Source organism: Diabrotica virgifera, chromosome 4 (genome assembly GCF_917563875.1).
Source record: "Diabrotica virgifera virgifera chromosome 4, PGI_DIABVI_V3a".
NCBI lineage: Eukaryota > Metazoa > Arthropoda > Insecta > Coleoptera > Chrysomelidae > Diabrotica > Diabrotica virgifera.
The window spans coordinates 184,551,268-184,623,356 of NC_065446.1; the positions used below are offsets into that span (position 1 = coordinate 184,551,268).

Below are 72,089 nucleotides of genomic sequence, written 5' to 3' on the forward strand. Positions count from 1 at the left end.
ATAGCATTTAACGTGTCTTAGTTTGTTTATTTCTACTGCATATTGATTGTAAATTTAGGTAGTGTATATTAATAATATTCAGATATTATTACAGGTTTCGAGAAATAAAATGTATATGTTTATGAAAATGATTTCCAGGCTTTTATATATTGTTATACATATATTATAACAAATGCATTAATTAATTATGGTATTTTATTTATGCCGCAACTATATTTATTTTGGTGTCGAATATTCCTGTAAGATACAAACCGGCCTTTGATGTAGTAGGCCTAAAATCCTAAGAATATGGATGTAGTAATAGTGCTGCTCCACAGGTAAATGTCATTGTATACCGGGTGTAAAAATAATACTGTGTTTTCTCCTGAAAGTTCGTAACGTCCTGTGGAATATTCTATCACTTAAAAAATATTGAAATTAAAATTCAATTGTAGCCTTAGCCTTTCTTAACATTCTGCTTTTTGACTTATTCACTTATGTTGGATAATGAAAAAGTTAGGTACCTTGATAACTAGCCCTTTTCTTCATCAATACAGGGTGTTCCTAAATAAGTTCGACACACTAGAAGGGGTAATTCTGCATGAAAAATAATGACCGTTTGATTTATAAACATATGTCTGCAAATGCTTCGTTTCCGAGATACCGGATGTTCAATTTTTTTTACACACTTACAATTTATTTATTGCTCTAAAACCGGTTGAGATATGCAAATTAAATTAAGTGGGTTTTAAGAGACAGTTATTGCGCATTTTTTGACATACAACTAAAAATTTTATATTCGCATTGGCGTGAATAAAGGTAATATTACCGGGTAATATGACCCGTACGCACACCAATGGTGAATGTAAAATACATAATTGTATGCCAAAAATGCGCAATAACTGTCTCTTAAAACCCACCAAATTTAATTTGGATATCTCAACCGGTTTTGGATCAATAAATAAATCGTCAGTGTGTAAGAAAAAATTTAACATCCGGTACCTCGGAAACGGCAAGAAAACTCCGGCGTCTAGAAAACTTCATAAGTTGGCAAATAGCACCTGAGCAGGCTGGATTTGTAAAGGGCAGAGGTACTAGAGAACAAATCCTTAATGTAAGAAACATCACAGAAAAAGCCAGACAATACCAGATCCCGATATTTATATGTTTCGTCGATTATACAAAGGCCTTTGATAATGTTAGATGGGAGAAACTATGGAACATATTGACGACAATGGGTGTACCTAAACACTTGACTCACCTTATTAGCAAACTGTACCAAGATAACCTGGCATATATTCGAATGGACGGATACCTGTCTGACAAATGCACTTTGGAGAAGGGAGTACGCCAAGGATGCGTTTTATCTCCCTTATTATTTAACATCTATTCGGAGTTCATAATGCGGAGAGTCTTGGATGGTTGGGAGGTAGGAGTAAACCTAGGTGGTGTTAAGATATCTAACTTGCGTTTCGCAGACGACACTACACTTCTAGCCTCTACTCCAGAAGAAATTACTGAATTATTAAAAAAACTCGAGGTAGAAAGTGCTAAATTTGGACTCATGGTTAACTACAACAAAACCAAAATCATGGTTATTGATCGCCAACAACAGTTTCCTGAAACCCAAACTATTGCGGGATGCGAGGTAGTCTCATCTATGATATATCTTGGAGCTCTAGTTAACAACACAGGCAGTTGTGAACCCGAAATTAGAAGACGCATTCAACTAGCAAGAGCAGCAATGAGTGAACTAAACGGGGTCTGGCGTGATCGTCACATTACTATGACAAACAAAAAGAGACTCGTTTCAACTCTGGTCTTTTCCATATTTTACTATGCATGCGAGACATGGACAGTCAAAGAATCAGATAGACGACGTATAGACGCCTTTGAAATGTGGACAGGGAGACGCCTGCTTCGAATTCCATGGACGACTCGCCGTACAAATATCTCAGTTCCGGATGAAATTAAACCGGATCAGCGTCTCTCCAGTACCGTTTACTCTAGAATTTTAAAGTTCTTTGGTCATATCCATCGAAGTGATCACAAAATGGAGCGGTTGGTGGTACAAGGAAGGCCTCAGACTCAACGCCAACGCGGAAGATCTCCACAGCGATGGGCGGACATTACTAAAAAGCTTCAACAAACAGTATACTAAGGCAATACATGTAACTGATGACCGCGACCAGTGGAGAAATATTATCAATCAAACTGTCCGAACTGCTGAAGCCCAATTATGAACCACAACACATCTACTAAGATGTTAATGACTATGATGATGACCTCGGAAACGAAGCATTTTCAGACATATGTTTAAAAATTAAACGGTCATTATTTCTCATGCCGAATTACCCATTAAAGTGTGTTGCACTTATTTAGAAACACCCTGTATTGATGTAGAACATTGCTAATTGTCAAGGTACCTAACCTTTTCATAATCCAACATAAGTGAATGAGTCAAAAAGCAGAATGTTAAGAAAGGCTAAGGCTACAATCGAGTTTTAATTTCAATATTTTTTAATTGCTAGATTATTCCACAGGGTGCTAAGAACTTTCAGGAAAAAACAAAGTATTATTTGTATACCCGGTATACAATAACATTTTCCTGTTCAGCAACACTATTACTACAATCATATTCTTAGAGAATAAGGCTAAAACATATTTAAAAAATCACTAAAATCGGAAAACAGGTTTAGGAGATTCGGACATCAAAAATGACCCATTTTTAAGGTGTCCCGATTTTTTTGGCCAGGAGTGTATTATGCACAACAAGTGTTTAAAATTCCACTCCACATTTCCACCACTCCATTACCACACCATTCATCTCAATACACCTTAAATAATCTTTTTGTGATTGAGCTAACCTTGCGAGCAACCATCGGAGATCTTCAGATCTTGGTGATATGATATTGATGATATAAACTCGTTTGTTATCCAATGAGGTCTTCGAGGTTTCGATCCTCACGCACAAACTCTCTTGTTAGTAATGTAACAAATTGAAAAATTCATAGGAGTAATGTCTGGCCACCTTAAAGGTCACGGTGTGATTCCACGTCTTCCGATCCATCCAGAAAAATGCTGGTTTAGTATAATCTAGTTTTGTTATCGCGATCCTGACACTAAAATTGTTTTAATAATCACACAAGTGGTTATAACGTAAACTTAACACGAATATTCTTTGTCATTTCAGTCAAATTATAGAGACTCAACTCATGAAAAACAGGTATATTTTCGTTTTCAGTTCGAATAGTATACTGACTTGCCCACCTGGCCGTGTTGCTAGGTAATGTACGCTAAACACGGGAGAGAGCAGTGACACTCCTGTAAATATTATAGCAAATAGTAAATGGTGAAATAGAAATCTATCTCTCTATCTAATTAGCACTAAATATCCCTCCATCATTAAATGATCTTCAATAATTTTAACAATAGAGATGTATGGATTTATATAGAATCCATAATGTTTTTTACATAAGAAATTTTGACCAGCTTTCATTACGGCACTATTCTCATATTGTAAGTAATAAAAACATATAAAATTACTGTCATTTTTTCATGTTAATTTATTGCATCATTTCCATGATGATTTTGGTGACTACCAACGAAATATTGGAATAAAGAATAAAGAGCTTAGCCTATATTCTTTCAGCTGTTTTCCCAAAAGAGTCGCGTTTTATCTTCTATATATTTTATAATTTTGTCAAATAACTGTCAAAGTGTGGACACGAATTTTTATTCTCCGCAGTTTAATAGTTTGATTTTAACGATACAAACGAGCAGTTCTCGGTGTATTGTGTGTTATTGTGTTAATTAGTGTTCCTTTTGTTAATTTTCTTTATTGTTTATAATAGGTAGGTTAGGTAAGTGATTAAAAAAAATATATAATGGATGAGACCTCGGGTGGCACTTCGCCACCCGAAAATAAGGACGCAGAGGAGGATAGGTATGTAAATAATTTTATAGATTTAAATAATAGATATAGAACCGAGGATAAAGGTCCATATTTTGTATATATTGAGAGTACTGATAAGCATTTGGGAAGAATTTTCCCAATCCGGATTGGTCACGTTTTGTTAACTGACAATTATATAAAATCCGATGTTCTTGATATCAAATCGATTGGTCTTAATCGCGTTAAAGTTATTTTTAAGTCTTATGAAAAAGCTAATTATCTAGTTAACAATAAAATTATGTCTAATAATAACTTAGTAGCGTATATACCCAAATTTTTTACACACAAGAAGGGTGTGTTGAGGAATATTGACACATACTTTTCTGAGGAATATTTAAAAAATGCCATAATATCTAATAAAGAGGTGGTTCAAGTTCAACGCATGAAACGAAAGGTAACAGATAAAGACGGGAATATTTCATATGTAAACAGACAAATGGTTATTGTTCAATTTGTAGGAAATGAACTTCCTCAAAATATAACAATTAATTTATGCAATTTCTCTGTAGAACCATATATATTCCCCGTTGTTCAATGTTTTAATTGCCTGCGATATGGGCATTCTGCCAAGCAATGTAAAACCAAATCTACTCACTGTCGAAACTGTTCTAGCCTAAATCATACTTCAGACTCTTCTTGCGAAAAATTCTGCATTTATTGCCAAAATAATGAGCACTGCTCTACATCCAGAGATTGTCCAGTATATAAGAAACAAAAAAATATCAAACAACTCATGGCCAGGGAAAATATTACATTTAAAGAAGCTGAAAGATTGCATGATAATCCATCTTATGCCAAGATTTCTACAAATAATAGATTTTCTGTTCTTAATAATTCCACTAATTTTCCCTCTCTGCCACTCCCCAGTACGTCCCAAACTCCAAATTCTAGCTTTTTGCTACGTAAACCCATTGTTCGAAATACTTCACCCAAAAGACAAGTGAAAAAACGTAAGCCATCTGCTCCGGAGTCTCCACCTATTTCTCCGTCTCTGCCTACTTCTTCCCATTTTCAATCAAAAAAAACCAAATCTTCACATAATCCCATCATACCAAATCCTCACAGAGATGACTTTATCCAATATAAGGAAAAACTAACAAGTCAGATAATAACCGTAGTTAAACAAGTAGTTAATTCAGATTCATCCGAAACAAATTACAATTTAGAAGAAAATATTAGAAATATGATCTCCTCTATATTAAGTCCTTCAAATCTAATTCCAGAAATCGATATTGAATCTTGTTCTGATGATTCAATCCACTAATAAGATAAGTACACCCAATAGTAAAAACATTAAAGTTATCCAATGGAATATTCGTTCTTTCTCTAAAAACCATCCAAGTTTATTAAATTTTTTACACAATGATCCTGTAGATATTATAGCTTTATCAGAAACCTTCAAAAAACCAAACCATTCTTTTAAACTAAAAGGGTATAAGATTATCCGACAGGATCGTGCAAATGGCTTTGGTGGTGTTGCCATTGCAGTTCGCCAAGACATTAAATTTATAAATTTTCCTATTACTTTTGCATATAAAAAAGATTTAGAACTTTGCGCAGTTAAATTTCCGTCCTTAAATATCATACTAGTATCGGTGTATAAACCACCTAAATTAAATGTTTCTAAATCAGATTGGTCAAATATCTTTCGGCAATTTAATTCTCCTGTTATTTTCTGTGGCGATTTTAACAGCCATCATACACTTTGGGGATCTCATATTAATAAAGCTTGTGGTAATCAATTAGTAGAAGCCTTAGATGACAATAACTATGTTGTTCTCAATAATGGTAAACCAACTAGAATTTCTCGTCCAGAAGAGCTACCTTCGGCGGTAGACATTACATTTTGCTCTGCTAGTTTGGCTAGTGATTGTTGTGTATGGGATGTCGTACCAGATGCGTTAGGTTCAGATCATTGCTTAATCAAATTTGAAATTATTAGGGATAGAGTTATAATAAATAAAAATCCAGCATCTAAATGGAATGATAAATTAGCTGATTGGTCTGCATACTCCACTATACTGGAAAATTCGTTAATTAGTACAAACCAAAATCTAAACTCCAATCTACTAAGCTTCTCTATTTTTATGGAAAAGGTCTCAGAGGCAGCATCCGCAACTATTCCCCTAAAAAGAGCAAGACAACAAGTAACTCAACGTCCAATATGGTGGGATACCGAATGCTATGATATGTTTCGTCGCAGAAAAGAAGCCCTGAACCAGTATAAACGTGTCTCAAATTATACAAACTATTGTCAATATCAAAATGTAGCTAGTCAAACTAAATTACTATTTTCTAAAAAAGCTCGAGATAGCTGGATATCTTTCATAAGCAATATTAATAAAAACACGCACCCTACTAAAATTTGGCAATTTATAAAAAAAATATCAAACAAAGACTCAACGGGATCGGACAGTATATCAGCTGATATGGTGGACGATTTTTTTGAGTTTTTTATTCCCAAATTTGCATCAAATAAAATCGACTTCAGTAAATTCAATAGTAATGTAGCATGCAATGAATCATTTTATATGCCTATCAGTTTGGAGGAATTACGATTAGCAATCAAACAATCTAAAAGTACAGCACCGGGTTTTGATAGCATTACATATAAAATGATTGAATACTTGCCTGAAATTGCTAAAGGAATTCTTTTAAATATTTTTAATAGTTGGTGGTTGCAAGGATTATATGACCAAAGTTTAAAAAAAACTGTAATTTGCTTACTTGCTAAACCCAACAAAAATTTAAGTCTACCTAACTCTTACAGACCAATTTCATTAATATCATGCATTACAAAAACATTTGAGAGAATTATCAAATTAAGAATGGAATTGCATTTTGAAAGTAATTGTTTATTACCTATTAATCAGTTTGGATATCGCAGAGGCAAAGGCACCTCTGAAGCATTAGCTCAATTAGTTTCCGACATTCAGAATGCACTTTCCGTTAATCTTATAACGGCATGCTTGTTTTTAGATATTAAAGGGGCTTATGATACTCTGGATATTGATATTTTAACTGTTCAGCTCATAAAATACGGTCTAAATTATAAATTCGCACAAAGAATCACAGATTTGTATAGGGACAGAGAAGTTTTCATTCGAGATTCAGAAAATCACATTTACGGCCCTCGATTATTATCAGTCGGAATTCCGCAAGGTTCAGTCCTAAGTCCAGTACTTTTTAATATCTATACTGCAGAATTGCATGACATGTTAAATGAAACAAATAATACAATTAAAATTATTCAGTATGCAGACGATTTCTGTATATACAGCAGCCGTAAATCATATAATGAGTGTTTATGCGATTTGGAACTGATAATGCAATGTATAAAAAGATGGTCTATGGCTTTTAATTTCACGTTATCCCCTGAAAAATCTAGCATCACCTTTTTCACTAGACATAGGTTAAGTTCCCCTACCAGTATAAATTTAAGTAATGTTGATATAAATGTATCCTCTCACCATAAGTATCTGGGCGTGGTTTTGGACAAAAAACTAACCTGGACACTCCATGTGAATCACATTATCAACAAATGCGAAAAAGGTTTAAACATGCTTCGTTGCATATGTAAAGCTAGATGGGGTGCCGACCCAAAGATAGCATTAATGTTCTATAAATCGTATATTCGGTCAATCATTGATTATGGATGCTTTTTATATGGTTCATCGTCAAAATCTAATTTATCAAAAATCGATCATATTCAGTATAAGGCAATACGTATATGTATTAGTGCGTTTAAGTCAACGCCATGTGCTGCAATTCTAGCAGAAGCGCAGGAACCTCCTCTAAACCTTAGAAGAGAATTCTTGTCTAATAAGTTTCTATTAAAGACCAGGACTTTAGACTCACATAAATTATTAAGTAAAATTAACAGTCTCACTGAATATAACTTAACAAATTCTTATTGGAGAATTAAAACTTCTCCCCCTCTTACAGATGCTTATCTAGAAACTAACAACTTTAGCATTAACACTAAACAAATATTACCCTTATATAACCTTTCTATTGAGGAAATCGCAATCTTTCCAAAGATCATAAAACCTACATATAGAAACTTACCATGCCAAAACAATAAAATTATAAAATTAATCTTATCTGAATTTTCTAATTATAAATACATCTATACAGATGGTTCAAAAACATGTAATAGTGTAGGTAGCGCTTATTATGTTTCTAATATAAAAACTGGTAATTCTTTTAGACTACCTAAATGTACATCTATCTTCACTGCCGAACTTTATGCTATTGAAAGAGCCCTAACTTACGCGGTTGAACAGAACTTTGGAGACACGGTTATACTATCAGATTCTTTATCTGCTCTTGAGGCAATATCACAACCAATAACCAAAAAACACAACAATGAGTTGTTATGCCATATTAGAAAGACAATCGCTCAATTTAAAAATAATAGTAGTGACTTGGTCTTTATCTGGGTAAAAGGACATGCTGGAATCAAAGAAAATGAGATAGTGGATGAAATGGCAAAGAATTCGGCAACTTTAAATGAAATAGTAGATTTAACAATCTCCAGCGATTACATTCCAGAATTGCATAAAAAATTAAGAAAGAAATGGGAAACTATTTGGCTTAAGTTTGTACAAACTTCGAGGAATCCATACACTTACATATACCCACAACTTCCGCAAAATATCCCACATATATTTGATTATCACGTTACTCGGTTTTATTCCACATCCCTAAGTCGCTTAAGATTAAACCATGGCAATTTTCCTGCACATTTAGCTAAAATAGGAATGCGTATCAACTCTCTCTGTTCATGTGATAACTACTCTACTGCAGATTTAAATCATATAATCTTTAATTGTGAACTTAATAAAAACCATACGAAAGCACTAATTGCTAGACTTCAGGAGCGGAATGTAAGTTTACCGCTGAATATTTCACATCTACTAAGCTTCAATACCAAAACTATTAATGATATTATCATACAATTTCTTAAAGATTCTAAAATAAAAATTTAATATGACATCTTCAATCTTCAACTTTCAAATATCTGTGGCAAAAAGTTTATCTAATGCCATCCCCTCTTTGTGAACACACACACATATATTTTATACACTGTGGGCCGAAATAAAGGAGTACATTTTTAGTTGAAAATAACTTTTGTTTTTTGGGCGATTTAATTTATTTTTGCAGTGCTAATAGCCTAACGTGTACTCAATATGGGTACAAATTTGGAAGCAAAAAGAACGTACAGGGTCGGACTTATAAAAAAAATTATGTAACGGTGCATTTGAGCTCGTTGCAAATGAAAACTGTCTTAGATATAATTGAACTGATATACTCTTTTGGTAAGTTAACTATCCAGAACACTTCAGTAAAAAATAAAATTTTTCAAAATTATCGGTCTCGCAAATTATCATTTTTTTTTATTAAATTAGGAACATATAACATTTTAACAAATAACACATTTATGAAAACAGTTTAATAATTTTAAAACTTAGAGTACAATATTATGAATGTGGCCACCATTATTGTTTACTACTTCTTGAAGTCGTCTGCGCCATAAATTAATAGCCCAATTTACTACACCCTGTTCAAAATTTTTCCAAACAAACTGCATTCTTTCTTTGAGCTGTTTCACGGATTCAAATTGTTGTCCGTCATACAAATTTTGTTCGAAAATTACCCAACTGGAATAGTCAAGCGGATTTAATTCTGGGCTGTTAGGTGGCTACATCTCTGGCTCAATTTTCGCTCAAAAATACGCTTGTATTGTGGGAAGTGTGCGAAGGAGCACCATCCTGCTGGAAAGTGTAATCGTCACATACTTCTTCAATTTCAGGTAATAGGTGCTGCAAGATTTGTTCTTTTGTTTGTGCAAAAATCAGACGAGATTTTCCCGATATGAATACTGCCACAGAGACCATTACACCTTTTTAGAAATGACTTTTTTCAATTAAAAGATGCTCTAGTGAAATTTCTCTCTTAAATTGTACGTCATAATACTCCCTATTATTTTGGGTATTTTTAGGAGGCCGTAAATAAAACATTCTTTCGTCTGAAAACCATATTTTTCTAATATCTTCACGAGAGCGGATTCTTCTTAGTAGCAGATTGCATCTTTCCAGTCGATTTTCTCTTACATCGGCAGTAAGTCTTTGACAGTAAACTTTTTTAAATACTTTAAGATGACAATCTTCTTTAATGATTCTTCGAACTAATGTGCGGGAAATCCTAGTTTCTTTTGCGATTTTCTTGTTCCAACAGATTTGCCAAGTTGCATATTTCCTAAAACAACCCTTACTCTAGCAATATTTGCTTCAGTTCTTGAGGTTCTCTTCCTTCCTCCTCAACTTTTATGTTCAATAGACCCACGGGTTTCCCTTAGATGTCTTAAGAACTTTCCTATCGTTCCAATATGCCAATTTTTCTCAGGAAATGCATTTACAATTTTTCTTGCACGATAATTATATTTATCACGGTAATATTTAAATAATATTCTGTCCTCATAACAAATCACACATTTATGAAAACAGTTTAATGAAATGTTCTGTCCTACATAAAGGTGGCATGATGAACTGACCAATTTACTTATTTAACCCGGGAGCAGTCGCGCCGTGAGAAAAAATCTCACATTTTATCCTTTTCCGTGTTAATTTGATGAAATATTTTCAATTTTGCTTTCCACTCGTAAGTGCCTCGAGGAAGATCGTAGTAATACGTAGAAATTTTTTTAAATTTTATTTTAAATTTTTTTTTAATTTTTTTTTAAATTATTTTTTATTTTTTTATCTTTTTTGTGGAATTTATGGCTTTGGTGAGAACTAATTAGCTTTATAATTGTTAGAAGTAGATATTTTTAACACAACACGTAAATAAAAATATTATTAAATAGAAATTTGATTTAAATTCGTATTTAAATCTAAATTGTGGGATTTTTTCTCTACGCGCGACTACTTATGTTACAGAAGTGAGCGCGACTACTCCCGGGTTAACTATAAATGTCAAACAAATTCCATGGCAACCTAAGCAGTCATGGCTTACGAAGTAAAATTGACATTGAGCGTTTGAGAAATTCTTAAGATATTTAACAAAAATTACTGCTAATATGAGGCAAAAACGATGGAAAAGATGTAATTTAGTGTTAAGAGGGTTTCGTTCTGGTGAACAAAATATTATAAAAGTACTCGAATAATATTTCCCAATTTAAGAAAAAATGATATTTTACAAATTCAGGATTTTTTTAGATTTTATGGCGAAGGCGCCTTCTGAACATTATATAAATTAAAAAATGATATTTTGCGAATCCGGTAATTTTGAAAAATTTTATGTTTACTGAAGTGTTCTGGATAGTTAACCACCAATAGAGCATATCAGTTCAATATTAGCTACGACAGCTTTTATTTGCAACGAGCTCAAATGCACTGTTACATAAATTTTTTTATAAGTCCGACTCTGTACGTTATTTTTGTTTCCAAATTTGCAATCATGTTGAGGACATGTTAGGCTATTAGCCCTGCAAAAAGAAATTAAGTCGCCCAAAAAACAAAAAAGTTATTTTCAACTAAAAAATGTACTCCTTTATTTCGGTCCACAGTGTATACATATTATATTAGTTACATCCTTTTTATACTTAATTACTATAATCCGACGTTCGGTACATTATCCAGCAAGAACTAATTCTACATGTCTTGGATGATCCAATGTAATTAGTGAACTAGAGCATAACGTATTTAACCAAATGTAAACTGCACACCAAGTAAATATCTTATTAGACACATACGTCAGAAGTGAACAATTCAAAGAAAACAGAGTGAATGGATACTAAAGCGAATTTAGCAGTTTGAAACCTGATATTACTTCATCCTAAAGTTCAAACAAATATCATTAATGGAAATAATATTTATGGACGTATAATAAGTAACAAACTACTGAAAAATGGAACTAAAAAACTTTTCGAATCTCTGGCATATGTATTTACAAAGTACATCAATGGCGAAAATGTACCCAGTGACTGGACAATAGCTTATATATCATCGATTCATAAAAAGGGCAATAAACTAAAATGTAGCAATTATCGCGGAAAATCAGTAATAAATACAATAAGCAGGGTATATACAAAAATTTTAAGAGAACTGATTGAATAATAATACTCAGGATACGAAGAAGAAGAACAATGCGGGTTTAGAGCTGGAAGGTCCTGTACGGATAATGTATTTTCGTTAAAACAAATCATAGAAAAAGAATTGGAACGGAATAGGCCAATACACCTAGTTTTTATAGATTTGCAAAAGGCATATGACAACATACCGATATCGAAACTATGGGAAGTACTGCAAAACTCCAACATTAACTTTACTCTCATAAAAGCTGTCCAAAATTTATACAGTGACATGAAATCTGCAGTAAAATTAGGAAACAAAATAACAGATTTGTTTACAGTCAACAAATAGTGTAGGAAACAAAGGTTGAACTTTGCAAAATGGACACAAGTCCGGTTTTATTTTTTTTCTGGTATATCAAGGGGTGCTTATTATAAGACTAACTTTTTCTGAAAAAATTTCGCCCCGGAAACTCCCTTTTCACCCCTTTAAAGGGGGTAATTTGTAGTTTTTACGGAACGTAGCCCTTCCTGTAAGTTTTACAAAAAATTTCTTTTAATGAAATATGAAGAGGACTATATTTTCTACGATATACTTCCGACACCATCTCTCTATCGTCCACCGTTTAGCGGGGGTGGCGCCCTAAAGTTGACAAGTTTTTAAAAAAGGTGTTTATAAAAAAAATATATTTTTCCCTAACTGTCACGGAAATTAAGAAAAAATCCTGCGGAAATTATTCACAAGTAATTGACTGATTTTTTGGTATAGGTTTCACTTAAGGGTAATTGCCCCTTTTTTTAATTACAGGGTGTAACATTTTAAAAAACCTCTTTTTATACCATCTGAACCGTTTACGCTAGAGTAAAAAGACTTTCAGCGATTACCCATGTACTGGTGCTATTTACAAATTTGTATAATGCACCCCCATTTTTTCCCCGGAACCACCCCAAAAAAAGAACAATTAATAAATAAAGTTATTTTCTTGGAATCCTTCACACACAATGCCCTTTATTAATATGCTTCATATATCATTTTATGCACGTTATTATTACCCATGCATGGACACCAAAAGAGATTTTCTAGTGCAACCCCTTTAGCCAAAAAAAATTAATAAAATGGGGGGTTGAAATTTTTTTTTTGTTTTTTGCTTTTTGATCCATATGGGCATATGCTTCATCAATAATGCTTTTCAAAAATATATATGGTTATTGCAACATCTCTGCGAAAACCACCCCTATCCTTGAAAATATACTGCAGAAACTACCCCTATCCCTTGGCGAGCATGTTTTTACGATTTTCTCATTACCTATGTATTCTTTTTAAACAAAACTTATACAAGGTTAAAGACCACTATTTACGCTAAAAATTATGTCCTATTCATTTTTTCGTATAAGCAACCGTTACGGCACAGTGGCGCCGTAAACCTCATATATGCTTCGGCGGGCTCCAGTTTTTGTTTTTTTTTTTCGTCATCTGTTCGTTTTATTGATAAAGTATTTATGCAAAATAAAACAACACAGTGTAACCTACAAATTATGACTTATGCACATTTTACATTCTTTGCTCCCCAAAACCACAGTGGTGGCCCAAAATAAATTTTTGCATATTTTCGCCACCTACATGCATTTTATTGCATTAATGCTACCTTAACAGCACAATATTTACCCTTAGGTGGTCGCTACGCAGTGGCGAATCCAGGGAGGGGTGATGGGGGTGATCACCTCCCCCCCTCTCAAACCAAGTGATATTATATTCAAAGATTATAAAAATATTCATTTATTTTTATAGAAATTTAACCAATTGGCACCCCCCTCTTAACGATGCTGGATCCGCCACTGTCGCTAAAGCATAAAAAGTCATTCTTATAAAAATAATATTAATATAATATAAGTATTTCTATAAAAATAAATGAATATTTTTATAATCTTCAAATATAATATCACTTGGTTTGAGAGGGGTGGGGATCCGCCACTGCTTAGCGACCACTTAGGGGTGAATATTGGGCTATTAAGGTAGCATTAACGCAATAAAATGCGTGTAGGTGGCGAAAATATGAAAAAATTTATTTTGGGCCACCACTGTAGCTTTGGGGAGCAAAGAATGTAAAATGTGCATAGGTCATGATTTGTAGGTTACACTGTGTTGTTTTATTTTACATAAGTGCTTGATCAATAAAACAAACAGATGACGAAAAAATAAACAAAAACTGGAGCCCGTCAAAGCATATATGAAGTTTACGGCGCCACTGTGCCGTAACGGTTGCTTAAACGAAAAAAATGAATAGAACCTAATCTTTAGAGTAAATAGTGGTCTTTAACCTTGTATAAGTTTTGTTTAAAAAAAAATGAATAGGTAATGAGAAAATCGTAAAAACATGCTGGATAAGGTATAGGGGTAGTTTCTGCAGTATATTTTCAAGGATAGGGGTGGTTTGCGCAGGGATGTTGCAATAACCATATATATTTTTGAAAAGCACTATTGATGAAGCATATGCACATATGGATCAAAAAGCAAAAAACAAAAAAAAATTTTCAACCCCCCATTTTATTTATTATTTTCGGCTACAGGGGTTGCACTAGGAAATCGCTTTTAGTATCGATGCATGGGTAATAATAACTTGCACAAAATGATATATGAAGCATATTAATGAAGGGCATTGTGTGTGAAGGATTCGAAGAAAATCACTTTATTTATTAATTCTTCTTTTTTTTTGGGTGGTTCCGGGGAAAAAATGGGGGTGCATTATACAAATTTGTAAATAACACCGGTACATGGGTAATCGCTGAAAGTCTTTATACTCTAGCATAAACGGTTCAGATGGTATAAAAAGGGGTTTTTTAAAATATAACACCCTGTAATTAAAAAAAGGGCAATTATCCTTAAGTGAAACCTATACCAAAAAATTAATCATCTATTTGTGAATAATTTACGCAGCATTTCTTTTTAATTTCCGTTACAGTTAGGGAAAAATATATATTTTTTAAAAACATCTTTTTGAAAAACTTGTCAATTTTGGGGCGCCACCCTTGCTAAACGGTGGACGATAGAGAGATGCTGTTGGAAACAAATCGTAGAAAATATAGTCCTCTTCATATTTCTATAAAAGAAATTTTTTGTAAAAGGTACAGGAAGTGCTACGTTCTGCAAAAACCATAAATTACCCCCTTTAAAGGGGTGAAAAGGGGGGTTCCGGGGCGAAATTTTTTCAGAAAAAGTTAGTCTTATAATAAGCACCCCTTGATATGCCAGAAAAAAAATAAAACCGGACTTGTGTCCATTTTGCAAGGTTCAACCTCTGTTTCCTACACTAAAAGGTCAACGACAAGGATGTTGCATATCACCAAGTCTGTTCAAGATTTATGTCGCCAAAGCCCTTACAATATGGAAACGAAAATGCAGTGGAATGGGTATCCAAATCGATGACAACACCTGCATGTACACCCTTCAGTTTGCAGACGATCAGGTAATATGTGCAAACGATAAAGAAGATTTGGAATACATGACTCGCAAATTGAAGGAAGAATACGAAAAATGGGGATTGCAGATGAATGTAGAAAAAACACAATATTTATGCCTAGGTGAGGATTCAACTGATATGATATTGGACAATAATCAGAAAATAACTAGCTGTGATAAATATAATTATTTGGGCATTAATTTCAACAAGGAAGGTACTTAAGATGCAGAAATTAAGAGCAGAATAAATAAAGCAAGAACGATAATTAAATCATTGAACGGAGTTTTGTGGAGTACCGAGATAGGGAAACAAAGAAAAAAGCGAATATAAAACACCATGATTAAGAGCACATTGGTATACGGATCCGAAACATGGAGAATAAAGGAACACCAAAAACGAAAAATAGAAGCTACTGAGATGGACGCCCTAAGAAGAGCAAGTAGAACATCGAGATTGGACCAGGTTAGAAATGAGGAAGTAAAGCGAAGAATGAATTTACAGGAAACGGTTGTAGAATGCATTGAGAAGAAACAATTAACGTGGTACGGACATGTTCAGAGAATGGGGGAGGAAAGACTGCCAAAGAAAATTATGAAATGGATACCTACAGAAAACAGAAAAAGAGGAAGGCCAAGAACGACATGGATACAGGGAGTAAGACGATCAATGAGTGTACGAGGATTAGAAGATGAAAACTGCAATGATAGAAGATATTGGCAACAAGGCATCGGACAACGTCGGAGGACGTTTTGAACCCGAGTTTATATGTATAGTAGGTAACGATACAAATTTTAATTTTTGTTTGTCTGTTTTTTAACCCTCTTCTTCTCTTCATCTTTTGTATAGACATGACTCTGTCTGTTCCTTCAATGTGCCTCTGGTAAGTTGTCGTTCCATCGTTTTCGTGGTCTTCCCACTGATCGTCTTCCTATTGGGGAATCGTGTCTCGCCGTCCTTACAACTTTATTTTTTGTCATTCGGCTTATGTGATCATTTCATTCTATTTTTCTATTTCTTACCCAGTTATTAACCTTCGGAGTACGAAGACTGGGTCAAGCGTGACCCGAAATTCACTTATTTCTTAATATTTCATGAAATAATTTTTTTACAAATCTGATTGATCGTAAGTTCTCCTTAATTGTTTCAATCTATTTTTTCGTGTATCATTCGTGAACATGCAAATTGCAGTTTTTCCTCTACGTAAAATCTATGATGACGGGTCACTCCTGACCCGGTCTTCGGATTTCGACGAATTTTTCAATGTGTTTGTAGATACACGTAAAACGCAGTCGCCTCTGTTTACCAGTGAATGTATTCAAGGGCAAATGATTATGTTTGTAGAAATATTAGTGGATAGTTAACCTTGGGAGCAAATGTAGTGTCTAATAGGCATACTATGGGATGTCCGAGACGAGAGGTCTAACTTTGGTGTAAAGCGGTATTTCACGTTTGTTGATCAATTTAATTCAAGCATCGATCTTGAAGTGTGCAGTATTATATCAAAATGTGGAAAAAGAATAAACCTTTGAGTGAAGCTGAGTTGTATGCCTTACTCCTATCAGATAGTGAAGAAGATGACGTTGCAGAGCTGGATGAAAGCAATAGTGAAGCGAGTGATAATGATGGTTGTGAGCCAGAAGCACATGAAGGTAATTTATCAATTACTGAACACGAGAATGAGGATGTTTTAGCGTCAACTTCTGAAAATATAGATAGTGAAAGGTCTAACGTATCTGATGTTTTGTGCGAACGACGAACATGGCGTTATTTAGGTCCAAAGAAGGGTAAGACATTGGCATGTAATTTATTACAGAAAAACTCAGGTCTAACTGAGAAAAGTCAAAATATTGAGACATGCATGGATGCCTTCAATTTATTTTTTTCTGATAGTATGATGTCAATGATTCTCGAGTATACCAATAAGAGAGCTATTGAGTTCACAGCTGCCTATAACATTAAGAAGGAGACAAAAATGAAAGATTGGATTGAAGTTGATCTAGTCGAAATGCGTGCTTTTTTTGGTATACTTATATTATGTGGAAGATTCAGAGAGTCCCATGAGAAGGTGCATAATTTATGGTCCAATACAAATCAATCACTTTCGCGTCCTATATATAAAGCATCTCTAAGCCGGGATAGATTTATAAGTATTTTGAAGCATATTGCTTTGAAGCTTTGATAATTTGGATACAAGAGCAGAAAGAAGAGAACGACATAAATTAGCTCCTATTCGAGAAATCGCTGATCTATTTGCCCAAAATTGTAGGCAATCATACGAACCATCTGCTTTTGGTACTATCGATGAGCAGCTTATAGATTTTAGGAGACGTTGTCCATTTCTGATTTATATACCAAGTAAACCAAAGAAATACGGTATAAAGGCTTGGACCCTATGTGACGCTGAAAATTTTTATTGTTGTAACTTTGAGATATATACTGGAAAGATTGGTGATCAATCTGAACGTAACCAAGGCCCAAGAGTTGTCAAAACACTATCAGAACATGGGTATAGGTCTGGTCGAAATATTACAACTTATAATTTTTTTACCGACATTGCTTTATCTGAAAAACTATTATCCAAAAATTTTACTCTTTTGGGTACTATCAGAAAAAACAGGAAGAGTTTACCCAAATCATTGCTTGAAATGACAGATCGCTCACTATATTCTTCAAAATTTTTGTTCACTAAAAACATTACCTTAGTTTCATATGTAACCAAGCCTAACAAGTTTGTTGTATTATTATCGACCTTACACAATGAACATGAAATTTCTGATGAAAACCAAAAGTTTAAACCAAAGATTATTTTGGATTACAACAAAACCAAAAGTGGAGTCGATATTTTAAATAAATTGATCGGAGAGTACACATGTAAAAGAGCAACAAGAAGATGGCCCTTACGTATATTTTTCAACTTTTTGGATATTGCGTGCTACAATTCTTTCGTTCTCTGGAATACGAAAAATCCCGAATGGAACAGCCAAGTAAATATAAAACATCGCAGTAAACTATTTCTGGAGGAGATTGGAAAACAATTAACCTCGCCCAATATAAACCGAAGAGCGGAAGCAATACAAGAAGAACCCACCGGATACCCTAAATCTGTAATCGCTGCAATAGAGACCGGTGTTAGTGTAAAAAAAGCAAATCGAATTGCCGCAATCTGCAATAAAACGAGGTCGTTGTTATTCTTGTAGGGGTAGTGACAACAAATATTCAAAAAGATGTGACATGTGTAAAAGATTTGTTTGTAATACCCATTCAAAACGCGAAGAAGTCCATATTGTCAAAATTAAATGCAACTACTGCCGAAAAGACCAGGATGGTGAACCATCTTAAAAAATTTAAATACAAAAATTTATGATTATAATTTTCATGTTCTTTTGTTTTTTGTTGAATTAAAGATACTGTTTAATAATACTGACTATTTAAAACATCCTTATAAATAAAATGAGAATGGGTCACGCTTGACCCATCTTCGTAATCTAAGTAAGTCAAATAATCTCCGTACTCCGAAGGTTAATGTTGTCCACCTTGCAACTCTGTCGTATATCTGCACTTATAGCTCTGTCCCATAGAGTCTTACCATCGATTTTTCGGAGGATTTTCATCTCCGCTGTTTCGAGCAATCTTTTTGTCCTCTCTGTGTTGGGTCGTGTTTCTGCCGCGTATGTCATTATTGGTCTGATAACTGTCTTGTAAATTCTTCCATTCATTTCTTTTCCTATATTTTTAATAATGATATGTTTTTAACCCTAGAAAGACAAATATTCTTTAGGTCACGTACAAAGAATGCACGAAGACAGAATCTTGAAAACAAATACAAAACTGGAAACCGCAAGGTAGAAGAAGAAGAGGTAGACCGAGAAAAATTTGGCAGGCAGAAATAAAAAAAGCCATGGATGAAAGAGGTCTGCAAGTAGATCAATGGGCGGATAGAGCGGAATGGCGAACGGGTATCAGAAGACGGAGAACGTTGTAAACCGATAATATATGTACGATAAATATTGAGTAAAAAGTCTCCAAAACATTGCATTACGTCCGATTTTCTAAATACCTGCCTTTGTTCCTAAAAATCTCAAATAATTAGTACTTGTCGGCATACTGCTACTTTTTTGGATGCCATAATTAGCGTTTATATAATTTAAAAATAAAGTAAGATGAAATTTTATTATCAAAAAGCAAATCCTGCCTAAATCTTTACAAAGCAGCTTCAAATCTATTTCATCATCGACGATGTGTGATGTACTATGAGGCTGGGAAAAAAGTCCTTCCCGAAATAGGGGCAAAATGACTGGAATGTTTTATATTTAAAGAATTCATTGCCCTATTTTCCAAGATTGAAAGTGATTACAAAAAGAATATATTAAATAAACGTAGCAATTGGCAAAAAAAAGCATAAAATGAATATATGATTCTTTTTTGCCTTTTATTATATACAAGAAATGGACATGTTAACAGTATTTATTCAATTATAATTAATGACAGTGACAACATTATATTAATCTAGAAACATAAAAACATTAGTAACTAAGGTAGATGTTAGTAGCCTTAGATCTTAACTACTAAATATATAACAGTCCTCCGCCCCAATTCCCAACTACAAGACTAGAGGTGTTGGCAGCAGCTGATCTAAGTGACGTTTCCAAAGTAGACCATCATCTGTTCGTATTTCATAATCTAAGTAACCTATGCGTCTGATTACCTTTCCAAATACCCATCGTTGATCACTGCAGTACTTTCTAGCCTGAACTCTGTCTCCCAAGGCAAATTCCCTACCAGGTGTAGGCCTGTCTGATGGAAAGGAAGTTGTGTGTTTGCAAGGTTTTCTTAACATTGCATGAAGATCCGTTCTAATTTCTCGTCCGAACATAAGCTCATACGGGGTGAAACCGTTAACACCTGGTGTACGACGTAAACGTGTTCGTACTTTAAATAGTTTATCAGTTAAGCTATTGCTCTCCCCCGCTAAGCTGCGCAGGGTCCTTTTTATAGTTTGTACAAATCGTTCTGCTTGACCGTTCGTTGCTGGGTGATATGGAGCAATAGTTCTATGGGTGATACCGCAATTGGATAGAAATTTGTTAAATTCTGCTGAAACAAATTGTCGGCCGTTGTCAGATACCAGCACATATGGATTTCCGAACGTGGCAAATATTTGTCTTAGCGTTTGTATACACCACGAGCTAGTTGTTACCTTTGTAGATATAATTTCCACCCATTTTGTATATGCATCTACCACAATGAATAGTTGAGAACCAGAAATTGGTCCAGCGAAGTCAATATGGATTCTTTGCCAGGGACCTGTGGGCTCTTCCCAGTGATGTAAATGTGTCTTTGCTGGTTCATTTTGTTCTAAACGGCATGATCTACATGATTTCACTTTTTCTTCAATATCTTTATCAATATTTTTCCAGTAGACATGACTGCGTGCTAGTTGTTTCATCTTTAATATACCAATATGTCCCGCGTGCAGTTCGTTAAGAATAAATTTACGAAATTTATGTGGTATTACGACCCTTGTTCCTCTTAAAATACAGTCATCTTGTAAAGTAAATTCATTGTCTTTGTATCCATATTGTTTCAGAGATTGACCTGTTCTTAGTGCTTTAATTATTTTCTGTAATTCGATATCATTTTCTGTCTCCTTAGCGATTATATCTGGGCTAATTTCTAATATCTGAATTTGTTGTATTTGGTATAAGCCATGTTGATCTACTTCATATGTATTTGTGTTCTCAACAGGAAACCGCGACAAGAAGTCTGCGTTAGCATTTTTTGTGCTTGTTCTGTACTGTATATCATAATCAAATCCAGATAAAAAATGAGCATAATGAAAAAGTCTCATTGTACTCAGTTCTGGTAGATTATGGTGGGGATGAAAGATTGATGTTAACGGTTTGTGGTCAGTAATCAGAGTAAATTTTCGCCCATAGCAAAAATTAAAAAATTTCTTTATACCCCAGTATATCGCAGTCGCTTCCTTATCAATCTGACTGTATTTCTTTTCGGCATTGGTTAAGGTTCTTGACGCAAAAGCTATCGGTCTTTCTGAGCCGTCTTCAACTATGTGTGAAAGGACTGCTCCAAGTCCTGTTGGTGAAGCATCCGTGGCTATGATCAGAGGTTTTCTCGGGTCGAAATGTGTTAATACGTTTTCACTTGCCATTTCCGTTTTAATTCTGTTAAAACTTTCTTCGCATTTCACAGTCCAGGTAAACTTGTTATCTTTCTTCAAGAGTTGATTTAGAGGATTTGATATAGATGCAAGATTAGCAATAAATTTGTTGTAGTAATTAGCCATACCCAGAAAAGTTCGCAATTCGTTTATATTAGAAGGCCGTTCCATACCTATTATAGCTTTAATTTTGTCTTTGTTCTTATGGAGCCCATCTTTATCAATTTTATGTCCTAAATAGTTTATATTCTTTTTAAAAAATTGACATTTTTCTTTATTCACCCGTAGGTTATTTTCTTTTCACTTGGTAAGTGCCTCTCTTAATCTTAGTAATAGCTGGTCTTCTGTTGATCCTTGAATTATTATATCATCAAAAAAACATTGTACGCCTTCTAAACCTTTAAGTAAATTATCCATGAATCTTTGCCATAAACTGGGAGCTACTTTTACACCAAACATCAGTCTGTTTACTTTGTATGTTCCCATATGAGTGCTTAAAGTTTGTATTTGGGCGCTGTCTTCGTCCATCTCCATATTAAGGTAAGCTTGTTTAATATCTAATGTGCAAAATAATTTACCCCCATTCATTTTGGCAAAAATATCTTCTATGATAGGTATCGGGTATTTTTCGTCTTTAATAACTCTATTTAAAGTTATTTTGTAATCGGCACATAGTCTGATACTCCCATTAGGTTTAACAATAGGTACAATGGGTGTACCCCAATTACTATGGTCGATTTTTGTTATAATACCTTCAGAACTTAGCCGTTCTATTTCTGCTTCTACTTTCGATTTTAAAGCGTATGGAATTCTTCTAGACTTAATGAAAATTGGTTGTGTATTTTCCTGTAAGTTTAAACGAGCTTTGAAATTTGGTATTTTTCCTAGGTCTGACCTAAATACTGATGTTGCAAATTCTTCAAGAAGTTGGTCTAATTTGGGTATTTCAACAGTTTGTAGTCTTCGTACATCTGCCAATTCAATATTTATTTCTTTCATCCAGTTACGTCCGCATAAAGGATCAACGTCCTTAGCTATAATGTATAATTTGCTGAAGAAGGTTTGGTTTTTGTAGTTACATTTAACATAAGCAACTCCAGTAGGTTTGATTACTTCTCCTGTGTAAGTTCTTAATATTAAGTCTGTTTTAAAAATTTTCTTTGGAATGTTCAGTTGTTTGTACAATTTTAGTGATATAAGAGACAGTGTAGCCCCTGTATCAAATTCCATAGTAACTGGCCTATTTTCAATACTGATTGTAATTGTATATTTTTCAGATCGTTCATCCTTAACAAGGTTTATTTCGCCGATAGACTCTTCACTTCTATTACTGGTACAATCATTAATCTGGACTGCAATGTTTCTTTTTAAACAAACGTTTGCTAGGTGTCCCTCTATTTGACATTTGTGGCAAGTTCTTTTAATGGCCCAACATTCGTTGGACCTATGATCTGGTTGTCCACATCTGAAACATTTTCCCCTTAAGTCTTTTAATGTTATATTATCATGTTTTTTCTTGTAAGTACATGATCTTTGAGGGATCTTTTTTTTTACAGATGTCGATAATTTGTTTACCTTTTCAATTTCATTACGTATGTCTGTAGATATTTTATTGTTTTCTATTTTTCCCATTTCAATTGATGTAGCTATCTGAACTAATTTTGAGAATGTGTGTATTTCTCTGTCTTGCAGAATTTTTATTCGAATTTCGCTGTCATGCAATCCTCTGATAAACTGTAACGATAAAAATCCATCTATTGTGGACTTACAACAATTCTGGCATTTAAATTCACAGTTAGAAGCAAGTTTCTTGAGTTCTGCAGCGTATGTTGAAACAGTTTCATTTTGTCGTTGTAAATGTGTAACAAATTTATGTTGTTGAGCCCACAAACTAGGTTTAGGATCAATAAAGTCATCAAGTAGTTTAATTAATTCTTCAAATCTTTTATTTATTGGATCCTCCGGAGAACAAAGATTATGTAAAGTATCATAAAGTTGTGGAGAGATCGTAGATAATAGAAAGTAAATTTTACTTTGCTCATCTGTGATGTTATTTAATAGGAAAAATACCGTCAATCTCCTTGTAAAGTTATTAATTGTTTCTGTTTCTTGTAATGGTTGAAAATTAACTTTTGGTAATTGTATCTTATGGTCTATGTTTTGAATTTTCTTACTACATAAAACATCTTGGTCGTTTGATCCATTTTTCTTTCGCAAAATTAGGAGTTTGGTCTTTATCACTGTATATTTTTCTTCAAATTCAAATCTTTCTTGTGTTTCTTGTTCTATATCTGCGTCTTCAGTTTCTTGTTCGATATCATATTGTATATTTTGAAATTTCTTTATGGTTTCGTCTAACGTATGTAATCTGGATTCAATTTCTTCGTTTGTGATTTCTCGTTCATGTAAACAGTTTTCAGTTTTTGTCAGAGTGCCTCGTAAACAGGCTCGTACTTTTTTTAGCTTTTTAATGTCCATTCTACTAATCTCGTCGCCAATATTATATACAAGAAATGGACATGTTAACAGTATTTATTCAATTATAATTAATGACAGTGACAACATTATATTAATCTAGAAACATAAAAACATTAGTAACTAAGGTAGATATTAGTAGCCTTAGATCTTAACTACTAAATATATAACACCTTTTATCCTCCATGTTTGGTTATAGGCCTCTCTCCTTATAGGAACTCCTTCCATTGGTCTCTTTCCTGAGCAACCTTTGTCCAATTTGTTCCGGCTATTATTTTAAATCATCAACCCATCTCATCTCTGGTCTTTCTTTTCGTCATTTACTTTCTAAAAGTCTCCAATGTTGTATTGTTGCAGTCCGACGTTGGTATTTTTGTCTAGCAGTGTGGCCTGCGATGCTCTATTTAAATTTGGCCATTTGTGTTGTTATGTCCTCGACTTTTAAATAATTGATGGATTCGACCGTTACTTGATGGAAGTTCATTTTATATAACAATATAACACGGAAAACGTTTGTTTTCTATACTTCCACAAAATTTATTACAACTATGTGACTACAGCTGTTTCGGCAGAGTGCATTTCTCAAGTGATTTAGGTTACTATGGGATTGTCTTTTTAAAGTCTTTAACTGAAGAGGTTGAGGAGTGGGGAGCTGTTGGTCTCGAGTTTGTCATTCAGAATTATATCTGTATTTTCAATTTATTAATTTCCATAGATTCTAATAAAATAGCTTAAGGCCTTTATTTTGAATATGCAGAATTTGAAACTCTTCATTGAAAGAATGATTATGATCTAGAAGGTGAAGTGCGTATGTAGAAATGTCTGTTTTCTATTGTTGAAAGCCCGTTTGTGTTCTGCTGTCCGTTTGTCAAAGGTTCTGCCAGTTTGACCGATGTAAGTTTTCGGGCAGTCACCACAAGTTAGTTTGTAAACACCACTCTGTAGTTGTTTTCTCTATCGGCTCTTATTGTTTTTAATATATTTGCTTAAGTTGTTGTTAGTTCTGAAAGCTGGTGTTGTTCCTTTATTTTTTAAGTATCTCGCTATTTTTGTTGTTATCTTGCCAGTATATGTGATAGAGCAGAAGGTACTGGGTTCTTTCTGTGGTGGTGGATAGACTAATTTCTGGGCTTTCTGATGGAGTTGTTGGTTTACAATTTTGTTAATTGTTTGTTAGTTATAGCCATTATTTACTGCTATTTGTTTAATGATGTTCAGTTCTATCTCGAAGTTATTTTTTGACATGGGAATTTCTGTCAGTCTATGTATCATGCTATGACTAATTTGTGTTGTGTAGGATGGGATGATGAATTGTGTATAGTTGTGTCAATATGGGTAGGTTTTTGATATACCGAGAATTCATGTTTGTTGTGCAGTCTGGTAACTGTTACGTCTAGAAAGTTTATGTACTTATTATGTTCTGTTTCTATTGTAAACTCAACATTACTATGAAGTGAATTAATGTATGATAGACATTGGTCAAGTTGCCTGTTAGTTCCTGTAAAGCATACTTGTATATCATTCACGTATCTCCGCCAATATAAGAACTGTTTAAATACGGGATGTTTACAAATTGTTGTTTCAAGCTGGTTCATAAATATATCTGATAGCAATGGGCTTAGAGGGTTACCCATGTTAAGTCCTGCACTGTTGTTTGTGTATATTTGATTATTGAATTCAAAATACTTAGTCTTGACTTATGCAAATTTCAAAAAGGTCTAAAATTTCAGATGTAATGATCGGATTTGTACTATAATGGTCTAAAAGATGTTTAACTGAAACAAAAGTTTCTGTAGGAGGAACACTAGGAAAAAGATTTTTTACGTCAAATGAGATTAGTCTGAAGTTGTTGGGCAATTGAAAATGTTGTATTTTATTAACCAGTTTTAGTGTATTTTTTACGGTGAATTTAGGTGAAAATTTAGTGTATTCTGTAATAATATATGACAGTTTTTTTAAGGTTTATATGACGGAGCTGTATTAATAGAAACTACAGGCCTTATTGGGTGGCCAGGTTTGTGTAGTTTAATAAAAGGGTGTAATTTAGGAGGTTGTGGGTTCACAATATTTATTTGTGGGTATTTCTGTTCTGTTGGACTTAATGTTGATTTTGAATTTTCAATGGCTAGTTTAATTTCGTTTCGGTATTTCTCTGTGGGGTCTTTGTTTGGTGTTATACTATTTTGGTTATTTAAAAATTCTACTGTTTTATTATTATAGTCTCTTTTCCTGTTACAAAAAGAACCAAATAGCCCTTTCAATTAAAAATAAATCAATAAGACATGACATAATATTTACAAAAGCAGACAAAGGTAACACTACTATATAATATATGACTATAATATATTGCTATAGATAAAAGAGATTATAATAATAAAACAATAGAACTCTTAAATAACCAAAATAGTATAACACTAAACAAAGACCCCACAGAAAAATACCAAAAACAAATTAAACTAGCTGTTGAAAATTCAAAATCAATATTAAGTCCAACAGAACAGAAATACCTTAATATTATGAACCCACAACTAAATTATACTCTTTTATTAAACTACACAAACCTGATCACCCAACAAGGCCTGTAGTTTCTTTTTATACAGCTCCGTCATATAAACTTTCAAAAAACTGTCAGATATTATTACAGAATACACTAAATTTTCACCTAAATTCACCGTAAAAAATACACTAGAACTAGGTAATAAAATACAAAATTTTCAATTGCCCAACAACTCCAGACTAATCTCATTTGACGAAAAAAGTGAATAAACTTTCTAGACGTAACAATTACCAGACTACACAACAAACATGAGTTCTCCGTATATCATAAACCTACCCATACTGACACAACTATACACAATTCATTATCCCATCCTACACAACACAAATTAGTAGACTACCATAGCAGAATATATAGAGTGACAGAAATTCCCATGTCAAAAAATAACTTCGAGATAGAACTGAACATCATTAAACAAATAGCAGTAAATAATGGCTATAACGAACAAACAGTTAACAAAATTTTAAACCAAAAACTTCATAAGAAAGCCCTGAAATTAGTCTATCCACCACAGCAGAAAAAACCCAGTATCTTCTGCTCTATCACATATACTGGCAAGATAACAGCAACAATAGACAGATACATAAAAAAGAAAGGAATAACACCAGCTTTCAGAACTAACAACAACATAAACAAATATATTAAGAACAATAAGAGCCGAAAGGGAAAACAACTACTGAGTGGTGTTTACAAACTAGCTTGTGGTGACTTTCAACAATAGAAAAACAGACACTTCTATATACGCACTTCACCTTCTAGATCATAATCATTCTTTTAATGAACAGTTTCAAATTCTGCATATTTAAAATAAAGGCCTTAAGCTATCTTTATTAGAATCTATGGAAATTAATAAATTGAAAAATACAGATACAATTCTGAATGACCAACTAGAGACAAACAACTCCTCACTCCTCAACCTCTTCAGTTAAAGACTTTAAAAAGGCAAACTCATAGTCATTTAAATCACTTGAGAAAGGCACTCTGCCGAAACAGCTGTAGTTACATAGTTGTAATAAATAACTTTTTTTAAAGAACATAGCTTTTGTTTAACATTGTTTAACAGTCGTGTACCTAACATTCCTCTATATATTGCTCTTTCTATTTTCGCTAGTTTATTCATATTGGCCTTGTTCAGGGTCCAGGTTTGACATCCACATGTCGTGATAAAAAAGATTAAGTGGTTGAACTCAATACCCTCAAGTTTTGGAGTATTTTACGGTTCGTAAGTATGCAACTAAGTTTTCCAAATCCTGCCCATGCTAATCTTGCTCTTCTAGTAATCAAATGAATTTATTCATTAATAAAATAAATTAGTTATAATTAAATTTACCTTTATAGCTGCATATCGTGAGTTTAACAAAATTAAAGATACACGTGTGTTGGAGATACGTATAAAAATACAAAGTCAAAAGAATATAACATAATACAAAAACAAAGGTACGAAAAATTTTAACATCAAGTACAAAATATAACACCTTTTACACCAGGAAGATATAAATATTATAAATACTTAAATTTATTCTCTCTCTCTCACTACTTCTACAGAAGTAAGGAAAAAGAAAAATAAATTAATGTCAGTTATTGGGACAAGAATGAAGAGATGGGGTGGTAAGGGAAATACTAAGGAAAAGTTGAAGTGATATGTGATGAGGAAATAACGATAATAATGATGAAGTTGAGGAAAGGGGAATTAAAAGGGATAGAAGTAGAAGTATGAAGAGACAGAAACGAACTAAATAGAGTTGGCTAGCAAGAGATGCAAGAGAACAACTTGACACTCAAAGGTGGATACGGTTCGTTTGCATGCCTGTCGAAGAACAGTAGCTCTAAGTAGATAGTTATGATGACTAAAAAAGTCTAAATACTTCTTTCTTCCCTATTTTGGCATTAGCGTCGCCTAAAATAATTTTCATATCATATCTGGGTATACTTTCGATTGTTCTGTTTAGTTCACAGTAGAAACATTCTTTAACATCATTATCTTTTTCTTCGGACGGCGCGTGAATATTTATGAGGGTGATTTTTTGGTATTCTCCCTTGATCCTGATAGTACATATGCGGTCTGATACCGGTTTAAACTCTACTACTGCTTCTTTTAGTTCTTTTCTTATCATAAAACCTATGCCTGATATTCGATTCTTTCCACCGCTGTTAAAAAACACTGTATCTTCTATTACTAATACCTATATCATTTTACAGCTAAAAATATTATACCGTTACATAAACTTCTTTTTTCTACAAACGTGTTAAAAATGCAATAATACAGTTTAAATTAAATTTTAAAAAACATTTTAAACCACCTTTTTCAAGATAAAAAAGGGTTCAAGGCAGGTTTTGTTTATATTCGATTCAGAGTTGGACTACCATCTCCATATACCTAGTAACTATTTCAGCATCCTTATGCATCATCAGTGAAGATTATGCAGTCACAACTCTGAAGGGAATACAAACATTCTGCCTCTTTTAAAGCAAACCATCGCGATGCGATGAACCCGCCTTTTGAGACGCAATACAGCGACATCTCTCGTATTACGAGGAAAACGAAAAGCCCTAGATACAAAGTTTACTACTTTTTAAACAATTAGAATAATTGAAATAATAATATAATAAACAATATTTTAAATCCAAGACTTTTCGTTAATAAACTGCTTTCTGGCTGCATCCCATATCTCCGGATTTTACAATATATAATCACATAGAGACGACGAAATAGGAGAAAGCAAATAGAGGACACTTAGGCCACGCATTTACCTTCTCTTCGTCTAGGAAAAGGACCGAAAGACAGTTTCTAAATACTCACAAATTGAGTAAAAATGAAAAAGATAAAAAAGGGTTCAAGGCAGGTTTTGTTTATATTCGATTCAGAGTTGGACTACCATCTCCATATAGTAACTATTTCAGCATCCTTATGCATCATCAGTGAAGATTATGCATTATGCCTTTTCCTAGACGAAGAGAAGGTAAATGCGTGGCCTAAGTGTCCTCTATTTGCTTTCTCCTATTTCGTCGTCTCTATGTGATTATATATTGTAAAATCCGGAGATATGGGATGCAGCCAGAAAGCAGTTTATTAACGAAAAGTCTTGGATTTAAAATATTGTTTATTATATTTTTATTTCAATTATTCTAATTGTTTAAAAAGTAGTAAACTTTGTATCTGGGGCTTTTCGTTTTCCTCGTAATACGAGAGATGTCGCTGTATTGCGTCTCAAAAGGCGGGTTCATCGCATCGCGATGGTTTGCTTTAAAAGAGGCAGAATGTTTGTATTCCCTTCAGAGTTGTGACTGCATAATCTTCACTGATGATGCGTAAGGATGCTGAAATAGTTACTATATGGAGATGGCAGTCCAACTCTGAATCGAATATAAACAAAACCTGCCTTGAACCCTTTTTTATCTTTTTTATCTTTTTCATTTTTACTCAATTTGTGAGTATTTAGAAACTGTCTTTCGGTCCTTTTGCTAGATGAAGAGAAGGTAAATGCGTGGCCTAAGTGTCCTCTATTTGCTTTCTCCTATTTCGTCGTCTCTATGTGATTATATATTGTAAAATCCGGAGATATGGGATGCAGCCAGAAAGCAGTTTATTAACGAAAAGTCTTGGATTTAAAATATTGTTTATTATATTTTTATTTCAATTATTCTAATTGTTTAAAAAGTAGTAAACTTTGTATCTAGGGCTTTTCGTTTTCCTCGTAATACGAGAGATGTCGCTGTATTGCGTCTCAAAAGGCGGGTTCATCGCATCGCGATGGTTTGCTTTAAAAGGGGCAGAATGTTTGTATTCCCTTCAGAGTTGTGACTGCATAATCTTCACTGATGATGCATAAGGATGCTGAAATAGTTACTATATGGAGATGGTAGTCCAACTGAATCGAATATAAACAAAACCTGCCTTGAACCCTTTTTTATCTTTTTCATTTTTACTCAATTTGTGAGTATTTAGAAACTGTCTTTCGGTCCTTTTCCTAGACGAAGAGAAGGTAAATGCGTGGCCTAAGTGTCCTCTATTTGCTTTCTCCTATTTCGTCGTCTCTATGTGATTATATATTGTAAAATCCGGAGATATGGGATGCAGCCAGAAAGCAGTTTATTAACGAAAAGTCTTGGATTTAAAATATTGTTTATTATATTTTTATTTCAATTATTCTAATTGTTTAAAAAGTAGTAAACTTTGTATCTAGGGCTTTTCGTTTTCCTCGTAATACGAGAGATGTCGCTGTATTGCGTCTCAAAAGGCGGGTTCATCGCATCGCGATGGTTTGCTTTAAAAGAGGCAGAATATTTGTATTCCCTTCAGAGTTGTGACTGCATAATCTTCACTGATGATGCATAAGGATGCTGAAATAGTTACTATATGGAGATGGTAGTCCAACTCTGAATCGAATATAAACAAAACCTGCCATGAACCATTTTTTATCTTTTTCATTTTTACTCAATTTGTGAGTATTTAGAAACTGTCTTTCGGTCCTTTTCCTAGACGAAGATAAGGTAAATGCGTGGCCTAAGTGTCCTCTATTTGCTTTCTCCTAGTTCGTCGTCTCTATGTGATTATATATTGTAAAATCCGGAGATATGGGATGCAGCCAGAAAGCAGTTTATTAACGAAAAGTCTTGGATTTAAAATATTGTTTATTATATTTTTATTTCAATTATTCTAATTGTTTAAAAGGTAGTAAACTTTGTATCTAGGGCTTTTCGTTTTCCTCGTAACACCTTTTTCAAATTGCGCAAGTTGTACTATTCATATTAATGTTAATAAATGAAATATAAATATTTTGACGTTTCACAATTTGACAATTCACTTTTAACTACAGTGCCTTAAAATTTTTAAACCACTAGTGCCTTAAAGTAGCATTTTTAACGCTCCTATGGAGTGCTAAAAATTGCATTTTTAACACGGTTGTAGAAAAAGTAATGTAGAAAACATTAAACTCTCCTCTCGAATTTAGCATTTCATTTATATTATGCTTATATTATTCACAGCGTATACATTTGCCTTTATTTTAACGTTATTTATTATTTTACAGTGGATAAAAGTAAGTTGTGGACCGTGTTACACGGAGGAGTGTCGACAAAATATAAAATTGTAGCGTACATAACGGTTATTTATGTTATTGCGGAAATTTTTATCTGACGGCACTTTCATCGCAATACAGACGTGTTTTAAAACTGCAATAAAACATCACAACAAGCGCGGTCATTTCTTTTCTAGATGACTGTAGGGGTTCATAAACAATTGCTACTTAATAAAGTTGAGCTATATCCTGTGGCGGCGAAATTGTGGTCACGTAGTTTAGAAACTTCACGGGTGGTCGAACTCGGAAACTTCTATTCTGCTACGTTTTGTTCATTTGTAATAATTAGTGACATTATTTATATATAAATTGTCAACGAGCGTGTTTAGAATTTATAATAAAGTAATTTAATTTCACAACTGTTGGAGTAAAATGTGACTTATTCGTGGAGGTAATTAACAATTTGTATACTACAAAAATACTTACAAAGATCATAGGGGTGCAGTAGGGTAGTTGTAACAATTTTCATAAAATCGAATACACTGTCTTGGCAGTTGATGAATTAAGCCGTTCCCTCTTGTGTGGGTCCAATCTCTGATGTTTCGGAGCCAGAATTTTTTCTTTCTTCCTATACCCCTTTTACCTTCGATTTTGATTTCTAATACCTCGACCTTTCCAATATTACCTTTTACTAAGAAGAATAGGTGAAGAGAAGGAAGTTGAACTGACAATTAAAAAAAAAGAAAACTACAGTATCTCGGACATGTAATACGGGGCGACAAGTATGGCATCCTGTGACTCATAATGCAAGGAAAGATAGATGACAGAAAAAGAATCGGAGGAAGACGAATTCCATGGCTGAAGAACCTGTGAGAATAGTTTGGATGCAGCTCAAAAGAACTATTTAGTGCTACTGCCTCAAAAATTAAAATAGCTATGATGATTGCCAACCTCCGTATTGGAGATAGCACCTGAAGAAGAAGAAGATTACCTCGACCTGTTCAAATTCCCTATGGCGCATTATGTGTCCTAGATATGACGTCTTTCTAATTTTGGTTGTATTGACCAGATGAGGACGTGTGTTCATTATTTCCAATGCTTCTTCATTCGTAGTTCTGTTGGTCCAGCTTATTTTTAGCATTAGGCGGTACATCCATATTTCGAATGAATTCAGTTTGTTGACGTCATACTGTTTTAATGTCCAGGTCTCACAGCCATATAGTAACAGAGACCACACATAACACTTTAGTGTTCTCAATCTTAATTAAACACTCAACGCTACTTTAATTCGTTGTTAAAAATTGAACTGAAGAAAATTTATAAAGACTGGGTAAAAAGATTTTAAAGGTCTTAAAGGCTTACACAAAGTAAAAAAATGAGTATCGGATATCTAAATTGTTCCGTACTCAAGTAAAACACCAACTCTAAAACAAGCCGGACAAAGCGACATATCGTTTGCTGGGGGTTGCAGGTGTAACATTGCTCCCTTCTTAAGAGATGTACCCTAATGGAAACTAGTCGGGACTGTAACTGGATGCTGGTATCAGCAATTGGACCCTCTCCTACAACTCTCAGTTGTACACAAGTGGCAAGGGACGATTTTCGCTCCGCACCAGTAATCATGCGGATTGCAACAGTATAATTCCACATATTTTCGACAATCTTCTAATCTAATTGGCAGCATTCTAGCTTTGGTATGGCTAACTTTTGCACGTTTGACTTTACCACGTGCTCTCTCAATTATTGCAGTAATGCTTCCCATATATCTTGGTAGATATGTTTGTCAATAACAGCGTCTTTTGTTGCCAGATCGAGAAGGTAGCGTGATGTATCTCGTAGTTTCAAAGCTTATTCGGGAGGTGGCACTTGGCATTGAAGTTCTTCAACTCGATCAAAATTCCTTTGAAAGGAAGATACCAACCTTAATGCGTCTTTAATGCTGGCCGATATGGTATGGATCAGTAAGTAGTCATCTGAAAGTGCAAGTAGATCTTGCTTTTCTTCAGTGATAACACCATGTCTTGCTTTAACAGTGCCTCCATAGACCCCCATTAATTCCTCAAACGTGGGATCAGGTACTTCTCGGACTTGGTTTACTTCTACTCCTTCATCTACGTCGAGGTATCCTTCGAATGGCGTCAACCGGTTAAGGTGTACCTATGCATTCTGTATATAGTGAAAGCATCTGCCAGGAAGCCCTTTTGCAAGCAAACGAAGAAATCTTAACCAGTGGAGAGGATGTAAATAATATTCGATATGCGGACGACACTGTGCTATTTGCAAGAACAGCAAAAGAATAATTACAACGATTACTTACAAACATAAAAATTGCTTGTAACAATTATGGCATAAAAACCAAGTATATGGTCTTTAGTAAAAACATAAAACAACCAGTATACTTATATTAGTACAAGCGGCATTTAAATTGAAAAAGTATCAAGTTACAAATACTCTGGAACTTTAGTAAACGAAACTGGAGACCAAAACGTAGTATCTAATTGCCAGGGCCACCTTCATAAAGATGAGAAAATTCTTCTACAACAGGGGTATAAGCATTCCGCTATCATTAAGAATGCTAAGAGGCAACGTATTTCACACGCTATTATCCGGTGTTGTGACCTGGACTCCAAACAGAACAACATAAAAAATATTGAAAGCTTTGAGATGTGATGCTGCCGTCGAATACTGAGGATAAGTTGGGTTAAAATAGTCACAAACCTTGAAGTAATAAGAAGAATAGGAAAAGACCCAGAAATTTTATTAACGATAAAACGAAGAAAATTCGAATATTTGGGTCACCTGATGAGAGGACATAAAACGTATTAGGTACTTCATAATATAATGCAAGGAAAAATATAAGGAAAACGAAAACCGTAAGGCCGTAAAAGAATGTCATGGTTGCGGAATTTGAGAGAGTGGTTTGGCCGCACCACGAATGAACTCTTTAGGTCAGCTGTAAACAAGGTCAGGATAGACTTGACGATTTCCAATCTCCGAGTGGCACAAGAAGAAGAAGAAATGATATTATGATACTCTGTATAAAATATGTTATGACCTTACTCAAAGTGAATAAACCCTTGAAATCAGTAACTTCGAGTAACATCGAAATATCATGATTGTTATGATTGTTAAAGGTGTATAGTGTATATAAAGGTAACGCTAGGGATATAAATTTATCAGTACCAATTGCACGAGAGCTCTAAAATTATTGATTTGTATCCAGAGTGACACTTTGACGGTTTAAATTATGTCAAAGTGGCACGGTGACAACAAGTCGATAATAATTTTAGAGATCGAGTGTAATTCGCTGAGATTATTACATGAACAAAACTGTCTTTTAAATCATTTTAACCAATATTTTATTGATATCTTCACCTGAATATGTGCTAAACCTATTTCCTGGTGTTTTATGTGACAAGTTGTAAAATATTAATTTTCATTAATGTCATTAAATCTTAATTTTTGCGTAGTAACGAAGGGCATCTGACTTAATGATTGACAACGGGATATTATCGAAAATTATCGCTGTAATTTTCATTTATATAGGTCAGAATCTCCTATTAATGAAATAATCATATTCAGTATTTAACGTTAAGCCTATTGCGACATGCCGTTGGGCTAGATCGCTACTATTGCTGATGTTTATACTCGCAGTTCGAATACCAGTAAATAAAGTATAATGTAGTCAGATTTTTTCATTAAATTGAAGTCAGATCATTTAATTAAATTAAAGATTAAATCTGCTTGATCCCAATCACAAATATTTTTCACCACACCTCAAACACCTTAATCAATTAGTAATATTGGTATAAAAGTATTAAATCTTGCTAAAAGACTAACCTAACTCATAAATAAAGCTAACATATTTCTATTTTTTTATTCATAAAATTGAAGTAGAAAAAATTAGATATAAAACATTATCTTCAAAGGAATTCATTTTTTCAATAATTTAATGCGCTTATTAATAGCATGTAACTTTTTCAGAATGTTTGTTAAAGTAAAAGCGGTTTTATTAGTAAGCTGACATCTAACATACACGTTTTTAAAGTCGCTTGTGTAGGACTTTTTATAAATTTTTTATTGGTTGATATATTTGATCTGCTACGCTATGTTTATGGTATAATATAAGGTAGTTTGACGTAAATACCATCTATACAATAAAACTTCCGTCAGTAAGTTGTTTGCTTAATTTATTTTTGTATATTATCTTAAGTCTGTTTGATTACAGTATGAAAAAAACTTTATTTCATTATTTTTTATATTATAATAATATAGGGGAACTCACTTATGGAATAAATAATTTGTGCCTTTGTTTTAAAAAATTATAAAAAACGCAAAGACCCGTTGATTTTTATATAATATAAACGTTCGATTTTTAAACCTATTATATTTAAATATGCCAGGAAATGGAAATACATAGCATTTTAGCAACCATATTTTTTAGGTATAGATTATCAGTAGGACAAATCACTAAATTAAATAAATCAAATCAGACCGAAGAAATAAAAAGAAGAATGAGATTAACCTGGGCATCATTTAGAAAACTGTCTTATATTCTAAAGAACAGAAAATACCCAAAGTATTTTTAGGTACCCCAGTACATAAAAATAGTCTTCAACCAATAATCGTGGGCTTACAACTAAAACGCACTAAGTCAGAAATCGGCGAAAATGCTTTTATTACTTTAAGTCATACAGTTCTTCATGCTCTTTTATACAGTAAAACTCACTAACTGAGAATTTTTTATTTCCATTGGTAAATTTCTATTAATAAATAGAATTAAATCAGTTTTGTTACTATTTGTACAACCTAATAGCATTAAAAGGACTTAATTATTTTTCACATTTCATTTGACTTAGTACTTTTTGCTTGTAAGCCCACGAATATTCCCTCTCCTCATAATATATGGCTCCCAGACATGGACCTCTACAAAGGAAAATATGACGTAATATAATGTAATATGATGTAAAAAATAGCAAAGACAGAAAGATCCGTGGAGAGACAAATACCGAACATTAAATTATCATATAGAAAAAGCCGAATGGATCCGAAACCAAAATGAAAGATGTCTCAAATCTATCTATCTAAGACTTCTTCGGTCCATGTTTAGACATAGGCCTCCGCAATCCTTTTTCCTTCTTCGGACACACCTTAAGGCAGAATTATGTAAGATGAACTAAGACGATTATACATTGGAGACCGTGGAACCACCAACGAAAACGGGGAAGGTCACAAATGCGATGATCAGATGACATGAAGAAACACGTCGGGTCAAAATAGATGCAAATTGCCCAAGATCGAGAGGCATGGAAGAATCAAGAGGAGGCCTATATCCAAGGATGGACGTTTAGGGCTGATTAGATAGATAGATGCATCATCCAAAGATCTATTTTAACTCTTAGGAGGATATCAAATTCTGTTTATTTTGTCATCATCGTCATCTTTTTCTCGACAATCCTTTGTGGATTATGGCTTGGTTTTATATTCGTTAACAACCTGTTCGGTTTGCAGCGAACTGTTCTAATTTTTAATATCCTTAAGCTGTCTAAATTTTATCTTATCACCTAATCCAGGAGTGGCCAAACTTTCTTAACAGTGTGCCACTATCTGTTTATGAAAAGTTAGTCGTGCCACCAAAAAATTGCAAAACACACTCTTTCAAATTCCAAAATCTTGCCAGTGCATTCCCTTTGAACAACCATCGAACACTGCAATAAAGGAATAATTCACCTGCCTCCTCCGTTTCTTCCTGAAAAAGTTCTCGGAATCGTCGTCGATTACTAGCTCGAGCATGTATTTTATTGATACACCGCGATACAGGCTCAATCACCGAGGATAGATCGAGGTCCTTGGCACATAACGCTTCTTGGTGGATTATACAATGGAATTTGAAAACATTTCTTCCTAAAAAGTTTTCAAGTAGCGTTGCAAATCCTTTGATTCGACCAACCATGGAAGGCGCGCCATCTGTACAAACCGACTCCAATTTCGACCACTCTACTTTGCTACCTTCAATAACATTTTTCACTTGATCCAAGACATCCTGTCCTGTTGTGGAGACCAGTTGGCGCAAATCTAATAGCTCCTCCACAACATCGAAACTATCTGTCACGAAGCGTACAAATATGCTCAACTGCGCATTACCTGTGATGTCACAGCTTTCATCCAAAGCCAGTGAAAAATATTTGCAGTCTCGTAGCCCGCCGATAATTTGTGTTTCAACATCCTGGCCCATATCATCAATTCGGCGCATGACGGTGTTTCTGGACAAAGCGATTTGGTCCACCATATGTTTTATGTTTGAATCACCGACATTTTGAGTGAATATTAGTAAACTATTTTTAATTAACTCTTCTCCGTCGGAATATGGCTTTTTCTTGCGTGCTAATAACAGCGAGAGTTCATATGAAGTCTTCACCATTGTTTCCATTTCATTACTTCTTTTTTGGAACAAAGATTGTTGCCCGGCTAAAGATTTTTTTTCTTGGCGATGAATTCGGTTCGTAGGCGTGATCCGACAGGATAATTGTTGGTGAAATCGCCATGAACTTGCTTATAATGGCGCTCCACATTAAATTTTTTTGGCACTGCCACACAAATTCCACATATCAAACAGCAAGGCTTGGAAGTGTTGTGATGAGTAAATAAGAATTGTTCTTCCCACTCAGTTTTAAATTCACGAATCGCGATATCGTCCTCATATTTACGTTTTGAAGTTGATGGCTTACTTGTGGTCATTTCGAAAACAATTGTTTTAAAAGGAAATAAACTGTAAAAACACTATCTCACAAGGCAAACAGATTTGAAGCGTCTCGCACAAAAGTTGAGAATAATGTGAACGTGTCTAGCGCGAGGCAGTGGCGTACAATAAAAGAGTGGCGTAGAATAAAAGACGAATTTTTAATTTTTTACTGTTATTTTTTTTATTTTTTTTTATTTTTCCAAAAAGTCCCCGCGTGCCACTTCTAAGACACCGCCGTGCCACACCGTGGCACGCGTGCCGTGGTTTGGCCACCCCCGACCTAATCCTTTGTCGGCAGTCCCGGATTAAGAACTTGAGGCCCCTAGGTAACCCAAGCTAGAAGGCCCCTTAACGTACTTTTGTCTTTTTCCTCCAAAACCTCCAAAAACTGTTTATTTATATAATTTTGCTTAAATTTTGCAATAAAAAATTATTTTAGTTTTTTTTTTCGTTATACCTAGTTATCAATAGACGAATGATTTATTTTAAAGTATAATAATTTTTCTAATAATGGAAAAAAAAGAAGGTCGTAGAAAAAGTATATTATTCTACTCTAATGTAATGGCTATTACTCACTCTGATGAATAAGGACACTCGCCTTTGGCTCGTGTCGCAAACTTCATCATCGTGAGTAATACCTTCCCATCGTTACATGCTCGTTCAGTAATATGTAGATATACTATTACTTATTACATAATTATGAAATAATAAATAATTACGGATTAAATTGAGTTTGAGTTTTCAAAGCCTTATAAAAATTCAAATTTCAAATTATTATAAAACAACTTTTCTGAGTTTCATAGAAACAAAACTAGGTACTTAAAATATCTTCAACTTCCAAATTTTCGAGCACATCATCCTCAATAGTCATTATTGAGGGAAATGCTAGTCTATTTTGTGCCACTGTCGAACGGTGACAGTTTTTAATAATTTTCACATTTCTTTCAACACTTAGGGCCGGTTGTTCGAACGCTAATTAACAATGACCACTACCAAATATTTAATTACTGTCACAACTGTCAATGTCAACTTTGGTTGGGTTGCTGAAATCATAATCGATTATAATTATGAGATTAGTTAATCAACTAACATAACAATTATTAACATAATTGATTAACTAGTTTCATAATTGTAATCAATAATTATGTTTTCAGCAGCCTAATCAAAGTTGACATTGACAGTTGTGAAAATAATTAAATATTTGATAATGATCATTTTTGATTAGCGTTCGAACAACCGGCCCTTAGTCTCATGAATTGTTTCAGCTTTCTGATTAGGGTCTTTAGCAAGAGTATGAAGAGCAGATTTGAAGGCGTTGTAAGCTTTAGACAAAGCTCTTGTTGCATCAGCCCTTGCTGTCCATCTATTGCTGCTTGTTCTTTTAAGGACAAGGTTTAGATCGTGGCGAATGGGATCGCTTAGTTGAGTTTCTTTAAAGCATTTGATAGTAGCTTCCCAACGGTGGGTAGAGGCTAAAAAAAAGTTGTACACGGACTGAACAAATTCAAAATACGGTATTGCTCGATCGAGTCCAACGTAACTTTTAGCAGCACTTACTTCAACTAACGCGAGTGTGCGGCACAAAAAATGTAAATTGTAGCGAAAGACATGGGTAATAAAGGGGAGGGTAGCGATAGGGCGCTGACTCATTTGTAGCTCTTGCTCTTACTACTTTTCTAAAAAATCGTGCAGACTGATAGGCATTACTGTTCCTTCTACCAAACGGCATTCATTAGCGACTTATTCTCACTACATAGGCTTCTATGTGACCAAAAGTGTGCATTGTAAATTGTAATGTAGTTTTATGCGTACACCATTGCTTTTATGGTATTGCGCGATATTTGAATTTTTCAACATATTATGATTTATAATTCCTATTTAAATCTAATTATTATTTTTTCATTTTGTGGCCTGCGAGGGCCCTTGGGGCCGGGGCCCCTAGGCAGCTGCCTACTTTGCCTATTGGTTAATCTGGCACTGTTTGTCGACCTCTGCCTCTTCTTTCTACGTATGTTCGCTTGGGTTAGCTTTTTAGCAATCGTGTTCTCTGTCATTCGTATTAAGTGTCCAAATTTTCTGTATGATTTAATAAACGTTGTAGTTTAATGAACTTCAAGTCATCTGGTTTGTTAAGGAATTGATGTAATCCTTTAGTTACAAAATATACATCTTTTGGGCCACTGACCTTAGTCGTTTATAGCTCCAAATATGTTGTGAAATATTTAACGCTCGAGTATTTCCAAAACCGTTCACTTTCGGCGTTATGGTCCACGTTCTGTTTTATACGTGAGGACTGGACATGCACAAGGCATGGTCTGAGACCATTTACTTTACAGTTTCGTTTTATTTTCTAACACTTCTATGTTTTCTAGCAACTTGTCCTCAAATTATTTTTTCTTTAATTTTAATTTAATCTTTTTCCTTATCTTCTTAGGGTCCGGTATTCCTTCTTTTGGCCTTCTGGTGCATTTTACTCGATTTACTAGTAGGTATGGTCTATTTTTGTTATCTGTTGCTTCTTGGGACTATTCCTCAAACCATTCGTTTTTTTAACTGGTGTGGTTTAGTTAGTTGATTATTTTTTATATTTGTGTATTATATTATTGCTGGACATATTGCTAGGATGTCAGACCACGAATACACTAAGAGAATAACATTTTCAAAACCAGAGGGAACAAGAAGTAGAGGAAGACCACGAAGAAGATGGATTGATGATGTGGAAAAAGACCTAAAAATTCTAGGGGACAGAAGATGGAGGAAAGTTACAAGGAATCGACAGGAATGGCGACTTCTTTGTGAGCAGGCCAAGAGCCACAACGGATTGTCGAGCCACTTATGATGATGATGATGTCTTATACAGGGTGTACAGAAAAGATTGGTCATAAATTATACCACAAATGCTGGGGTCAAAAATAGGTTGATTAAACCTGACTTACCTATATAAAATAGTGCACACAAAAAAAGTTACAGCCCTTTGAATTTACAAAATGAAAATCGATTTTTTTTCATATATCGAAAACTCTTAGAGATTTTTTATTGAAAATGGACATGTGGCATTCTTATAGCATCAGAATCTTAAAAAAATTAAAGTGAGACTTGAGCACCCCATAAAAATTTTATGGGGGTTTTGTTTCCTTAAACCCCCCAAAATTTCGTGTACGTTCCAATTAAATTATTATTGTGGCACCATTGGTTAAACACAATGATTTTAAAACTTTTTTGCCTCTCAATATTTTTTCGATAAGCCAGCGTTTTTGAATATTTGTCGAATCCACCACATATTTGTATATGGTTAAGTACGATGATATAGACCTGTTGATACTCTGAAAATTTATTTATAATTTACATTTTTAGGTATATTTTGAAAAAGAAGCAACATCTCGATAAAAGGTGACTTATCAAAAAAAGACTAAGAGGCAAAAAAGTTTTAAAAACACCTTGTTTAACTAATGGTACTACAACAATAGTTTAATTGGAACGTACACAAACATTTGGGTGGTATAAAGGAACAAAACCCCCATACAATTTCTATGTAAATATATTAAAAAAGAAGCCGCATCTCGATAAAAACTCACTTATCGAAAAAATACTAAGAGGCAAAAAAGTTTTAAAAACATTGTGTTTAACTAATGATACCACAATAATGAATTAATTGGAACGTACACAAAAGTTTGGGGGGTTTAAGGGATCAAAACCCCATAAAATTTTTATGGGGTGAACAAATCTCACAATAATTTGGTTTTAAGATGATCCTGCCATAGTAATGGTACATGTCTATTTTAGATAAAAAATCTTTAATAGTTTTCGACATATTGAAAAAAAAACGATTTTCATTTTGTAATTTCAAAGGGCTGTAACTTTTTTTATGAGCACATTCGTACTAAGGTAAGTTAGGTTCAATCGAACTATTTTTGACTCCAGAATGTGTGGTATAATTTATGACCAATATTTTCGGGACACCCTGTATAATTATGTTTATGTATTGTGTGTTTTATATGCACTATAATTATATGGACATATGTATACAAGAAATTTTCTTCTTCTTCTTCTTTCTTCTTGTATGTAGGCTTTAAAGCCCCTTTCTCTTTCAATATTAGCCTCCTAAATTGTTTAAATTATCGCACCATACTTTTAATGGTCTGCCAATACTTCTTCGTCCATTTGGTGACTTATCCCGTGCCATTCGTACTATCTTATCCTCTGCCATTCTACTAATGTGTTTGTTCCACTCCTGTTTCCATTTTGTCACCCATCCATTTTTGTTTTCTACATTGCACGATCTTCGTATGTTTTCGCTTCTCTCCCTATCCAACAGACTTTTCCCTGATATTTGTCGGAGTATTTTCATCTCTGTTGTTTCTAGTAGTCGTCTCGTTTTAGATGTGTCAGGTCTTGTCCCCGTCGCGCCGTGTATTTCAATATAAGTCTAATTGCTGCTTTATAGATTCTTTCTTTTGTGTCTTGTCTTAGGTGTTTGTTCTTCCAAATTGTATCATTAAGAGGTCCCGCCGCTTTACTTGCTTTTAAGCCTTGATGTCGTACTTCCTCTTACATCTCCGTAACTGGTTATATCTATTCCCTGATATCTAAACCTTGCTTCCTGCTATATTATTTTCCCATCAATTTCGATTTTACATCCTATTGGATATTTAGATGTTGCACAAGAAATTTTGTTTGTAAAAATAATTATGTAAAAGAAAATAGACATAAACCTAATAGGTACTTACCTTATACATGTCACAAGAAAATATTTCTTTGTTATATTAGTTATGTAATTGCAACATTTTTATTACTGCCTTATACATATATATTTTATTTTGCGTTTAATTTTGCTCAAAAACTTTAAATTATTTCGTGGATCTACAATATTTTTATTTCCCATTTTCCTCACAAAGTACTCAATGGCAGGAATGTTCCCCTGTAACATGAAATACCTATCTACAGTCCGAAGTTGTGATTTTGTAAGGCTACAAAGCATTTTCAACAATACGAAATCAAAATATTAAGAAGTATACCAAGCCAAACAAAATAACTTTTTAATTAAAACATTACCACCGAATAAATACTTTTTCCCTAATAAATAAAAATTAATTTTAAGTACAACCCTAGATTAGAGGTATTTTGGTCGTTATCACCTACTAAAAAGGACAACGTTACAAAGAAAGAATAAAAGCATGGGTTAATTAATTTTAATGAAACTTTTTTCTTTGATGTTTTTTGTTGTGTTCAAAATAAGCTTACTGTTTTTTCTGATGTTAAGTAGCTGAATGGTTATAAGTAACAAAATGTATAGTTATAATTTAAAATTTGCCTTCAAAGAAATTAAATATCGGGGTTACAATAACTGAAATATTTTACTAGAATATAAAAAAACGGTTAATAAAAGAAAATAAGGCAATTATAACCATAGACAGCTTTTTTTTAAATGCTCGGACAAAGCTCAATAAAACTGCACTAACAGTTGATTTGTTTGTGGAACAGTTAAAAAATACGTGTTTTATACTTAAAGTGCTCTTAATAATCTTATATTTGACATCTGAGATGGCAAGCATCTTTGACTTTTAAGATAGTTAAACTTAGAGCATTATTCGACAACTTGCTATCAAACGGACATTGTTATACTCTATGCATAATTTACTCCCATTTCTGTTGCAAGTGAATAAACGCGATGAAAATAAAAATTTAAATAAGACAGGGAGATGTGCTCTCACTGCAGCTAAACAAGCTATCAAATGCAGGCACTGCAAACAATAATGCAGTATCAATAGTAGGATATCCGGACGATATAACGATGGTAGCAACAGTTAAGAGTATTATAGAAAACCTTCCAAGAAATAGAAAACGCAGCCACACTGGTAGGACTGAGAAATCTCTCTATTTGACTATATATCAGTAGTAAAAATACTGAAGAAATAAAAAAGAAAAATGAATAATTATTTTCAATTTCGTTGCAACACGAAACTACAGCCGCATGATTATTCCAGTTCAATCAGAGAGTTCAGCAAGCACCTCTACCGTTTTCGAAACTAATTGGTCTCTCATCAGGAGGCACATATGCTGCTTTCTCTGACAAAACCAGGAAAAACCCAGGCGTGCAGTCACGGATTGCAACGAACGAAAGCAGGGATGAACTAGCGGCAACTGCAAGCAAAAGACTAAGTCTTCAATCTAATAGCACATAAACAACACCAAAAAATGTTGTTCCACATCCTACCAGATTGAAAACAATGGGAACCTTCTCTGGTAACACCTACGAGGCTTCAACAATTTGCAAGCCATAACGGATGCTGAGACTAAGGAAGATGAGGAAATTTTGCAATTTATAATTCACGTCACATCTGCTCAGCGCGGTAAAGTTCCAACGAGAATTTTTCCCTTCCTATTTAAATCAGAGTAGACATGTAAATCAAAAATGTGTAACCATTTTCAATTTCGTTTCAACACGAAACTACAGCTGCAGCATAATATAGTCCAATCAGAGAGTGCAGCAAGCACCTCTACCGGTTTCGAAACTTATTAGTCTCTCGTCAGGAGGCACATATGCTACTCTCTCTGACAAAACTAGGACAAGCCCCGGCGTGCAGTCGTAAAATTGGTAAAAATTTTGTTGGAATCAAATTCTGTAAATCGAATAACTACTATATACATTTTACATTTTTTCGTAGACATTTGTTAACAAAGACCTGCAATTTGTCTGTAAGGGATTTTGTCACTTTCCAGGTTTAACATCCATAGAGTAGAAGTGACATAACATTTGACTGGAATATTCAAAACTTTGTCCTTGTAGTATATTCCCCAGACCTTCAAACAGGGCTAAGAATTCTGAATGCTTGTTGAGCTTTTCGTATTCTCAAACGAACATCGTTTTCTGTACCTCCGCTTTCTGTTATGACACTTCCAAGGTACGTGAAGTTTTTCACATTTTCAATCTGCATGTTGTCGATATTAAATAGCGTGTTGTTCCTTGCGTTTATTCTCATGGATTTGGTTTTACTAATATTGATTATTAAACCTATTTTATTGGCCTTAGTAAATAGTGTTTCCAATTGGTCGGCCACATCCTGGAACCTCTGTCCTAACAGGCAGATATCGTCGGCGTATTCTAGATTACTTAGGCGTGTGGTTAACGTCCATTGTATCCCTTTTGTGTCGAAGTCTAATTTGGAGAGAACATAGTCTAGAGCTATGTTAAAGAGAAACGGAGAAAGCACACATCTCTGTCTGACTCCAGTAAGTACGTCAAATTCGTCACTGTTGATCCCATTGTGTGTCAACCTGCACGTCGCCTCAGTGTGTAGTGACTTTATAATGGACATTATTTTATGAGGAATGTTTCTTAGCTATAAAATTTTCCATATAGCAGCATGAAATAGGCTGTCAAAGGCACGTTCGAAATCAACAAAAACCATGTATAGAGGTGTGTTCCATTCAACTGATTGTTTCATTATTACCCTCACACTATTAATGTGATCTATTCAGGAAGATTCTGGTCTAAAACCTGCTTGATTTGCTAGAAATTAATTCTTGTTTGTTAATCTTTTATGTATGATGGTCGTACAAAACCAAAACCGTTACAGTTAAGGAGTAGACGGAGAGCTAGAGCCGAAAAATCATCGTCATAAGTAATATGGAGTTTTTCCTATGAAATGTGTCCATTGTATATTTACAATTATGACGCCTTTCAGCCTGACACCTCAGTGGATACAGGAAGTGGCAATAAGGGATGAAAGGGGAAAGTTAGTGCAGTCATTCAAGGTTTTCACCTCCTATTTTGTTAAACCTCCATAGATTTGCATGAAAATTGGTGACTAGTTAGAGAATACCTCAAAAAATAAAACTGATTTATTGCCAACTTGCGCTTTTACCCTGGTGGTGAATACCACCCCTTCCCACGGGTGAAAACAATTTGAATAAAAATAACCCCACAAATCAATAGAGGGACAAATTTTAAGTAAAATTTGTTGTATTAAAATAAATCAATGCTTTTTGTAATAGGTACTAAGGTCTTTCGACCTAGCTATGTAGCTAGTTCCAGCTGCTTTGGATCTGAAATAAGTAACCACATGTTTTAATTTTTCCTAACTTTCTAACAGTCAAAATTTCAACTTGGCCTTTTTATACAGTGGTTTACTTTTTTAGGTTTTCAACCTGATGATGGACTGGTTGGTCCGAAAACGTTTGTGTTTTTTGTACTAGTGATGTACCCACTTCAATCCAATTTGGATCTGTTTAGATAAAAATTTTTAATAAATTTATATTCCATGTACTTTCAAGTGAAGTTTTATTTCCTTAGTAAGTTATTTTTGAGTTATTTAAGATCAAAAATCTGTTTTTTAAGAGCATATGCATGAAGTTACAGATGATCAAAAAACATATTAATTGACCCATTAATGCCCAAAATTAAAATTTTATCAAAATGAAAACAAAACTTCAGAATGAAATAAAGAGAGGTTGTTTTTAATAGCAATGTGTAAAATTTACTTTTTTTTTTCTTTGTAACTGTCTTTTTTTTGACGTATGATATATCATACGCTGGGCAATGAAGGAAACAAAGTATCATAAGGCATTAATTTATTTTAAAGTTTTTATTACTTGTGATATTTAACGAAACATTGCTTGGGATGAAGTCCTACATTACATTTAATGCAGCGATATTAGGTGCATTTGCCACATTTGCCACACCTTCATTGTTTTTCAATTTTATCCACCAAGTGACCCATATTATCCAATCGAATTTCCTCACCAATATGTTTTGAGGAGTTTTAACGTACACCACGTAGCGTTGGAATATATGATCTGAAGCTGTCAGCATGGCCTCCACAATTCTCTGGGAAAATTCTCATAAATAAATTGCCTTATTTTGCGGTAAAGAAGCCATGTGTTCAGTATTGCCCCATTCAAACAAAATCTGAATGTCGCCCAATATATTTTTTATATTGAATGCAAATACTATACAAGGCTCTTAACTTATCGAATAAATCTACACCACCCATTCCCTTGTTATATATTTGCACAACGTTTGGTTGAGGAACCACCATCTGTTTCTGGACCATTACATCGGTTACAGCTTCCTATAGTAAATACATATTTCTGAAATTGAAATATTAATTGCCATAGTAACTTCATTATTACTTATCATTCCAGCCAATAAAAGTGAACTATTGTTTTTTCGGTATAGAGAGCATGAAAAGTTCCACGAATTTTTTTATATTTTTGAGTGGGGTCCTTCCAATCCTGTCTTATCTAATTTTGCCGATACAGTGAATCTCTTAATCCCTCAAACTTGTCAGTAAAAGTAAAGATGTAAAAAAATTAAAAAATACCTACGTAGATAACAGATTCCTGTGGTATAATAAAAAGCCTACTCAGCTTTTCTGAGACGAAACTTCCTAACGAGTTACCCTGTAGTTGATCTCCACTTTGAGTATAGGGATGAAATTGTCCAAGGTAACCTTTACTGGTTGCAATACACCGGAATTTATATCCATAATGGATGGGTTTTCCTCGAGTAGACCGCTGCGTTAAATTATGTCCATAATTCGGCTCCATCGCTTCTTCTACTGAACAACTTCCAGTCACTACTGGAGGTAATAACGAAAACTTTAATTTATATTTCCGTTGTTTGGACAATGCAAAGTGAGTTGAACTTCGTTACAATGGTAAATTTTCTGTTCCAAAATATCGTCATCTATTACATTCATTTCTACATTACATTCTATATTCTACATTAAACTACATTTTCAACAATTCAACACATTCTTGGGATTGTTAGAATCATACTTTTTCGTCATTTTTTTCTAAAATCGAAATAATGTTGATTAGTTACCACGAGTGCCCAGCGTATTATACAGGGTGGTTCATCTTATTCGCCTCGGTCTCTGTACGGAAAACCACTTGATATTTTAATAAAATTTCTTCACAGAAATATACACGGCCTTTAATACTACAATTTAAAAATTATGCGAATTATACAGGGTGCTCCAAAAAAGAGTGGTATATCAAAGTTATATTTTTTCTTATGGAATGCCCCATATCTGATGACATTATTGAATTGACCTTAAAAAATAAGCTATACTTTCATAAGGGTTCCCTATACCTAAATACAGGGTGTTTTGATTTATTTCGATTTTTATAAAAATGTAAGATTTTAGAAAAAAATAAATATCTACGAATCTAAGAAGCAGTAACAAATTATTTCTTGGATCTTAATAACAGACTATTTAGCATACTTAAAGAGATGCTTATTGCAACAAAATTTTCTTACAGGGTGGTCAAAATATGAGATTGTTCTATTAACAAATTCAAGCCGTAATACCTTACTTATTTTAAATGGAACACCCTGTATCTTACTAGTCTATCGCGTAGAAAATTTACCTAGCTTTCAATTTGTATTAGGGTTTCCTATACCTATCTTTTTACAGGGTGGTCAAAATATTAGATTGTTCTATTAACAAATTCAAGCTGTAATAACTTACTTATTTTAAATGGAACACCCTGTATCTTACTAGTCTGTCGCGTAGAAAATTTACTTAGCTTTCAATTCCTATTAGGGTTTTCTATACCTATCTCCCTTCATTTTTTAAATATTTAAAGATTTCCTAATTTGTAAGCTTTAAAAATTAGAATTAAGTACCTATGTCGTGGTTATGTACAACACATCAACAACACCGGCAATATACTTAAATATCTTAGTCAAGATAGTTTCATTAATAAAATTCACATTTTTATCATTTAATCATACAGAGTGTTCTTATTTTAACTCGACATACTCGATATTCTATTCTTTATAATGGAAGATATTTAAAATTTCTTCAATTCCATGTAAATATTCTCAATACACATGTTATTCTGTAAATATAAATTCCCATGTTATTCTGTAAATACCCATTTTTACATATTTTTGTACAATAGGCTCGTTTTCGTCAAAGTAGCCGTTGCATTTAATTGTTTGTAATTGCGATTCAAAGATTCAAACAAAAATTGCGATTCAAAGATTCAAACAAAAAGTGGTGTTCTTAAATTTACTCAATAACCGTTGGGTTAAGATATGGAAAATACTTATACGGAATGAAATATAATTTAAATATCTTCCAGAATACGGCATCTAATATAGGGTATGCAGTTTAATATAAACATATTATTCAATGTCACATGTAGGCCAAAATCAACTAAAATAATACAACACTCTGTGTGATTACATGATAACAATCAAAATTTTATTAATGACAGTATCTTGTCTAAGTATATTGCCGGTGTTGGTGATGTGTTGTACATAAACACGACATAGATACTTAATTCTAATTTTTAAAGCTTACAAATTAGGAAATCTTTCAATATTTAAAAAATGAAGGGAGATCGGTATAGGAAACTCTAGTTAGAATTGAAAGCTAAGTAAATTTTCTACGCGATAGACTAGTAAGATACAGGGTGTTCCATTTAAAGTAAGTAAGTTATTACAGCTTGAATTTGTTAATAGAACAATCTAATATTTTGACCACCCTGTAAAGAGATAGGTATAGGAAACCCTAATAAGAATTGAAAGCTAAGTAAATGTTCTACGCGACAGACTAGTAAGATACAGGGTGTTCCATTTAAAATAAGTAAGTTATTACAGCTTGAATTTATTAATAGAAAAATCTAATATTTTGACCACCTTGTAAAAAGATAGGTATAAAAAACTCTATAAAAATTGAAAGCTAAGTAAATTTTCTACGCGATAGACTAGTAAGATACAGGGTGTTCTATTTAAAATAAGTAAGTTATTACAGCTTGAATTTGTTAATAGAACAATTTCATATTTTGACCACCCTGTAAGAAATTATGTTGCAATAAGCATCTCTTTAAGTATGCTAAATAGTCTGTTATTAAGATCCAAGAAAGAATTTGTTACTGCTTCTTAGATTCGTAGATATTTATTTTTTTCTAAAACCTTACATTTTTATAAAAATCGAAATAAATCAAAACACCCTGTATTTAGGTATGGGAACCCTTATGAAAGTATATCTTATTTTTAAGGTCAATTCAATAATGTCATCAGATATAGGGCATTCCATAAGAAAAAATATAACTTTGATATACCACTCTTTTTTGGAACACCCTGTATAATTCACATTATTTTTAGGTTGTAGTATTAAAGGCCCTGTATATTTCTGTGAAGAAATTTTTTTAAAATATCATGTGGTTTTCCGTACAGAGACCGAGGCGAATAAGATGAACCACCCTGTATATCATACGCAAAAATCAATAATCTTCAAAATACTCACCGGTATAAATTTCAACAATATTTATATCCCTATTCGATATTTAGAAGCCTTATTAGTTGAGTACTACAAAAGTTTTCTCAAAATAAGTCGAAAAAGTCCTACAAACTCATTTGACATGCACCTGGTGCACTATAATGTAACCTAAGAACGCTTAGCATAAATCTAATCACGCTTTACTGTCAAACGATAATAAATTTTTCATAATACGATAAACAGTTAAATTCTAACATCTACTCTGTGCTGTATATTAGGACAACAACTATTGTTTACTTTTTTTTCTGATAATTAGATGTGGAAATATGTAGCAGTGTCTTGCGTATTACATAAAATACGGTGGGCATTAATGGGTTAATTGTATGTTAGTAAAATATTATTTTTATATTATTATTTCGATATTTAATGAATTTTTTCTATCAATATAAACTGGATATGTCCAGAAGCTGGGGGTGTCCAATAATGGGTACATTTGACATATTCGAATACACTTTTGCTAAATTTATAATATCGAAATAATATAAAAATAATATTTTAGTAAGCTAAAATTAATTAATATTATGTTCTATTTATCATCCGTAACTTCACGCATGTGCTTTTAAACAGAAAAACCTTTGATCTTTAATATCTCAAAAAGTATTGTTTTATTTTAATAACATGATATATCAAATTTTACTTATAATTTGTCTCTCTATCGATTTGTGGATATATTTTTAATAAAATAGTTTCCACCCCCGAGAAGTATCCACCCGCAGGGTAAAAGTGCAAGTTGGCACCAAATCATTTTTATTTTTTGGGGTATGCTCTAACTAGTTACCAATTTTCATGCAAATTGATGGAGGTTTAAAAAAATAGGAGGTAAAAACCTTTAAAGATTACACTAACTTTCTCCTTTCATCCCTTATTGCTACTTCCTGTATCCACTGAGGTGTCAGCCTGAAAGGGGTCATAATTATTAATATACAATAGACACATTTCACATGCCAAACTCATATTACTTATGACGATGATGTTTCGACTCTAGCTCTTAGACTATAATTTTTGCTTTTAAAAACTATTTAAAAAGTCACAACTTAATAATAACACAGTCGCCATGTTGAATAATTTTTGACAGGTCATTGGAATGCCCAATCAGCGGAATTCGCGCACATTTATATTCACTTCCAATCCCAACATTTTTCCCAATTGCGCCTAAAGAATTATAACTTCAAAAATAAATTCTGCCTATTTTAACGAGGGTTTGATGACAAAAATGATTAGGGAAGGTTTCGAAGAGTGCTCCTTTAACGAAAGAAACTCCATTGTCTCTCTATTATAAAATTGACTAAAATGATGACCCTTCATTAAATTTATCGGTGCAAGAAGAGATCCAATGTCAATTTAAAATTGCAGTTTTCCTTACCACGGCATAGTTTACGGGGTCGTTGAAACTTTATTAAATTTATGACCGTGTTACCAAGCACGAAAGGTCCTTATTTCACAACTCCATCGTTTCATGAGATAAATCATATAGAGTTAATAGTGTACCTTAACCCTTTCTTAATTTTGTTTTTAAGGATGGAAAAATTCTGAGAGTGAAGAAACTGTACTTTATATGTAGAGCAAGGATATCAAGTATTTTTATTGCTGTTTTGGGAAAACCTTTAGAGCAGTGTATGATTGAAAGTAGTATGGCTCTCTTAACTTAATAGACCGATCAAATAAAATTACAATACCTGTAAATCAAAATGTAACTCCGTACAGGTTGGAATAATTTTTTTTTCAAAGTTTACGCCCAAACAAATTATACTTTCAAGAAAGTATATGATTCGTGTGAGGGGTTGATTGTTTAAATAATTAAAAATTGGTAATTCTTGCAAAAAAATTAATTTTTAACTGCTACGGTAATTCGTGTTTTTATTAAGGATTTTACAATTTTTTTCTGCAAAGATAAAGAAACAGTCTTTACATAAGACTTACTAAATTAAATGTGACCCTTAATTTATCTAAATAATTGTAAATCAAAATTGAAAAACAAATTTCCAAAAAAAATATTATTTGCAATATAAATAAGCACTATAAAATATTTTGTTTTTCAGAAAAAGTTGCACTATAATATCACTATGAATTGACAAAAAAAGTTGTTAATAAACATTGAGTAGTTTATGAGATATTTAATTTGTTTATAAAAAATTACCATTTTTCAATTGCAAAAGCGCGGTTGTTTCCGATAGAGTATACAAGTTTTTAAAGTCTAATTTCTTTATCTTTTATGTATATTTTCGATAAATGTATTGACAAATCAAAATTTCAATTAAACACTCCTCCAAAATGGCGTTTGAAAATTGGTGTAACTTGTTTTTCATTTATTTGTTTAATAACATCGCCGAAAATAAAAATTTTAAAATTATTTTTCGATATTAGTATTCTTGGCAATTTTTGACATATCTACAAAAGAATAAAAAAATTCTAGAAGCATTTTTTGCCGAGATAGCTTTTCCTAGTTTAAAAATTCATAATTTGTTTATTTAGCAATGTTGACATTTAAAAGTACGTGAGTACATCTATTAACCTTAATACTTAACAATGTGATTTATACACATATAAAAATTGTAGAATATTTTGAAAAATGATGATATTCGTAGCACCTTAAATGAAAGCTTTTTGTCTGAAAATTGGCGGAGGATTGGTTTCCAATATCTCCGTTAATAATGGACCAATTTCAATATTTTCTATTAATGTGGGGTAGCATATAAAAATAATGGCATCTGCATGAGCCTTTTTGTCATAAATAATCATTACCTAGTTATAAACAATTTTTTTTTCAAAAAATTTTTTTTGTCTAATATTGTGATAAATAAAAGTTGGCACCAAAGATAATTACAAAAGAGCATTAAAACAAATTTTTATTTTAAAAATTTAACAAAATAGTAAAATTTTGTTAAGAATCACAAAAACTTTGTTCTTTGTCATTGGCAAAATCTCGCAAAAATAATGTGAATACCTACAAAATTAAATATATAAAAAATATAGGACAACGTTTATATAAATAGATGTACATAAATATATAAGTGAATAAAAATTAACAAAATACACAATTTTTAGTGTATTACCTATTAAAAAGAATATAAAATTAATTGTAAAATACATATATATTTTAATATTGTACAAAGAAAAAAGTCTTTAACAAATTTTAATGCTAATTCAGTATTATTTTTTTTATAAAAAACTTTTGTGTCAATTTTTATTTATAACATCTAGAGAAAAAAAAAATGAAAAAAATTGTTTATAACAAATTGAAAAATATTTATTGTTAAAAGTGTCATTTAGATGTACTATCTTTATAAACTACCATAAACTAAAAGGAAACATTAAAATTGGTCCATTATTAACGAAGATATTGCAAAGTACTACTGCATCACTCTTCATGCAAAAAGTTTTCAGTTAAGGACGCTACGAAAATCATTATTTTTTTAAATATTCTAAAATTTTAACTCTATGTGTAAATGAAATTGTCAAGTACTAGGGTTGATGTTGATAGATGTACTCTTCTTCTTCTTTAAGTACCATCTCCGCGGCGGAGGTCGGCAATAATCATAGCTATTCGTATTTTAGAGATGGCTGCTCTGAAAAGTTCATTTGATGTACATCCGTACCACTCTCTCAGGTTGCGCAGCCACGATATTCTGCGTCGCCCTATGCTTCTCTTTCCTTGAATCTTTCCCTGCATAATCAATTGGAGCAAGCTGTATCTCTCTCCACGTGAAATATGTCCGAGATATTCCAATTTTCTTGTTTTGATGGTATTTAGGATTTCCATTTCTTTATTCATCCTTCTCAGAACCTCTTTGTTTGTAACGTGTTCTGTCCACGATATTTTCAGAATTCTTCTGTACACCCACAGCTCGAATGATTCTAGTTTTTTCATTGATGCAGCATTCAAGGTCCAAGCTTCCATTCCATAAAACAGAGTCGAGAAAACGTAGCACCTAGCCAACCTAACTCTTAGCTCCAACTTCAAATCTCTTGTGCAGAGCACTTTCCTCATTTTGTTAAAATTTGCTCTAGCCTTTTCTATCCTGATTTTGATTTCCTGTAAGTAATCTCCTGCGGAGTTGATCATTGTTCCAAGGTATGCATATTGATCGACTCGTTCGATATTGGATCCGTTAATGACGAGATTTTCGTTATTTCTTTGAGTTTTCGATATTCTCATAAACTTTGTCTTCTTGACATTCATTGTTAGCCCATATTCTTCTCCAAACTCTGCTATTCTGGTCACCAGCCTCTGAAGATCCCCAATATTTTCAGCTAAGATGACAGTGTCATCCGCATATCTAATGTTTTTAATGGGAACTCCATTTACCTTTATTCCAGCTGTTTCACCATCCAGAGCTTTTTTCAAGATCTCTTCCGAGTAGGCATTAAAAAGAACCGGCGACAACACGCATCCCTGTCTCACTCCACGTCTGATTTCAATTTCCTCCGACAGCTGATCGTTAACACGTACTTTTGCTCGTTGCTTATATTATAAATTCGATATAATCCTGAGGTCATTGTAGTCCAGCTTCCTTGATTCCAGAACATGCATTAATTGTTCATGTCGTACTTTGTCAAATGCTTTATTATAGTCAATAAAACACGCATATATATCTTGATTGACGTCCAGGCACCTTTGTATAAGTATGTTAAGTGAAAAAAGAGCTTCACGAGTTCCCAGGCCTTTGTGAAACCCAAATTGCGTATCATTAATGTCTATGTCTAGTTTATGATATATTCGGTTATGGATGACTTTCAGTAGCAACTTTAGCACATGGGACATCAAACTAATGGTGCGGTAGTCGCCGCATTCTCGTGCGTTTTTCTTTTTAGGGAGGCAAATAAAGATCGACGTCAACCATTCTTTGGGTAATGTGCCTGAGCTATAAATTTTGAGAGTACCACTAAAATATCAATATGCTGCTCATCTATAATTTTTAAAAGGTCGATAGGAAGCATGTCAGGTCCTGGGCTTTTTCTGTTCTTCATTGTTTTTAACGCATGTACTCACGCACTTTAAAATGTTAATACTGATAAATAAACAAATTATGAATTTTTAAACTAGGAAAAGCTATCTCGGCGAAAAATGGATCTAGAAAATGTTTTGTAAGTGTGTCAAAAATTATCGGAAACATGAATATCGAAAAATAATTTCAAAATTTTTAATCTTGGCGATGTTATTAAAAAAACAAGTTTTAAACAAATTACACCAATTTTCAAACGCCATTTTGAAGGGGTGTTTAATTAAAATTTTGGGGGTGTCAATACATTTACCGAAAATACATATAAAAGAAAACAAAATGAGGCCTTAAAAACTTGTATACTATGTCGGCAATAACCGCGTTTTTGCAATTGAAAAAATGGTAATTTTTTATAAACAAATTAAATATTTCATAAACTACTCAATATTTATCAACCAATTTTTCTGTCAATTTATAGTAATATCATAGCGCAACTTTTTCTGTAAAACAAAATATTTTATAGTGCTTATTTATATTGCAAATAATATTTTTTTGGAAATCTTTTTTTTTTTTTTTTATTATAGGTTATTCACTACATGCAATCAATAAACAAAAAAAATTTAAGCATGTTAGTTGTTTGTTCAAAGGGGTGTAAGTATAAATTTGGATTTGTTATCCAATGATAACAAAAACTCCACTAGCCTCTGAAATTATTGAACTGTGCCCTGAAAGGGTAAGTAGTTCACTGCACTGCACTGCACGACACTTCACTTCACTGCTGCTTAGAACCTGTGGTAGCTCCAGTGGTTTGTGCCTCCTCAGTCTCCGAGTCTGCTCACTATTATCCAGCAGGTTTAGTGCAAGATTATTAGGGTGGTTTTCTAATTTTACCAAATAGCGGCTGCTGTATTCACTCACTGTCTCCTTTACTGTGGCTACTTGAAGATCGTCTCTGATTTCTCTGTTAGGTATAAACCAAGGTGCATTTGTTATGGTCCGTAGTACCTTCGACTGAAAGCGTTCCAATATCTCTATGTTTGAGTTTTTTGGAAATCTGTTTTCAATTTTGATTTAAAATTATTTAAATTAATTAAGGGTCAAATTTAATTTAGTAAGTCTCATATAAAAAACTGTTTCTTCATCTTTGCAGAAAAAAATTGTAAAATCCTTAATAAAAGCAAGAATTGCCGCAGCAGTTAAAAAAGTAAATTTTTTGCAAAAACTACCAATTTTTAATTATTTAAACAATGATCCCCTCATATGAATCATATACTTTCTTGAAAATATCTTTTGTTTTGACCTAAACTTTAATAAAAAATGTATTCCAACCTGTACGGAATTACATTTTGGTTTTTATTTTACTTATTGGGCTATAAATATAGATGGAAAGGAGGATATAAAATCTCACTTCAATGAGATTAGCGGCCAAGTAAAAAAGAATTGAAAAATAAATAGTTATTTTTCTAACTAGCGAGGAAAGTGATACGTTCCCGTATGCGATTGCCGTTGACCCGATCGACGCGAAGCGGAGTTCAGGCAATCGAGTGAGGGAAAGACAATTTCCGCATGAGTTACAACATTTTTTCTACGGCTGTACGTTTGGAAACAAGCCACAATAAATACAGTTACATCAATTTTTATTTACGAGTAAATATAACATAATACAAGACGTAATAAAAATTGTATGCATATTTAATAATTTGAAAGAACAATAATGTCTTTAGTTATTGCTTGTAGTCCAGAAAGCCACTGCGCATCCGCTAGGAAAAATATTCTGATTCGGATTGTTTGCACAACCTTACTCAAAAAGGACTCCTTTTAACAAATTTGCATGTTGCCAGGACCAAAAGGTGGTCAAAAATTTTTTAAACGTTTTTAAAGTTTTTTTTTAGGTTTTTTTTGAATCATTCCAAACAGAAAAGGTCTGTAGTGACATTTCTCTAAAAATGATAGTTTTTGACATATAAGCGATTAAAAATTGAAAAATTGCGAAATCGGCCAGTTTTAACCCTCAAAAACTATATGAAAAACTGAAAATTTGAATGTTACCAAGGTAGGTAGCTATTCTTTAAACATCGATTGATGAACTCCCGAAGAGTTTTTTGCCATACAATATTCAAAACTCCTTTGTTTTTTAATTGCTACTCAAGCGTGCGCGACACTATTTTCCACCGATATTATGGTGCAAATGAAAGGAATAAATTAGTTATTTCGTAAACCGGCAACTTTAGGGAAAAATTCCGAAATAGGTCGATTTTTATTTTTAAGTTACGATATTGTGGCATATATGGTATACTAGTGACGTCATCCATCTAGACGTGATGACGTAATCGATGATTTTTTTAAATGAGAATAGGGATCGTGTGCCAGTTCATTTGAAAGGTTTTTCAATTCTCTATTCAGTAATATAAACATTTATATTATTATTTATACAGGGTGTCCAAAAAATTTTTGTTAAATTAAATTTTTTGACACAAAAAGAAGTAGAAGGACACCCTGTATAAATAATTATGTAAATGTTTACATTACTAAATAGAGAATCGGGGAACCTTTCAAATGAGCTACAACACGACCCCTATTCTCATTTAAAAAAATCATCGATTACGTCATCACGCCCAGACGGATGACGTCACTAGTATACCATATATGCCACAATATCATAACTTAAAAATAAAAATCGACCTGATTCGGTGTTTTTCCTTAAAGTCGCCGGTTTACGAAATAACGAATTTATTCCTTTCATTTGCACCATACTGTCGGTGAAAAATAGTGTCGCGCACGCTTGATTAGCAATTAAAAAACAAAGGAGTTTTGAATATTGTATTGCAAAAAACTCTTCGGGATTTCATCAATCGATGTTTAAAGAATATTTACCTGCCTTGGCAATATTCAAATTTTCAGTTTTTCACATAGTTTTTGAGGGTTAAAAATGGCCGATTTCGCAATTTTTTATCGCTTATATGTCAAAAACTATCATTTTTAGAGAAAAGTCACTAAAGACCTTTTCTGTTTGGAATGATCCAAAAAACCTAAAAAAACTTTTTTCATGCAAAAAAAAATAATTTTAGGAAAAAAACAAAAAAAACATTTCAAAAATTTTTGACCACCTTTTGGTCCTGGCAATATGCAAATTTGTTAAAAGGAGTCCTTTTTGAGTAAGATTGTGCAAAAAACCCGAATCAGAATATTTTTCCTAGCGGATGCGCAGTAGCTTTCTGGAATATTGGTAATATTAAATATAAACGAACAATTCGTAATATTGTGCAAATTTATCACTGCTGCAAGGGCTATCCTTGAATTGGGCAATAAATTTGGCAATATCTTCTTTCGTAAATATTTTTTGCTTTAAAAACCAATATTTTGTTTTTTTCCAATAAGTTGTTAGTTGATAAAACTTACTTAGTTATGTCAATATTGTTTTATTATCACTAAGATTTTAATTAGAGAATAGTGTGACCAAATTGTGTTTGATTTTGCACCTTGCTCAGCTCTAAAAAGTAGGTATGCCAAAAATGCTTCCTCTTCATAGCTCCTTACTTTCATGCACTTGCACCAGCTCACAAAATGAACAAATTGTTATTGATGTCTGTCTTTTCCACAGCGGCTATCAAGATTGTTTCCGGGAGCTTTCGTCCGATGAATCCAAGTAATTTTTAAGCACTTGCAGCCAAAATATACAAATACATTTTCTAACAAGGTTGTCAAAACCAAATTTTCAATAAAATAAAATTGGTTTCCATGGCGAGGATTCAAAACTGTTGTTATTGTCATCTGATTTGACATTTGAATAAAATTACAAAATAATTAATTAAAAATTATCGATTTGTATCCCGACTAACACTTTGACAGTTTTAATTTCACCACCAGAAGGCAACTGAAATTATGTCAAACTGTCACGAGGGCAAAACAAATTGGTAATTTTTAAGAGTTTGAGTGTATTTCGATAAAAATATTTCATGAATAAAACTGCTTTTTAAACCATTTTAACTAATATTGTATTGATATCTTCGCCTGAATATTTGCTAAATTTGTTAATGGTGTTATATTTGAGAAGTTGTAAAACATTAATTGTTATTAATGTCACTAAATGTTCTTTTTACGTATCAGCGAAGGTCATCTGACGTAATACTTAACGACGGAAAATTATCGAAAAAATTTCCAATATTAATATCACGAGAGAGTAAGAATAAATTGATAATAGGTAATGCTACAATTTTTCGAAAACTTGTTGCCAGGCAATAGACACAAGAGCCCTACGGGCTCTCCATTGCCGCATGGTAACAAGTTTAAAAACCAAAATTGGAGCAATAATTTCTTATATTTATTCTTACTATCGTGGGATATTCGACAGGATATTTTTTAATATTTACATACAAAATTCAAGTCTTTATATAAAAACATTCAGTGATATTGATTCCAATTAATGTGACTCACATTTTTCACCTTGTCAAGGTGAACAGCACAATTAAGCAAATATTTAGACGAAGATGTTAATGAAATATTGGTAAAAATTATTTTTAAATACAGTTTTATTCGTGAAATAATCTTACCGAAGTAAACTTAAGCGCTTAAAATTTCCGATATGTGTTCTTGTAACAATTTGATATTAAATGCCGAATTAAAAGTTAATTATGGGTATTTTCTTAAATGTGACAGTTGTTAAAATTAGGAAACTGATTGCAACTAAACAGAAACAATCGACTTAAAATTATTCCCATTGTAATAATGTACAGTAGAATATTCCCGCTGTAATAATAATCTGATTGGACAGAATTGAACACGTGCCGAAAAATCTTACTATACGATTGGAAGTTAAAATCGTTAAAAAATAACCGCTGTAATATTTATTCTTGAAGGTTTCTATTCGCGGTGTGCAAGTACTTGGAAAGGGAAACGAGAAACGACCGTGCGCGAGTCGCGGAGAAATATTGCAACTATCTTAAATATCATATTGTCAATTGAAATTGTCAAATTGACGTATATTTCATACCTTCTGTCATTGACGCAGAAAAATTATATATTGCTCGACAATATTGATATGATATGCAATTATTATATAAAGGTAAATTTAATTAATTGTATTTTGCTTGAAGTACTGCATTTTAATAACTGATTTTATTTACTACATACAATTGTTTACGTTTGCTAAACATAACCTGCATCTTATTTTTTCTTCTTATTATTTTTTTGGACTATGGTCTTGACAATTATCCAGCAACCAGGACTAATATAATTGGTCAATATAATTAAAAGTGCGAATAAAAGTACAGAGCGTAGAAATAGAGGTCGCTTTGCCGAACTTGCACGGTCCCAATAGCTCAGAATCTCTATGAATGAAATAATCGCGTTAACCCTCGTAAAGCGGTGCTTAGGTTCTTACGTAAACAACGGTGCGGGGTGCATTTGCACCCCATCTGTATATCCTTTTTTTTTATATGTGAACGTCGCAGAAATTGATTTGAAAGATAATTAGGACTTGTTTATTATAGTATGAGACATAATTTTACAAAGTACCCATTTCTTAAAAAAAATTATTTTTGTTGCAAGATAAACACATGAAATTTTTCAGAGTGAGCAACACAAAGTTTTTACACATAATACAGTTATGTCGGGACTTTCGGCGTTTTTTCTCTGACATAAGTAACACCGACTTTATCCCGTAGCTCTGTTAGCTCCAAGTGGAACACCAGAAACGTCCAATTCTGGATATGAAATTTTCATCATTTGCACAATACAGCCATTTTTCCAAAAAATTACGTAAACGTAAAGCGTTTTAGATGCTGCAATGGGTGTAATGTGTTTATGGGCCATTCCACGAACATACGCCTGTTTTGGATTACTTCGACAACGAATATTTACTATGCAACACAAGAAGTGCGAAAGCAAATGGCGCTAATAATTATTCCAATAAACAACAATGTAATTTGCAATTTACTTTCGTTCTTCTTATTTTGCACAGTAAAATATTCGTTGTCGAATTAGTCCAAAACAGGCGTATGTTCGTGGAATAGGGTATAGAATTGAATTTAATGCAAATAAAAAATGGACAAAAATCAAAAAAAATTATTAAAAAAGATAGGTAAGAAAAACGAGGTCTGGGGTGCAGCTGCACCCCGCACCGTCTTACGAGGGTTAATTTCATTAAAACCTAAACACATTAAGATAAATTTGAAATAAATTAATAAATACTATCTAAATATATTAGTTTATTGCATGTATTATAATACATTGTAAAACCACATTACAAGGTATCTTACACTAGTGCGGGAAAGTGCAACTTTCGGAAAAGCACATACGTGCGGGAAAGTCGCTGTTTTAGCACGGCCGTAGACAAACTGTTCTAATCTTTTACAGACACACTTTTCATATTTTTACAAGTGTAACTAGAGTTTATCAGTTCTAATCATTGTCCAAGTAAATAATTCTTGTTAATAAACAATGTGTCGTGATAGTCGTGACGTCAAGTCAATGTTGGCTGCTCTGGAAAGGGTTTCAAACAAAGCAAAAATATGTCAAAAATTCACACGTGGTGTTTGTTTTCGTTTTTACAATTGGAATATATTGCTTGTAAGATGCTTAATTTTTTACAAAATGGTAATGTGTTGGGTACCCGTGATTGTAGTTAATGCTCATAGTATATTAATATACTATGATACTATTTTCCAAATAGGACTGGTTAAGAACCTAAAGAAACGCAGTAAGTACTATGTAGTGTGTAAATCCTTGATTTTGTGTAAGGACATTTATAAAATTAAAAGCAGTATGACTGATACGACTAACAAGCATTGTGTCTTTAGAAAAAAGGTGCAGATGATTGAACAAAAAATAAAATTAAAAATGATTACACAAATCACGTGTATAATCAATTGACAGATGTCAAACTTTTGCTTTGTTTGAAAACATTTTTGACGTTTTGACGTCACACTATCACGGTCCATTCTTTCCTTAAATATATAAAGTTATCAGATGTTAAATATATTATGCAAAATACATTTTTATTTATTAATAAAAACTGTTTTTTAATAGCAAAGTTGACATTAACAAGTAAAGGACTTACAGTACAGATATAATACAGTTACAATAATTACTATAGTAATATTTTGTACATAATTTTACAGATTTACATGTTATGATATGATTTGTTCAATCAGTAAAGAAGATAACATTGCAATTACTTTTAACAAAATAAGTTTGCAGTAAAATGTAATTTGCACAATCCTCTGTCCCCCAGTGTGGAATGGTAATTTGATGGTCCTTTTTTAAGAAAGGGAACACGTATGTTAGGCTAGGTAGTGATTGTGAATTTTCTCATATTGGATGAGTGAAAATACTTGAACGTCTGAAATCACGCGAATAGATTATTTAGGTCCGGTTTCACCAACAATAAATAAATCATATATATATATATATATATATATATATAAAGGGTTGTCTACAGCTAATGCCGTTTCCCTTCCGTCAGCCAGGACTTCCATTTTTTTCGATCTTCCCAGTCTCCGTCTTCCAATCCTTTCTTAGTCATGGCTTCGTCGACTTCATTTTTCCAAGATCTTCTCGGTCGTCCTTTTCTTCTCGTTCCTCTTGGGCTCGATTCTGCAACCTTGTTTATCAAAATGTTTTCTGCTCTGCGTACGTGGCCGTACCATTTCAGTCTTCTCTCGTCTATATATTGCAGGGCATCTTTTTCCATTTGCATTCTTCTCCTTATCTCCTCATTTGTTATTCTGTGTACTTATCGATGACATTATCCTTAATGACGACCATATATTTTGCTTTTTTGATATTAGGGTGGAGACCATAATTACTGCATTGTGCTACGACAGAATCCAATAGATATTGTAACTCGGTAGCATTACTGGCAATCAGTACAGTGTCGTCTGCATATCGGAGATTATTTATCAGTTTCCCGTTTATCACAACTCCACCTTGTGTAGTACTGAGTGCCTCTTCAAACATATTTTCTGAATAAATGTTAAAAATTAATGGTGAAATAATACATCCCTGTCTTACTCCACGTTTAATTTGAATCTCTTCTGTGTGATCACCGTCTACTCTAACTGTGGCTTTTTGATTCCAGTACAAGTTAGCAATGATTTTTAGATCTTTATCGTCAATATTAGTTGACCTTAGAACATCTAACCCCTTAGTATGTGATACTTTGTCAAATGCTTTTTCGAAATCAAGAAAACATAGGTACACATCAGCATTTACATCTCTACTCCTTTGTACTAATACCTGCAACCCAAACAGAGCCCAAATAAATTTGTAGAATTCCCGAAAAGTAATTATCATGAGTAGAAGTATTTGTTTGGAAGGATGCATGGGTTTCTCGAATGAAAATTTGGAATGGGGATGAGAGAAGGTTGAATGTTCAGATCGTTTGGAAAAGGAGATTATTATGTGACCGGCATCCGAGAAGAGCAGTCAAAGTTTTCGTGAATAGTTCAGAAGCAAGTACCAGTGATTGTTAGATAGTGAAGAGTGTAGCTAAAAAGTGGAACGAGAGACAGATCAAATTGAGAAGAAATACCTCTTTGGTTCTGTAAAATCCAAGGGAGAGAATATTATTGTGAGAAAGAGAGGAGAGAATTTTGGAGTTTTTTTTAACAAGTACTGGTCAAAAGAGGCCTGGCTCGTGTTATGGAGAATTAGTTGCTGTTATGCTGTTGGATTGACGCTGAGAACGGAGAGGGCTTTGATGGGTAGCCTAACATAATCAACAAGGAAGAGCTGTTTGGGTCAAGAGGAGACATCATTGTGTGTGAATCAAAAGGTCAGTCAATAACTTATGTGATAGATTTTCTGTATGTTCAGGAGTTAATTTTTTGATTAAAAGCATATGAACTAATATTCCAATATTTCAAAAATTTAATAGGAAGTACAAGTAGTTTTGCAAATATCTAAATTTGTTTGTTTAGTTTGTTTTATCAATGTTATCAAGAACAAACCAATAAATATTTGTTGAATTAAAATTAATTTATGTGGTAAACGTTTCATTGTGACAGTTATGCCCACCGGATTTGATTGATGGATTTTCAGAGTATTGCTTTTGATAGGTAATAAAAGATATTTGTATTTGCTTATTTATGATATTTCTATTTATTTCCTTTTTCCAATTTTATCCCGATAAGGATCAACTAAGAGATTCTGAAACCACGAGAAAGGATAAGTATAAACTAAGATAATTTTAGTTATTTTTTGTATGATAAAAAGGCACCCTGAGATTTTTCTTAATTTTATGTACGATTTGCGACAATTGAATAATTAATTAAATAAATACTAATTAATATAAAAGTAAGAGAAAGCAGATCATAACAATATGTAGCAATTAATGTCACTCAAAAATTACACTTGACGTGTTTTGAGATTTTGTGAAAGTTATCTCTATCTGAAATAGTGAAATTATTTCAAACTTTTGCAATAAACTATGCATAAATCTTTTTGTTCATAAAATATATAAACGTTCAATTAATTACGCTAACTGTTTAAACTACCTTTAACGGTTTAATTAAATTAAACTAACATTAACTATTTAATTAAATATTTTAAACAATCCATCATGCCATTTATCAAATTGATGTTGACATTTCGACATCTTTACATTTTCATAATATATTTTATTTCATGAATTCAGGTATAATTGGCTGCTCTTGCAGCTCTGGTGAAATTCACTATTTGTGGACATTTTCGAGTGAAGTGTTTTGATGAATTAAATTTTTAAGTAAATTAAAGTTTTAATACGTTAAACAATGGTGTGTTCAAATAGTCACCCACGTGTTTATAACGTAATTAATCTACCACATGTTTTCTTTTATTAACCCTCGTAAGGCGGTGCGGGGTGCAATTGCACCCCAGACCTCGTTTTTCTCACCTATCTTTTTTAATATTTTTTTTTTATTTTTGTCCATTTTTTTATTCGCATTAAATTCAATTCTAAGCACATTCCACCCGTTACAGCATTTAAAACTCTTTTCGTTTACGTGTTTTTTTTTAATGAGTGTATGGTGCAAATGGTGAAAATTTCATATCTTGAATTGGGCGTTTCTGATGTTACACCTGGAGCTAACAGACCTACGGGACAAAATCGGTGTTACTTATATCAGAGAAAAAATTTGAACAAAAGTTTCTGTAGAAGGATATCTTTTGTTCTAGTAAAAAATCTTCTAGACCATATTATTACAAATCCAATTATTTCATCTGAAATTTTACGCCTTTTTGAAATTTGCACAAATCAGGACTACTTTGAATTTAATAACCAATTACACACAAACAATAGTGCAGATCCTAATTGCTTCGTCAACATCTTTCTCTATGACGTGGATGAGGAGCTTGAGCATCGTACTGTCCACTACATTTATGTAAGTGTGCTTTGACGAACGGATCTTCTATATTCTTCACCACCTCAATGGTCCATTTTTGGTATCTTCATTAGCGCAGTTTACCCACTACGATTACTCTTTGCTAATCGATAATTTATGGAATTGTAGAAATTTATGCTGACTTCTTTCATTTGGTGTTGTTGGTGTGCCTGTAGTAATATCAGACTTAGATGTCATATTCTGCATTGCTATGTGTGTTTGATACTTTTGTATGAAACGGAGGCCTGGGCACTAAACATAATACTGATGAACAATTTAGAAGTCTTTGAACTCCGGCTTTATAAAAGAATGTTGAAAATACCTTTGACAACCTACACCACCAACGAAAACGTTCTAAGGGGAATAGGTACAGACATGGAGCTGCTAAAAATCATCATAGTCAGAAAAGTTAGCTACCTGGGACACATAATGAGAAACGAAAAGAACCGCCTTGCGCAACTGATAATCTAGGGTCAGATTGAAGAAAAACGGTGTCCCGGTAGGTGGCAGATTTTATGGCTTAGAAATATCTGAGACTGGATCGGCCTTGATTCAACATGTTTGTTTAGAGCCGCATTGGACAGAGACAAGTTTGACAGTCGAGTTGTGCCTCCTTAAGCCTAATCAGCTGAAGTATTAGGATGGTGTCTATATGTCACAGCAATTATAATTAAAATTGTGACATTGCAAGGTGATCTAGTACGCTCATTAGTGTTTCTTGGGTTTAAATTGAATATATATCCCTTCCCCCGTTTTTTTTTGGGACGGGATATGTTACTATTCTCTCTAGGCTTGTCGGTATGGGAAACAAAATTTTGCAGCTGTAATTAACCAAAGTATAGAGTGATTAAAATTAAACATGCAAGAAGAGAGTAACTTAATGTAAAGTTTGAATTATTTATTACATGTCGAATTTGTTTAACATCTGCAACGAACTTGCAACAGTTTAGTAAAACTCACGCAGTACATTATATTCTTTACCTTTTGTATCTCTAGACCCACTTATAGCGGAGAATATACACATCTTAACGTTTAAGTTAGAAAGTGCTTTGTAAGTTTCCTAGTTACAAACTTTATGTATCTTTAGCAAATATGAATATTTCATGTGCTAATGCTAGGTAAATATTAAATTTGATATAAACACAAAATTATGAACTTTTGTATAACATGATATTTCATCTACGTATATGTTAAAAAAAGATAAAGAATTATTTCTTTATAAAAAAATGGACAATATATCGCACCTTCGCTCAAAGAGTGTCATAAGTCAAGAAAGCAAAGTTTCGACAAAAAGACGTTTAGTTGGTCCTGCAACATTTTCGGGTTTAATTCAAAAATTATTAAAATTAGAATAATAACTGTTTTAGTCAGTTACAATGGCTTTTGAAGCTCTATAAAATAGCATATCATCATTATCATCGGTGACCGCTGACAGCCCATGGAGGGCCATGGTCGCCCGTTGGGGTTTCTAGGCTCTAAAGTTTTACATGGTGTGGACGCCAGCCACACCAATAACTCCTCAAAAGTTCTAAACGATATTTATCTAAAATATTACTTTCTTGTTTCTTTGTTTTTGAAGAGGTCTTTTCGGCGTTATGTGTGTTTTGCTTGTTTGACTATAGCTGTCCATGTTTTTCTTTCCTTTGCTTGTTTTTTCCATTCTCGTATTCCTAGGTCTTTCAGATCCTGGTTAATTCCATCAATCCATCTCTTTCTAGGCCTACCTCTAGGTCTCTTCAAATTTAATTCTTTTCTAAGTACTTTTTTTGTATTTCTCTTATCATCCATCCTTTCTACGTGTCCTAACCAACTCAGTCGTTTACTTCGTATTTCTTTTATTATAGTCGGTCTGATAAACACTCTATTTATTTCGTGGTTCATTCTTATACGCCATTCTCCATTCTCCTGTATAGGTCCATATATTTTCCTTAAGATTTTTCTTTCCCATCTAAGAAGTTGATCTTCTTGTTCACTAGTCAAGGTCCATGTTTCTGATGCATACATTACTACAGGTCTCACTACTGTTGTGTATATTTTTACTTTTGAATTAATAGATACTGATTTTGACTTTCTGATATTTTGTAGGCTGTAGAAGCATTTGTTTCCAAACGAAATTCTTGCTGTTACCTCATCATTGTTTATATTTCCTTCTGATATTGTTGATCCTAAATATTTGAAACGATCCACTCTTTCAAATATTTGCCCGCTCAGAGATATGTTGCCTTTCGTTTGTACCTTTTCCCGAGTTGTTATCATGTACTTTGTCTTTGAGACATTAACTTCTAGACCCATAGTCTGTGCGGCTTCTTTAAAGTATGTATAAGTTTTTTCTAGGTCGTTTAATGTCCAGCTGATTATGTCTATATCATCTGCGTAGGCAACGACCTGATTGAGCTTTGTAAATATTGTACCATCCCTATCTACAGGAGTTTTCCTGATTACTTGTTCCAACGCAAGGTTAAAAAGTGTTGTTGACAGTGCATCCTCTTGTGTTAGATCTTCATTAATGTTAAATTCATCGGACAGTTGATTTTGGATCCTTACTTTTGCTTTGGTGTTGGTTAGGCATAGTTTTAATAATCTGTTTAGTTTTTTTGGTACATTTAAATCTTGCAGTAAATCTAAATTTAAATTTAAATCTAAATTTAAATCTTGATTCCATAAGCAGAATAATAACAGATAGACAGTAAAGACGGCGATAGACAGTTCCCAAATATGAGAGACGTCAATTTGCTTGAGGCACATTGAACAACAGACAAAATCATGTCTATCAACCAGGTGACTTCAATCACGTGTTCAACGCCGTCGCGTAGCTCTGCATCGTCATCAAAGCGCTGCGTTGTAATCCAGGTCTTCATTGATTAAAATAGGAGATAGTCGCTGGCTGCAAGATCCGGACTATACGGCGGATGAGGAAAAACCTCCTACTTGAATAGAAGAGACAAGTTCATCAGTTACAAGGCTGGGCTGTCCACTTCGTTCTTCATCGTTCACATTAGTTCGGCCTTTTTAAAATTAAATGTACAATTGACGCACTGCACCACATTCAGTGTTCACATTGTTCCCATAAACAGCACAAATTTCGCGATAAATTTTAATTTGTTTTGTTGTTTTTAACCAACAAGAACCGTATTATCGCACCTCACAAGTGGCGTGGTTTTCGATCGCGGAACACATTTTAAACAGCCGTTTTAAAATATCGATAAGAGACAACCCCTTCTCGCTAGCACGGCTGGACAGCTTTCCAGTAAAGGAACACCACGATGCTAAGTTGGCCGAGCTAGCCCCGACCCTAACGGATGCAGATGAAAACGTAACGAAATTTCAAGAGATTATTATTTATTATATATATATTATTAATTATAATTTATATCCCTCGTATACCTATTATTATTTTTGTCAATATATTACGTACTGTTTTTTCAATCGATACGTATTGCCTTTCTTTAGGTGACGTTTTTTGTACGTGTTTTTTTAAGAATTCTGTCATTGTTTTCGGATTTTTATTTTCACAACCTGTCTTGGCCGCAAATACCTTGGCTATTTATTTTTTCGAAAAATGAAAGTAAATATTTTCTGTTTTTCAGGCCCATTTCGGGTAAACCAATAATGATTAAATCAACCGTTCGAGAGATAATAATTAATTACGTGAAATCGGTGGAAACTCAATAGTGCTTATATGTATAACAAGCAATGACTAATTGTAAATCAAGATAGTTCAGAGAAATAAGGAAAAAAAATAGCCTGTTGGTGACACAACCCCCTCCAGGCCGAAACAAAATTTTTTGAGTAATATGGACATCTATAATAATAACCTATATATTTCCTGCAGCCGATTTTGATGATATACATATTTACAAACAAATGAAGATCAAAAAACGGTAAATTTTCGCTTTTTTCGTCTATTACTAAGAAAATAGGCATTTTAAACAAATTTGAGAGTAAGAAACTCATAAACGGTATAAAAAACTTCAATATGGCGTTTGCTTAATATGTCTATCCTTATTGGTTGCTTAGAAAATTGCAAAATAAATCATAAATTTTGAGTTTTTATAAATATTTATAACTTATGTAAAAATTAACTTAGAAGCTTCTTATTACAATGAATGCTGAGACTTTGGTGCTTAATTCATACCCTGAATTTAGAAGAAATTGGTCAAATAGTTTATAAGTTATTTAATTTGTTTTTCCCAAATTCATTTTTTTTGCAACACTGTAAGTCAGAAAATGATGAAGCTACAGTAATACTTTGGATAGTTTATGGAAGAAGGAAATTTACAGTATTAATTTAATTAAAAAAAAAATTACAAAAAATAATTATAAATATTGCAAAATTATTTTGAAAACCATGTGAATTAAATAAATGGGGGGGCTAACTTTGTCCCTAATTGTCCTAGGACAGTTGTTTTTCTTTCTAAATGTGTATAAAAATTCAGTCTTTCTAAATATGAAAAAATAATTTTTCTACAGGTAACGGTTAAAAAGTTATTCTAATTGTTTATAAGTAAGCAAAAAATCGACATGTTTTTTCAAAATAATTTTACACTGTTTAAAATTATTTTTTGTCATTTATTTTTAATAATGGTAATAGTATAAATATTCTTCTTTCATAAACTGTCCGAAGTATGATTGTAGCCTCATAATTTTCTGACTTGTAGTGTTGCAAAAAAAATGAATTTGGATAAACAAATTAAATAACTGTTAAACTTGTTGTTCTGAAGCTATTTCCTTGTGGCATTTTTATGATTAATTATTTATATGGGAAATAAGCCACAATTTAATTTAAGTTAATTTCATGTAATCGAATGAACTATCTTTCAGTAAGTCGTCCCAGGAACGCAACTCATAAATATTGGCAATATCATTTTAAAGTCTTCTACTTTAAAATGTATAATATATGTCTGAATTGCCAATATAAATGAGTGAGATTAAATAAATTATTAGAAGAATTTTTTTGCTTAGCAACAACACTTTAGTTTATTTTAGTAATATTTTGTATTTTGACAACGGCACCCGATCTGGGCGTCGAAACGTTAATAAAATTAATTGTGGCTTATTTCCCATATAAATAATTAACTTTTAAACTATTTGACCAATTGCTTTCAAATTTAAAATATAATTTAAGTACAAGAAGTATCAGCATTCCGTGTAATAAGAAGGTTCTAAGTTAATTTCTACATAAGTTATGAATATTTTTAAAAACTCAAAATTTATGATTTATTTTGCAATTTTCTAAGCAACCAATAAGGATTGACATATTCAGCGAACGCCATATTGAAGTTTTTTATACGATTTATGAGTTTCTTACCCTCAAATTTGTTTAAAGTGCTTAACTTTTTGGTAATAGACGAAAAAAGCGAAAATTTAGAGTTTTTTGATATTCATTTGTTTATAACTATGTATATCATCAAAATCGGCTGCAGGAAACATATAGGTTAATAATATAGATGTCCATACTACTCAAAAAATTTGGTTTCGGTCTGGAGGGGGATGTGTCACGAGAAAAATCTTATTTCTCTGGACTAAGAGGTTCTGAAATTGTTTTCTTGTGGCATTTAAGTTAAAAATTTATTTGGATGAAATTTTACCAGAAAATTGATGACAATAGGAATTACATTTTACAGTTTGCTTCTTGACGTTTCGATTTCCAATTAATTCCCAGTAAATGACCGTTTTGGAATGTAATTTTCAGGGTCAACTCCGAATTGCATGAAAATTTGAATTTAGGTTCTACTTACCCTCCACTTCGAAGTTGAACATTTGCCGTTGGTTGCTTTACTTGGGGGGTGACAATCACCTCTTCATTAGAGTGAAAAAATGCACGTTTAAAATAAGACCGGAAATTGATAAATTTACTAATTATAAGCAACTTTCATTCTAGAGTTTTTTAGGTAAGTCAATATTTTTCTTATTTTTCTTACTTACAAAACACGTTTTTTAGTCTGTTTTTCGCAAATAACTCAAAAATTAAGAATTTTACCAAAAAAATTTTCATAAAAAAATGTAGCCGATAAAAAAATGAAAATGGTCAATATTTTTCGAGCTATTTGTGATTAAAA

General features: G+C 33.0%; 1 protein-coding gene across 1 annotated transcript; it reads left to right on the plus strand.

Moving 5' to 3' along the window:
- Positions 1 to 16,970: 16,970 nt before the first annotated feature.
- On the plus strand, positions 16,971 to 17,645 carry LOC126883760 (uncharacterized). The gene has a single exon (XM_050649424.1). The coding sequence runs from the start codon at positions 16,971 to 16,973 to the stop codon at positions 17,643 to 17,645; it is 675 nt and encodes a 224-aa protein (XP_050505381.1).
- The last annotated feature ends 54,444 nt before the right edge of the window (positions 17,646 to 72,089 follow it).

What these genes read in the sequence shown, in the direction of transcription:
- LOC126883760 (XM_050649424.1), top strand. Translation starts at nt 16,971, where the DNA reads ATGTGGAAAAAGAATAAACCTTTGAGTGAAGCTGAGTTGTATGCCTTA.